This window comes from Bufo gargarizans, chromosome 5 (genome assembly GCF_014858855.1).
Source record: "Bufo gargarizans isolate SCDJY-AF-19 chromosome 5, ASM1485885v1, whole genome shotgun sequence".
In the NCBI taxonomy this organism is placed as follows: Eukaryota; Metazoa; Chordata; class Amphibia; order Anura; family Bufonidae; genus Bufo; species Bufo gargarizans.
Genome location: NC_058084.1, coordinates 479,934,264 through 480,006,352, shown reverse-complemented (window position 1 = coordinate 480,006,352; position 72,089 = coordinate 479,934,264). Strand labels below are relative to the sequence as shown.

At 47.6% G+C, this 72,089-nt stretch overlaps 1 protein-coding gene across 1 annotated transcript; it reads right to left on the bottom strand.

The window, feature by feature from the left end:
• Positions 1-14,536: 14,536 nt before the first annotated feature.
• On the bottom strand, positions 14,537-53,970 carry HHATL (hedgehog acyltransferase like). Its single transcript, XM_044295739.1, has 12 exons — positions 53,812-53,970; positions 45,054-45,198; positions 42,936-43,003; positions 42,241-42,354; positions 41,117-41,311; positions 40,001-40,210; positions 39,286-39,457; positions 38,825-38,969; positions 38,555-38,590; positions 33,620-33,821; positions 22,074-22,215; positions 14,537-14,768 (listed from the first exon to the last, which is right to left on the bottom strand). Exons 2-12 carry the CDS (start codon positions 45,157-45,159, stop codon positions 14,647-14,649), a joined length of 1,512 nt encoding a protein of 503 aa, XP_044151674.1. The 5' UTR covers positions 45,160-45,198; positions 53,812-53,970; the 3' UTR covers positions 14,537-14,646.
• Positions 53,971-72,089: the final 18,119 nt, after the last annotated feature.

Below are 72,089 nucleotides of genomic sequence, written 5' to 3'. Positions count from 1 at the left end.
GGTAAGAGCAGTGAGACTATCGAACTCTCTGCCTGAGGAGGTGGAGATGGTGAGTTCACCCAAAAAGTTCAAGAGGGGCCTGGTGTCACGGCTGAGGATGGGGGAAACCCTCAGCCGTGTGATGCCAGATGATGTAGTGGCTACTCGGCCATGAGAACAGGATAGGGAACAGGTCACCTCCTAACGCATCCCTAACCTGACCCTAACTCCTACCTGCATGGGCCGACCTTGATGGTAGGAGGACCCATGCGCAGGAACCTCGGAGCCCTGACTTACCCTCCGCAGGTCCCTGAGCTAGGAGCTGGGTAAGACGACCTACTCCTCCTAGGCACGGAGGAGCAGGAGTCTCAATGGCCAAGCTGTTGGGAAAAAGGGAACACAAACAGCTTTACGGGAATGGCAGGCGAACGAGAAGTTCCACCAACCTGTCACAGCCTTGCTGACTGGATCCCTGAGCAAACAGGAATCCAGAACCGTAAGCTGCACCAAAACATAGAAAGGTCCCAACAAAACATAACATACAACATCAACACACAGCAAGACATCAACATAACGACAATTCTTTTTATGACCACAGGAGTGGCTCTCACTGGCAGGTAATATGCACAGAAGGCTGCTCCAGCCAAGCATGACTAAAGCAACCTACTGAGCCATGCCAAACAGCAAGGCTAAATAGGCCAAGAAGCCACACCCCACAGTCGGACACACCCAGTGACATCACACACACACTGGGAAGGGAGTTAACCCTTCCAGCACCACAGAAGGAAAACACACATAAAAGGGAAGTGACCAAACTAAGATCACCCTGTGGCTGTTGCCGCAGGACACTGCCACCACATGTACAACATACCAAACGTTGCCACGGGCAGCCACAGTGAAAGGAAGATGTCAAAGTGCACACCAGACAACACAAAGTGCACACCAGACATACAAACGTGCATAAACACACGCACACAACTCCAAGGGAACCGCACACATAGCTGTTGTCCGCGGCAACCGCACTTGAGGCAGACAACATCATGCCTCAAGCTGCGGTTGAAACAACTACCCAAACCACGGGCAACTGTATGCGGCTCCCAAGGAGTCACGACCATAACCGTGGCCGTGACACCTGGATGTATTTCTGGAGTGTAATAATGTTACAGGCTATAGCTACTAGAGAGGGGTCGTTGATCCAGGGAGTTATTCTGATGTCTGTTTGGTGTCGGGAAGTATTTTATTTTCCTTAAGTGTGGAAAATTGGCTTCTACCTCACAGTTTTTTTTTTTGCCTTCCTCTGGATCAACTTGCAGGATGACAGGCCGAGCTGGATCGACAGAGGGCTTTTTTCGGTCTTATATACTATGTTACCCCCTCCTTCCCTCAGGAAAGCTACGCGACAATGCATCTGCCTTGAAGTTCTTAACCCCAGGGCAATAGGTGACAATGAAATTAAATCTGGTAAAAAACTATGACCATCTGGCCTGCCTTGGGTTCCGTCGTTTAGCCGACTCCAGGTAAGCCAGATTTTTGTGATCAGTAATTACCTTAAAGGGAACCTGTCACCGGGATTTTGAGTATAGAGCTGAGGACATGGGTTGCTAGATGGCCGCTAGCACATCCGCAATACCCAGTCCCCATAGCTCTGTGTCCTCTTATTGTGTAAAAAAAACGATTTGATACAGATGCAAATTAACATAAAAGAGTCATATCTTACTTGTGTGACCAGAGAAGAGTCATATTTTCAAGCTCTGACTCATCTCAGATTAATTTGCATATGTATCAAATCGTTTTTTTATACACAATAAAAGCACCCAGAGCTATGGGAACTGGGTATTGCGGATGTGCTAGTGGCCATCTAGCAACCCATGTCCTCAGCTCTATACCCAAAATCCAGGTGACAGGTCCTCTTTAATAGGATGAATTGCTCCTTCCAACCAATGACGCCATTCCTCGAATGCCAACTTAATGGCCAGCAATTCCCTATTAACCACGTCATAATTCCTTTCTGCAGCTGAGAGTTTCTTAGAGAAGAAAGCACATGGGCGCCATTTATTAGGTAAAGGACCCTGCGACAAGACTGCTCCTACCCCTATCTCAGATGCGTCAGCTTCCACAATTAATGGCTGTGACACATCCGGTTGCACCAGTATAGGAGCAGAAACAAAACATTCCTTCACCGCTGAAAAGAGTTGTAATGCAGCATCAGACCAGACTGAGACATCCAAACCTTTCCTAGTCATGTCCGTTAAAGGTTTAACCACAGTCGAGTAGTTAAAAATTAATTTACGGTAGTAGTTGGTGAACCCCAAAAAACGCATAAGCGCTTTCAAATTTTCAGACCTTCTCTGGATCCATACGAAATGCTAAAGATGAGAGTAAGTAACCCAGGAATTGCACTTCCGGAACCGCAAATACACACTTCTCCATCTTAGCATACAGTTTATTCTCTCTTAGGATCTGTAACACCTGTCTCACGTGATCCTGATGAGTCTCCATGTCTGGAGAATAAATTAGTATGTCATCCAGATACACAACAACAAACCTCCCCACCAGATGATGAAAGATGTCATTAATAAAATGTTGGAAAACCGCAGGAGCATTAGTTAACCCAAACGGCATGACCAGATTATCAAAATGACCCTCTGGGGTATTAAATGCAGTCTTCCATTTATCCCCTTCCTTGATCCTTACCAGATTATATGCCCCCCTTAAGTCCAACTTGGAGAACACCTTGGCACCAACAATCTGATTAAACAAGTCAGGAATCAAAGGAAGGGGGTACGGATGATGGACCGTAATCCGATTGAGCTCACGGGAGTCCAGACATGGCCTAAGAGTTCCGTCTTTCTTCTTTACAAAGAAAAACCCTGCTGCCAGTGGGAATTTGGAAGGTCTAATATGTCCCCTAGCCAAACTTTCGGCAATATACTCTCACATGGCCTCTCTTTCGGGTTCAGAAAGGTTATACAACCTAGATTTGGGCAACTTTGCTCCGGGAGTAAGATTGATGGACAATCATATTCCTGATGTGGGGGTAAACCCTGGCAACCACTTTCAGAAAATACATCAGAAAAATCAAAAATGAAAGTGGGTACAGCTTTAGTGGTCAAGACAGAAAGAGATGTATTAAGACAGTGGTCCATGCAATAATCACTCAGTCAATAGTAGGTTTATGTTTGCCTAACTAAGGTAAACCCAGAACCAATGGAGCAGGGAGACCCTCCAGCACAAAACACAAAATAGATTCCTGATGAAAATCACCTACTCTTAAACTGATGTCCTGCACCATCTGTGGACAAACATTTCTGAGTAAGTAGTGCGGAGTCAGTTGCAAACACCAAATATTTTTTTCTAATGTTGTTAACCCATGCATACGGACGAACTAACTATCAACTAGGTTAACCTCTGCCCCACTGTCAATAAACACCTCAATTCCCACAGTTTTGGACTCTAGCGCCACCTCGGCAGACAGGAGAAATCGTGTACTACCAGTAAATTACAAAAGTAAGTTCTCTGATCCCCACTCACACCACCAAGAGTAAAATGGGGATTAAACTTTTTTTTTTTTTCACCTTAACGCTGAACATAATGACAAATATTAACAAAATATCCCCTTTTTCTTATGACTAAAACTCTTGCAAGCAGGCCCAGGGGTAGCTCTCCCTAACTGCATAGGTTCATCACCAGACATAAACTCAGAAGTCTCTCCACCCAAAGTGTCAGAGGAAACCGCCACGTTATATGATGATTCATCCTGAGAGTAAGGGATCTTAGATCTCTCAGGCGTCCTGAATCCATACGTAAAGCAAGGGACATAGCCGCTTCCAATGACTCAGGATTTTTCGTGAAAGGCCAACGCGTCCTTTAGCCTCTCGAATAATCCCTGACAGAATTGGCTACGGAGAGCTGGGTCATTCCACTCAGTATCCGTAGCCCATCTCCTAAATTCAGAGCAATAGATCTCCGCAGAACGTTTTCCCTGCCGTAAACCACGTAACTTAGTCTCAGCCAGGGAGAGCCGATCTGGATCATTATAGATAAGTCCTAGAGCTCTGAAAAATTCATCTACCAACCGGAGAGACCGTGATCCGGTCGGTAGAGAAAAAGCCCAAGACTGAGCATCCCCTTTAAGCAATGACATGATAATACCCACTTTTTGACTGTCATACCCAGATGAGAGCAGACGTACAATTTACATGACTCTCTGAACCGAATGAAATTATCGCTTCCCCCGAAAATCTGTTAGAAAGTGCAACCTTAGGTTCAGAACAGGCCTAATAACTACTACTGGCACCAGCAGCCTGTGATCCCTGGATCTGCGTGCGGAGGTTGGCTACCTCCAAAGACAGACCCTGCAATTGTCTAGCCAGTGCAGCAGTAGAATCCATAGCCTCTCTGACACAAACAAAAATTACGGTTTTCGGCGGTTGATAATGTTATGTAGTGATGTGGGAGGGAACACCACACCGGCAACAGGAGGGAAGGGAAAAGGAACTAGACCTCAAAGCTAGGGACAGAGAAACGGTCACCACCTATGGAAACCCTAATCCTAGCCCTGACTCCTATCTGTATGAACAGACCTTGAGGGTAGAAACGTTCATACACTGGAACCTAAGACCCTGGAAACCCTGACTAGCCCTGGAGTAGTGTCTAAAAGAACCAGCGTTTCCCTGAGGCCTAGTAACAAAAGACAGAGGGGAAACAACCAAATATGAAAGGAAAGTAACACTTAACTTCTGAAGTAAATGGACGAGCAGGAACTTAGGAGAGGACTACACACCAGCTCCTGCAATACCAAACTGAAGCTATCAGCCACATAGCATGATGAAGCCAGACTAAATAGAGCAGTAGTAATGACCACAAAGCTACACCTGAGACAAGAGATGTGGTCATTACCAGCAACAACACTGAAACCAAGTGAAACCAAAGAGGCTTTCAGATCACATCACGTGCAGCCAGTCTCTTAGATCTTCTGACACCTGTCACGTTAGAGATCGTGACAATATCCTTTTTTTCAATCTATTTTTACTTTCTGATTACAGATATTATTCTATTTCCTGAAAATGATTATGGGGGGAGCAATCTTGCCTGAGCTGTCCTTCACAACAGTTAGACAGGAGGGGCCATAGACAGTGGACAGGAGGGGACGTCATTGACCTCTATAGGAGAGTCTTCTAGGCATGCTGTGTGACCTGTGTAAAGGTCATTGTACAAGGAAGGAATAGATAAGATTTGACAATCACCTATTGTGAATGGAGGATCCTGTCTTATCTGTCATTCTAATCCTATCACCTCTGTGTATAGATAAGCAGGTAACTGCAGTAAAGTGATCTGTACAGACCAATAAGTGGCATCAATTATTAGGCTTATTGGTCATTGCGAAAACTGTAGGATTTTAAGTTTTTTTAAATATAGATATTGACATGGAAAATTAGAAATAACAATAAAAAATTTATAGAAAATATGTTTTAAAAAAAACGTGGTTTAAACAATAGGTAATTTCCTTTATTAGGGCATCTGTCAGCAGGTTTGTACCTATGACGCTGGCTGACCCGTTACATGTGCGCTTGGCAGCTGAAGGCATCTAGGAGCAACGGGGGCGTTGTCGTTACACCTAGGGGCTATGCTCTCTCTGTAACTGCCGCATCCTCTGCACTTTTTTGTTGTTGTTGTTGACCATTTAAGTTTTAATAAAGAATCAGGCGAGAAGGACAGTAACATCAGAAGAGCTGTGTTTGTCACCCTTATTCTGTTGACCCTATTGTATGTCTCAAATACACAGTTCCAGCAGGCTTGAATTCATGGGCAGCCCCACCATCTATGGATGAGTGTCCATTTTTCTGAGTTGCAGAGCCAACAGGAACCGGTGATAGAAAGGGCATTAGTACGTGCAATCACAGGGCTTCTGCACCATCTGGGCAGCAACTACAGTCAGGTCCAAAAAAGCCTTCACAGTTCTGGAACAACATCCTATGGACGGATGAGACCAAGATCAACTTGTACCAGAGTGATGGGAAGAGAAGAGTATGGAGAAGGAAAGGAACTGCTCATGATCCTAAGCATACCACCTCATCAGTGAAGCATGGTGGTGGTAGTGTCATGGCGTGGGCATGTATGGCTGCCAATGGAACTGCTTCTCTGGTATTTATTGATGATGTCACTGCTGACAAAAGCAGCAGGATGAATTCTGAAGTGTTTCGGGCAATATTATCTGCTCCTATTCAGCCAAATGCTTCAGAACTCATTGGACGGCGCTTCACAGTGCAGATGGACAATGACCCAAAGCAAACTGCAAAAGCAACCAAAGAGTTTAAGGGAAAGAAGTGGAATGTTCTGCAATGGCCGAGTCAATCCCCGGACCTGACTCCGATTGAGCATTTCACTTACTAAAGACAAAACTGAAGGGAAAATGCCCCAAGAACAAGCAGGAGCTGAAGACAGTTGCAGTAGAGGCCTGGCAGAGCATCACCAGGGATGAGACCCAGCGTCTGGTGATGTCTATGCGTTCCAGACTTCAGGCTGTAATTGACTGCAAAGGATTTGCAACCAAGTATTAAAAAGTGAAAGTTTGATTTCTGATTATTATTCTGTCCCATTACTTTTGGTCCCTTAACAAGTGGGAGGCACAGATGCAAACTGCTGTAATTCCTGCACCGTTCACCGGATTTGGCTGTAAATACCCTCAAATTACAGCTGACAGTCTGCAGGTAAAGCACATCTTGTTTGTTTCATTTCAAATCCATTGTGGTGGTGTATAGAGCCAAGAATGTTACAATTGTGTCCATGTCCCAATATTTATGGACCTGACTGTATTTCCTCAGTTTGGCAGGTTATTGTCAATGCTTGTGAAGCTGTACATATTTTCAGTAAATATATATATATATATATATATAGACATCACTGTAATCCTGTCTGTGATGATAATGAGATGACTGCTGAAAAGTTATCTCCACAGACCAGTAAGTGTCAAACTATTAGGAGTCTCAGGGGCCACTCTGTGGGACTGCTGGAGACAACCAAGTGCTATCTCCAGCAGTCCCACAGAGAGTGAATGAAGCACAAGCGCACGCGCTCAACCTGCTGCTCTGCTCATTTAGTGGATTCAGATCCCTGTTCTTGTGGCTAATGGGGGCGAGGTCAGAACCCTACTGTTCAGGTATTTTTCCCCATACTCTGTGACCAGGGCATACAGTACATTTATATTGTTGTAAAACACTGTGTTCTGGCATCGCCCGCTATTGTGGTGTATACTATATACCTTACTATGTACCATCTTGCTGTTTGCGGTTTTCTTTGCTGACACTATATTTGTGGCCCCCTGTACCTTGTTTGGACTGCTGACCTTCTTCTGACCTAGAGGCTATGCTCTCTCTGTAACTGCCGCACCCTCTGCACTTTGATTGACAGGACCAGGCAGTGTAAACATGATCACACCTGACCCTGTCAATCAAAGTGCAGAGGGCGCGGCGGTTGCAGAGAGAGCAGAGCCTCTAGGTGTAATGGTAACGCCCCTGTTGCTCCTAGAGGCTCATTTGCATACATCAAAACCAAATTTTTCTCAGAAATGCGGGCACATACGAACATGGACCAATACAGATGCCTTCAGCCGCCAAGCAGGCCAGCCAGTGTCATAGGGACAAACCTGCTGACAGATGCCCTTTAAGGCAGCCATGTTGTGGGCATGTCACAGCCGGTCATAGATTTGTTATCCCCCATTCACTGTACAGGGCCATGTATAGACACTTGGGCTGATACCAGCGAGGCAATAGCAGCACTGCAGCCGGTGACGCCCGGGTCCGGGTGGTCTGAGGGATCCCAGCAGCTGTGACTTGTGACCTTGTATCCGTCAGTGCCCCCCCCCCTCTGCTCTATATATATACTCCGCGCTGTCACACTGACACATTGTTACTTTGTACTCATCTTCTATAGATGGCAGATGACTGCTGCCCCCCACTGACTATTCATCACATACGGAAGCCTTCATAAGACATCCTAATCACTAAGGCCTCTTTCACACTTGCGTTGTCCGGATCCGACGTGTACTCCACTTGCCGGAATTACACGCCGGATCCGGAAAAACGCAAGTGTACTGAAAGCATTTGAAGACGGATCCGTCTTCAAAATGCGTTCAGTGTTACTATGGCACCCAGGACGCTATTAAAGTCCTGGTTGCCATAGTAGTAGTGGGGAGCGGGGGAGCGGTATACTTACAGTCCGTGCGGCTCCCGGGGCGCTCCAGAATGACGTCAGAGCGCCCCATGCGCATGGATGACGTGTCCATGCGATCACGTCATCCATGTGCGTGGGGCGCCCTGACGTCACTCTGGAGCGCCCCGGGAGCCGCACGGACGGTAAGTATACTGCTCCCCGCTCCCCACTACACTTTACCATGGCTGCCAGGACTTTAGCATCCCGGCAGCCATGGTAACCATTCAGAAAAAGCTAAACGTCGGATCCGGCAATGCGCCGAAACGACGTTTAGCTTAAGGCCGGATCCGGATCAATGCCTTTCAATGGGCATTCATTCCGGATCCGGCCTTGCGGCAAGTCTTCAGTTTTTTGGGCCGGAGCAAAAAGCGCAGCATGCTGCGGTATTTTCTCCGGCCAAAAAACGAACTGAAGACATCCTGATGCATCCTGAACGGATTCCTCTCCATTCAGAATGCATTAGGATAATCCTGATCAGGATTCTTCCGGCATAGAGCCCCGACGACGGAACTCTATGCCGGAAGAAAAGAACGCAGATGTGAAAGAGCCCTAAGGCAGATATTTTACCTCTTGTGTTATACTCCAGTCACAACCAGAGCTGCATGCACCTTCCTGCTGGCCACCAGATCAGGTCATATTTATTCCAGGTCATTAGCAATGACTTGTCTACAACAGTGCAGCTCAACCTGCAGTCCATGTACCCTTTCCGAAGCCTGAATGCCAGGCGAAAAAAGAAATCTGAGACCACCCTAGTGTCCAGCAAAGTATCGTGTTCTTCAGGGGAGTCTGTGTAAAGGACTAGGCTGGGATCTGTATAAGGGAAGGGTCTGACTGTGTACAGGGGGCTCTGGCCTGAGTTCTGTATAAAGGAGGGAGGTCTGGGGTCTGTATACATGGCTAGGCTGGGGTCTGTGGAATCTTGCCTGAGTTCTGTATAAGGCCTCATGCACACGACCGTATTTTGTTTCCGTATCCGATCCGTTTTTTTTGCGGATAGGATGCGGACTCATTCATTTAAAAAAAATAGTGCATGTACTATTTTTTTTATAGTTTGCGGACAAGGATAGGCATTTTTACAATGGATCCGCAAAAAAAAAAAAACGCATCCGCAAAAAAACGGATGCCATACGGAACGTCATCCGTTTTTTTGCAGATCCGCAATTTGCGGACCGCAAAACACATGCGGTCGTGTGCATGTAGCCTAAAGGAGGGAGGTCTGGAATCTGGCCTAAGCCTCTGTTTAAGGGAGGGGTCTGTATACTGAAGGGGTCAAGTCTGGGGTCTGTATACTGAAAAGGTCTGGTCTGGGGTCTGTATACAGAAGGGGTCTAGTCTGGGGTCTGTATACAGAAGGGGTCTAGTCTGGGGTCTGTATACAGAAGGGGTCTGGTGTGGGGTCTGTATACAGAAGGGGTCTCGTCTGGGGTCTGTATACAGAAGGGGTCTCGTCTAGGGTCTGTATACAGAAGGGGTCTCGTCTGGGGTCTGTATACAGAAGGGGTCTTGTCTGGGCTCTGTATACAGAAGGGGTCTGGTGTGGGGTCTGTATACAGAAGGGGTCTTGTCTGGGGTCTGTATACAGAAGGGGTCTGGTGTGGGGTCTGTATACAGAAGGGGTCTAGTCTGGGGTCTGTATACAGAAGGGGTCTTGTCTGGGGTCTGTATACAGAAGGGGTCTTGTCTGGGGTCTGTATACAGAAGGAGTCTGGTGTGGGGTCTGTATACAGAAGAGGTCTGGTGTGGGGTCTGTATACAGAAGAGGTCTGGTGTGGGGTCTGTATACAGAAGAGGTCTGGTGTGGGGTCTGTATACAGAAGAGGTCTGGTGTGGGGTCTGTATACAGAAGGGGTTTTGTGTGGGGTCTGTATACAGAAGGGGTTTAGTGTGGGGTCTGTATACAGAAGGGGTTTAGTCTGGGGTCTGTATACAGAAGGGGTCTTGTCTGGGCTCTGTATACAGAAGGGGTTTGGTGTGGGGTCTGTATACAGAAGGGGTCTGGTGTGGGGTCTGTATACAGAAGGGGTCTGGCGTGGGGTCTGTATACAGAAGGGGTCTAGTCTGGGGTCTGTATACAGAAGGGGTCTAGTCTGGGGTCTGTATACAGAAGGGGTCTGGTGTGGGGTCTGTATACAGAAGGGGTCTCGTCTGGGGTCTGTATACAGAAGGGGCCTGGTGTGGGGTCTGTATACAGAAGGGGTCTGGCGTGGGGTCTGTATACAGAAGGGGTCTAGTCTGGGGTCTGTATACAAAAGGGGTCTAGTCTGGGGTCTGTATACAGAAGGGGTCTTGTCTGGGCTCTGTATACAGAAGGGGTCTGGTGTGGGGTCTGTATACAGAAGGGGTCTGGTGTGGGGTCTGTATACAGAAGGGGTCTGGCGTGGGGTCTGTATACAGAAGGGGTCTAGTCTGGGGTCTGTATACAGAAGGGGTCTAGTCTGGGGTCTGTATACAGAAGGGGTCTGGTGTGGGGTCTGTATACAGAAGGGGTCTGGCGTGGGGTCTGTATACAGAAGGGGTCTAGTCTGGGGTCTGTATACAGAAGGGGTCTAGTCTGGGGTCTGTATACAGAAGGGGTCTGGTGTGGGGTCTGTATACAGAAGGGGTCTCGTCTGGGGTCTGTATACAGAAGGGGCCTGGTGTGGGGTCTGTATACAGAAGGGGTCTGGCGTGGGGTCTGTATACAGAAGGGGTCTAGTCTGGGGTCTGTATACAGAAGGGGTCTGGTCACAGGGCTTGGTTGGGCTCTGTATAAAAGAAGGGTCTATATACAGGACAGGCTGGATTCTGTATAAAGGAGGGGTCTATATATAGGGGTTGTCTGGGGTCTGTATACAGAAGGGGTCTGGTGTGGGGTCTGTATACAGAAGGGGTCTGGTCTGGGGTCTGTATACAGAAGGGGTCTGGTCTGGGGTCTGTATACAGAAGGGGTCTGGTCTGGGGTCTGTATACAGAAGGGGTCTCGTCTGGGGTCTGTATACAGAAGGGGTCTAGTCTGGGGTCTGTATACAGAAGGGGTCTAGTCTGGGGTCTGTATACAGAAGGGGTCTGGTCTGGGGTCTGTATACAGAAGGGGTCTGGTCTGGGGGCTGTATACAGAAGGGGTCTGGTCTGGGGTCTGTATACAGAAGGGGTCTCGTCTGGGGTCTGTATACAGAAGGGGTCTCGTCTGGGGTCTGTATACAGAAGGGGTCTGGTCTGGGGTCTGTATACAGAAGGGGTCTGGTCTGGGGTCTGTATACAGAAGGGGTCTCGTCTGGGGTCTGTATACAGAAGGGGTCTAGTCTGGGGTCTGTATACAGAAGGGGTCTCGTCTGGGGTCTGTATACAGAAGGGGTCTGGTCTGGGGTCTGTATACAAAAGGAGTCTAGTCTGGGGTCTGTATACAGAAGGGGTCTAGTCTGGGGTCTGTATACAGAAGGGGTCTAGTCTGGGGTCTGGTCACAGGGCTTGGTTGGGCTCTGTATAAAAGAAGGGTCTACAGTCATGTGAAAAAATTAGGACACCCTTTGAAAGCATGTGGTTTTTTGTAACATTTTTAATAAAAGGTTATTTCATCTCCGTTTCAACAATACAGAGAGATTAAAGTAATCCGACTAAACAAAGAAAACTGAAGAAAAGTCTTTTCAAGATCTTCTGTAAATGTCATTCTACAAAAATGCCTATTCTAACTGAGGAAAAAGATAGGACACCCTTGCCCCTAATAGCGAGTGTTACCTCCTTTGGCTGAAATAACTGCAGTGAGACAGTTCTTGTAGCCATCTACCAGTCTTCGACATCGGTCTGAGGAAATTTTACCCCACTCCTCAATGCAGAACTTTTTCAGCTGTGAGATGTTTGAGGGGTTTCTTGCACGTACAGCCCTTTTCAAGTCACCCCACAGCATCTCAATGGGATTCAAATCTGGACTTTGACTTGGCCATTCCAGGACTCTCCATTTCTTCTTTTTCAGCCAATCTTTGGTTGATTTACTAGTATGTTTTGGGTCATTGTCATGTTGCATGGTCCAGTTCCGCTTCAGCTTTAATTTTCTAACTGATGGTCTCACATGTTCTTCAAGCACCTTCTGATACACAGTAGAATTCATCGTGGATTCTATGATGGTGAGCTGACCAGGTCCTGCTGCAGCAAAGCAGCCCCAAACCATGACACTTCCACCTCCATGCTTCACAGTTGGTATGAGGTTCTTTTCTTGGAATGCTGTTTGGTTTACGCCAAACATGTCCTCTGCTGTTGTGTCCAAATAATTCAATTTTGGACTCATCTGTCCAAAGAACATTATTCCAGAAGTCCTGGTCTTTGTCAACTTTATCTTTGGCAAATGTCAGTCTGGCCTCGATGTTTCTCTTGGAAAGCAAAGGTTTCCTCCTTGCACACCTCCCATGCAAGTTAAACTTGTACAGTCTCTTTCTGATTGTAGAGGCATGTACTTCTACATCAACAGTAGCCAGAGCCTGCTGTAGTTCTCGAGATGACACTTTAGGGTTTTTGGAGACCTCTTTTAGCATCTTGCGGTCTGCTCTTGGGGTGAACTTGCTGGGGCGACCAGTCCTGGGCATGTTGGCAGTTGTTTTGAAAGCCCTCCACTTGTAGACTATCTTCCGGACAGTGGAATGGCTGATTTCAAAATCTTTTGAGATCTTTTTAAATCCCTTCCCAGACTCATAGGCTGCTACAATCTTTTTTCTGAAGTCCTCTGACAGCTCTTTTGCTCTCACCATGGTGCTCACTCTCACTTCAACAGTCAGGAGCACACCAAACTAAATGTCTGAGGTTTAAATAGGGCAAGCCTCATTCAACATGCAGAGTAACGATCTACTAATTATGTGCACCTGGTGTGATATACCTGTGTGAGATCTGAGCCAATTTAAGAGGGAATACATGTGAGGGTGTCCTATCTTTTTCCTCAGTTAGAATAGGCATTTTTGTAGAATGACATTTACAGAAGATCTTGAAAAGACTTTTCTTCAGTTTTCTTTGTTTAGTTGGATTACTTTAATCTCTCTGTATTGTTGAAACGGAGATGAAATAACCTTTTATTAAAAATGTTACAAAAAACCACATGCTTTCAAAGGGTGTCCTAATTTTTTCACATGACTGTATATACAGGACAGGCTGGATTCTGTATAAAGGAGGGGTCTATATATAGGGGTTGTCTGGGGTCTGCATAAAGGAGGGGTCTGGTCTGAGGTCTCTATACAGGAGTAGACTGGGCTCTATATAAAGGAGGGGTCTGTATATAGGACTAGGCGGAGGTCTGTATAAAGGAGGGGTCTATATACAAGGCTGGACTGCAGTTTGTTTTCAGGAGGGTCTGTATCTAGGGCTGGGATCTGTGTAAAGGAGGGGTCTGTATATAGGGCTAGTCTAGGGTCTTCATAAAGGAGAAGTCTGGTCTGAGGTCTCTATACAGGGGTAGACTGGGCTCTATATAAAGGAGGGGTCTGTATATAGGGCTGGGCTGAGTTCTGTATAAAGGAGGGGTCTGTATATAGGGCTGGGCTGAGTTCTGTATAAAGGAGGGGTCTGGCCTAGGGTCTTTATTTCGGAGGTCTGGTGTGTGGCCCATGTTAATTTTGGGGTGGGCTGCAAGGGGTCATATGTACAATTTGTGGTTGAAATTGCCCGGGGTATTTGCTGAATAAATGAGTCGGACACAAGGTAATTTGGGATACATGATTTGAAAAGGTTGAGAAACACTGGTCTAAAATACTTTCATTTCATTTTCTCATCTCTGCTTGCTGTCAGTGAACGGGAACCTACCCACTGACATGCAGAGGCTAAAATCCTGCACAGACCTAACCCTTCTCACAGCTGAGGATTTGTTACAGTTGTATGCAGTCTAGATAGTCCAGGATAAAGCTCTCTCCTGTCCTGATTGCTTGTTAGTTTGTTACAATGTATCAGTGCAGGTGCGATGTATCACAGGGAATTGTCTACAACTTCACCAAACCCTCAGCTCTCAGAACAATGAGCCTGTGATGTAAAGCAGATTGTTATCACTCAATTACAGCAAGCAGAGGTTTTGCAAATAATAAAAAACTGAAGCAGAGTGGAGGGGAATTTAATAAGACCTGTGCTTCATGTGCTTAACCCAAAGTACGCTGGAGTGAAACGTGGAAGATTTTTTCAGAGGTGCACGCTCTGAGCAGACATAGATTTGCGCCACAGTTTATGCCAATTCCTGCCGTACGTCTGTGTGTCGGTGGGAGGCCACACCCTTCACGTTAAGCTCCACCCACTTCCCGTCACTACGTGTTACTGAATGCCCCTCATTACAGGATAGTGATAATACTGGACGCTGGCCCTTTAAGTGATTCCACCTGTAGAAATAAAATACTTGAATTCGTTCCTATATAAAATATTTATTGGCTCTGGGCGGCGTTTTGTGGCTCCGGGAGCGGCCTGTAGCATTGATCTATAGGCGGGTTTGAGGTCCGGGGGTCTCTGGTTCTGGGGTCAGGCAGCTTTCAGCTTCTCGTTCTTCTCCTCCTCTATGGCCAGAACTCGCTCCCTCTCCTTGATGAGCTGAACTCCGCAGTACGTCACAAACCAGATGGACAGGGTGCTGACCGGGAAGCCTGGAATCAGAGAGGACGCCGAATGTCAGGGATCACATCTACCAAAGCCCCCCCCATTAGCCACCGACCACTGGTGGCCCCTATGTAGGGATCTTCAGACCCTCAGGCCTTTTCCATCTCATTGCACCCACACAGTAGGCGAGACAAACACCCCCAGAGCAACGACAGCTCAGAGCGCCGGACTGGAAGCTCTGCAACTTCCTAATAGTCATGACATTTCAATTTCCGAAACCTCTGCTTGCAGTCAGTGGATGGAAACATTCTGACCTATTTTTGTACTGCTCACACAAGAGTTCAGAAGGCCGCAGAGTACCAGGACCATCAAAACATATTTACAGCCTCTACGCGTAAATTAGAAAATTCCCATTCACTGACAGCTATCAGAGATCTTGGAAAGTGAGAAAACAAAATATCAAGCATGTTAGAAAGTTGCAGATAATGCTGACCAGACTTTAGCTTAGCAGCCTTGTCTACTGGAGTCCGAGACGGTCGGAAATTCAAATCCTGTTTTAACAGACGCGCAGATTCTTGCACATGCTTTACACTGCAGTTGTGCTCCATTAAGGCACAGCTATGAATAGTGATTTCAGTTTAGCTTCATTCTCTATTGTAGTGCTGAGTACTGTAAACTCAACCTCCTGTCACAGCAGATACTCTGCTCCTGCTTTGTCCCTCCCTTATGCTTTACAATGCAGTTTTGCTTATTTAGACTGGTTTATGTCTACCAGCATTAGCTCTAGATTTTATTATTATTCTTTGCTGTATACCCATTATGATATTCATCTGATTTGTGGTTACTAAATGTCAATCAAAAACAACATGGACAAGCGTGAAAACCTGAAAGAGAATCAACACCTTGTATTCACCAGCAGACTGGGGACAATCACTGTATAGAAGGGACAATCACTGTATAGAAGGGACAATCACTGTATAGAATGCTACACTGATCTTACTAATACTACTACTACCACTACTACAGTATGGAGCACCCTCTAGTGGTGACTGCAGGCACTGAGATTTTGAGCTATTGTATCAGAAAAATAAAGCTCCAGCAGCTACAGAGATAAATTCAGAATTGAAAAAAAATGGAAAAATCTATTAAAACCGATTTAAAAAATAGTGTCCAAGTGTAAACCTTCACTTCATGGTAAAACCATATTGGACAATAAAGAACACAAACTCCCATTTATTACAATGTAACACTGGGCAGGGAGGTTGGAATAAAAGTTTGCTTTTGATACTGGAAATTATAAATATACAGCGTGCAGAACTTCACTGCCATCTAATTGTGCTGGTGCAGTCACTGTGTACATACATTACTTATCCTGAGTTACATCCTGTATTATACTCCAGAGCTGCACTCACTATTCTGCTGGTGCAGTCACTGTGTACATACATTACTTATCCTGTACTGATCCTGAGTTACATCCTGTACTATCCCCCAGAGCTGCACTCACTATTCTGCTGGTGGAGTCACTGTGTACATACATTACTTATCCTGTACTGATCCCGAGTTACATCCTGCATTATACTCCAGAGCTGCACTCACTATTCTGCTGGTGCAGTCACTGTGTACATACATTACTTATCCTGTACTGATCCTGAGTTACATCCTGTATTATACTCCAGAGCTGCACTCACTATTCTGCTGGTGCAGTCACTGTGTACATACATTACTTATCCTGTACTGATCCTGAGTTACATCCTGTATTATACTCCAGAGCTGCACTCACTATTCTGCTGGTGCAGTCACTGTGTACATACATTACATTACTTAGGCCTCATGCACACGACAGTTTATTTTCACGGTCCGCAAAAACGGGGTCCGTAGGTCCGTGATCCGTGACCGTTTTTTCGTCCGTGGGTCTTCCTTGATTTTTGGAGGATCCACGGACATGAAAAAAATGTCGTTTTGGTGTCCGCCTGGCCGTGCAGAGCCAAACGGATCCGTCCTGAATTACAATGCAAGTCAATGGGGACGGATCCGTTTGAAGTTGACACAATATGGTGCAATTGCAAACGGATCCGTCCCCCATTGACTTTCAATGTAAAGTCAGGAGTCCCTTTACTTTCACACTTGTGTTCATAATGCAGACGGTGGCTCCGTTCAGAGCGGATCCGTCTGCATTATATTGTTAAAACATTTCTAAGTGTGAAAGTAGCTTCAGACGGATCCGTCCAGACTTTACATTGAAAGTCAATGGGGGACGGATCCGTTTGAAAATTGAGCCACAGTGTGTCATCCTCAAACGGATCCGTCCCCATTGACTTACATTGTAAGTCTGGACGGATCCGCTTGCCTCCGCACGGCCAGGCGGACACCCGAACATAACTTGAAGCGTCCCCATCACCATGGGAACGCCTCTATGTTAGAATATACTGTCGGATATGAGCTACATCGTGAAACTCAGATCCGACAGTATATTCTAACACAGAGGCGTTCCCATGGTGATGGGGACGCTTCAGGTTAGAATATACTGAAAAACTGTGTACATGACTGCCCCCTGCTGCCTGGCAGCACCCGATCTCTTACAGGGGGCCGTGATCAGCACAATTAACTCCTCAGGTGCCGCACCTGAAGGGGTTAATTGTACTATCATATCCCCCTGTAAGAGATCAGGGCTGCCAGGCAGCAGGGGGCAGACCCCCCCCCTCCCCAGTTTGAATATCATTGGTGGCCAGTGCGGCCCCCCCCCTCCCTCCCTCTATTGTAATAAATCTTTGGTGGCACAGTGTGCGCCCACCATCGCCCCCTCCCTCCCTCTATTGTAATAAATCGTTGGTGGCACAGTGTGCGCCCCCCATCGGCCCCCCCTCCCTCTATAGCAGTAACAACATTGGTGGCAGTGTGCGGCCTCCCATCTCCCCCCCCCCCCGATCATTGGTGGCAGCGTAGTTCCAATCGGAGTCCCAGTTTAATTGCTGGGGCTCCGATCGGTAACCATGGCAACCAGGACGCTACTGCAGCCCTGGTTGCCATGGTTACTTAGCAATAGTACAATAGTAGAAGCATCATACTTACCTGCTTGCTGCTGCGATGTCTGTGAACGGCCGGGAGCTCCACCTACTGGTAAGTGACAGTTCTTTAGCAATGCGCCGCACAGACCTTTCACTTACCAGTAGGTGGAGCTCCCGGCCGGACACAGACATCGCAGCAGCAAGCAGGTAACTATGAATCTTCTACTATTGTACTATTTCTAAGTAACCATGGCAACCAGGACTGCAGTAGCGTCCTGGTTGCCATGGTTACCGATCGGAGCCCCAGCAATTAAACTGGGACTCCGATCGGAACTACGCTGCCACCAATGATCGGGGGGGGGGGGAGATGGGAGGCCGCACACTGCCACCAATGTTGTTACTGCTATAGAGGGAGGGGGGGCCGATGGGGGGCGCACACTGTGCCACCAACGATTTATTACAATAGAGGGAGGGAGGGGGGGCGATGGGGGGTGCACACTGTGCCACCAACGATTTATTACAATAGAGGGAGGGAGGGGGGGGGGCCGCACTGGCCACCAATGATATTCAAACTGGGGAGGGGGGTCTGCCCCCTGCTGCCTGGCAGCCCTGAGCTCTTACAGGGGGATATGATAGTACAATTAACCCCTTCAGGTGCCGCACCTGAAGGGGTTAATTGTGCTGATCACGGCCCCCTGTAAGAGATCGGGTGCTGCCAGGCAGCAGGGGGCAGTCTTGTACACAGTTTGTAGTGTATTCTAACTAGAAGCGTCCCCATCACCATGGGAACGCTTCTGTGTTAGAATATACTGTCGGATATGAGTTTTCACGAAGTGAAAACTTAGATCTGAAAAAGCTTTTATGCAGACGGATCTTCGGATCCATCTGTATGAAAGCAACCTACGGCCACGGATCACGGACACGGATGCCAATCTTGTGTGCATCCGTGTTCTTTCACGGACCCATTGACTTGAATGGGTCCGTGAACCGTTGTCCGTCAAAAAAATAGGACAGGTCATATTTTTTTGACGGACAGGATACACGGATCACGGCCTCGGCTGCAAAACGGTGCATTTTCCGATTTTTCCACGGACCCATTGAAAGTCAATGGGTCCGCGAAAAAAAACGGAAAACGGCACAACGGCCACGGATGCACACAACGGTCGTGTGCATGAGGCCTTATCCAGAGTTACATCCCATATTATACTTCAGAGCTGCACTCACAGGGGATATTTTGGGAAGTGTGGTCTTTACACCAGGCTGTGTATAGTCATCTGATGTAGGAATAACTATTCCCCTGTATTGTAGGAGTTCAGCTAAACTTTAAAGCAGTGACATATTTAAAATTAGGCACGCAAGGTCATGTGACTTAGGGTCCATTCACACGTCCGTAAGTGTTTAGCGGTTCCGCATTTCCCGGACCGCACATCGCCGGCACTATGATAGAAAATGCCTTTTCTTGTCCGCAAGAATAGGACATGTTTTATTTTTTTCGGGAACAGAATTGCGGATCCGGAAATGCATAGTGTGCTGTCCGCATCCGTTCCGGCCCCATTGAAAATGAATGGTTCTCTACCCGTTTCTCAAAATTGCAAAACAGATCTGGACCCAAGTTACGGACGTGTGAATGGACCCTAAAGTGTCAGGACGTAGGAAGGGGGGGGGGACAGACTGATGCCCAGTGGGCCACCTGAACACCACCACACAACAGCCGGCTGGGTATCTATAACGATCTGGTGCTTCCACAGTTAATTATGACACTGGGTACTTATGTCCCTTTCCTAAATTGAACTGTATCGCCATCCTCAGGACAGAAATGCGGTTGAATATCGCGGCGGGGAACAGCAGATAATGGTCCCTTGCTCCACCGTTCACACGAAACGCGCTGATCAGCGACTACACCTACGCCTGTTTGTTACTTGAGACATGTTTTTAATCTACATAATGCTTGGTAATCTTAGGGCCTCATTAATTAGATTCTTTACCCTGTACTCACTGTTCACCCTCACAGGCCGGTGAGGCGGTATGTCCTGACGCAGGTGGGCGCGATTACATCATGCAGCATGTTGACGCCATCAGAACTGGCTGCCTGGATCTCAGCGTTTCAGGCCGTAGGCCGCTAGAGCCTTGTGGTCTGCATTGCAGACGATAGGGAAGGGGACTCGGTGAGTATTCGTTTTTTATCCCTATCCTGGCAACTTGGGGACACTGCTTGAGGGAAGGGGGCCACTGTGTGGCACACTACTTGGGGTGGCACTGTGGCGACATTATTTGGGGGGTGCTATGGGGGACATCACTGGGAGGCTACTGTGGGCACATTACTTGCTGAGGCACTGTGGGGACATTATTTAGGTGGCACTATAGGGGACATTAATGAGAAGCCATTGTGGAGCACACTACTTGGGGTGGCACTGTAGGGACTATATTTGGGTGGACATTACTAGGAGGCCACTGTGGGCACATTACTTCGGGGACATTATTCAGGGGGGCACTGTGGGGGACATTATTCAGGGGGGCACTGTGGGGGACATTACTTGGGGGGGCACTGTGGTGGACATTACTTGGGGGGGCACTGTGGTGGACATTACTTGGGGGGGCACTGTTGGGGACAATACTTGAGGGGCACTGTAGGGGACATTACTGGGGGCACAGTGGGAGACATTAATGTCAGGACTATAGGGGGCATTAATGGAGGCCACTAAAGGGTACATTTTTAATACTGGGGCACAATAGGGGGTGTTATTACTGATGGAACAGAAAATTACACCGAACAGTGCTCCATAGTGAAGGACCTCAAATAAAAGTGGAGGTAAGTGAGGTGAGTACTGCGCTCACCAGAGAGGGTTGTGCATCCAGGCAAACACTGGGCAACATGTGTAAACTCAGCAATCACAGAGATCTGCGGCACCGCCCGACGGGCATCCAGAAGATTGCCAAGTATGCAAAAAGTACCCTGAGATGGGCGCCAGAGTCCAAGGAGAATATTTATTGCAATGTGGACACAATAAAACGCGTTTCAGAGGCGTGCTGCCTCCTTCCTCAGATACCTGGTATATTGCTAGAGGCAGTATAGGGAGTATTATTTATACTAAAAATAGGGGGGTATTGTTGCTGGAGGTACTATACAGGCATTATTACTGGGAGCATAATGGAGGGCATTACTACTACCGGGGCACTATATAGGCAATATTATTAATGGAGGCCTTTTAGGGGGCATTACTACTTCAGCGGTATAGTATTTTTTGCACAATAGGCACACGATTGGTGGTGGCAGCTGGAGGACACTATTAAGGTACCAGGATGGGAAGTTTGTATTGACAATACGGGGACGATGATGGAAAAGTGACAAAAATCTAAGATGTCTGTGTGGCAAACTCTGCAGAGGTGATATTTGGCTGAAAGAATTTGTCATAGTGATCTGGGCCGAATGGAGAAGATGAGGAAAAAGAATGTCTACATTAGAGGAAGAAGCGTTGTATTCTCCTGTATGTTTGGTAGTGCTGGCAGGCAGTATGCTGTTGCTAGAGCTGGCTGTGACCCACAACTCACCTCCTCAGCCCCCAGCTCCATACCTTAGTGGAAGAAGAAGATGAGGCAGAACCTTGCAGCTGGTGCTGGTCACCAAAGAGGAGCAGCTTCTGGGGTAGTATATTGTGGTATTTGGTTCTGCAGCAGGACCACAAAGTGTAGCACAAAATACCGATGCTTTATGATATTGCTCACCCCGTCTACGTTTGTAAGCCCCACTTACTTGAGTTGACCTCACCTACCCAGGTTGGCCCCAACCTCTGTTTTTTTCGGCCAGCCTTCAACATGAGGCCACTTTAAATTCCCAGTCTCTCCCTTTGCCCAAATTTTCTTCAGTGGTGCCCCAGACAGCCGCCACTCTGTCTACCGCTCCCCGCATCCTGGCCCTGATCAGATCCGCACGAATAATGCAAACGCCTGTATCCATTAATAACGGATTCGTTAGCATTATTCATTCAACAAAAAACGGATCCGTCTTGACTTACATTAAAAGTCAATCGGGGACGGATCCGTTTACAATTGCATTATATTGTGTCAGTGAAAAACGGATCCATCCCCATTGACTTACATAGACTACGCATAGTCAGACTTCACGCTTCAAGCTGCGTTTTAGTGACCATCTATAACGGCGGCCAAACTGATACATTCTGAACGGAACCTTATCCATTCAGAATGTATTGGGGCTTAACTGATCTGTTTTGGGCCGCTTGTGAGAGCCCTACAACGGATCTCACAGGCGGACCCAGAAACGCCAGTGTGAAAGTCGCCCTAGAGTGTTACATCACACACACATTGTAACTCCTATTATGTGACTATTACCTGTGATGAGGATCCTCTTAGCCACCAGCAAAGCAAACTCCAGACTGTTGAGAGCTAACACGTTATATAAAATAATAGCCCAGAAGTTTGCGGCTCCGAAAATACCCCTAATTCTTCTGGACATGGACTCCGGCAGCTTAGCCTGAGAGGAGTAAACACAGAAGATAAGGTAGGTGTACACTGGGAATGTATTATAGTAATAATATACTACACAAGAACAGTATTATAGTAGTAATATTCTTGTACATAGGAGGCAGTATTATAGCAGTTATATTCTTGTACATAGGAGCAGTATTATAGTAGTTATATTCTTGTACATAGGAGGCAGTATTATAGTAGTTATATTCTTGTACATAGAAGCAGTATTATAGCAGTTATATTCTTGTACATAGGAGGCAGTATTATAGTAGTTATATTCTTGTACATAGGAGCAGTATTATAGTAGTTATATTCTTGTACATAGGAGCAGTATTATAGTAGTTATATTCTTGTACATAGGAGCAGTATTATAGTATTTATATTCTTGTACATAGGAGCAGTATTATAGTAGTTATATTCTTGTACATAGGAGGCAGTATTATAGCAGCTATATTCTTGTACATAGGAGCAGTATTATAGTAGTTGTATTATTGTACATAGGAGCAGTATTATAGCAGTTATATTCTTGTACATAGGAGCAGTATTATAGCAGTTATATTCTTGTACATAGGAGGCAGTATTATAGTAGTTGTATTATTGTACATAGGAGCAGTATTATAGTAGTTATATTCTTGTACATAGGAGTAGTATTATAGTAGTTATATTCTTGTACATAGGAGGCAGTATTATAGTAGTTATATTCTTGTACATAGGAGGCAGTATTATAGTAGTTATATTCTTGTACATAGGAGCAGAATTATAGTAGTTATATTCTTGTACATAGGAGCAGTATTATAGTAGTTATATTCTTGTACATAGGAGGCAGTATTATAGTATTTATATTCTTGTACATAGGAGCAGTATTATAGTAGTTATATTCTTGTACATAGGAGGCAGTATTATAGCAGCTATATTCTTGTACATAGGAGCAGTATTATAGTAGTTATATTCTTGTACATAGGAGTAGTATTATAGTAGTTATATTCTTGTACATAGGAGCAGTTTTATAGCAGTTATATTCTTGTACATAGGATGCAGTATTATAGCAGTTATATTTTTGTACATAGGAGCAGTATTATAGTAGTTATATTCTTGTACATAGGAGCAGTATTATAGTAGTTATATTCTTGTACATAGGAGGAGTATTATAGTTGTTGTATTATTGCACATAGGAGCAGTATTATAATAGTTATATTCTTGTACATAGGAGGCAGTATTATAGTAGTTATATTCTTGTACATAGGAGCAGTATTATAGTAGTTATATTCTTGTACATAGGAGCAGTATTATAGTAGTTATATTCTTGTACATAGGAGCAGTATTATAGTAGTTATATTCTTGTACATAGGAGCAGTATTATAATAGTTATATTCTTGTACATAGGAGGCAGTATTATAGTAGTTATATTCTTGTACATAGGAGCAGTATTATAGTAGTTATATTCTTGTACATAGGAGCAGTATTATAGTAGTTATATTCTTGTACATAGGAGCAGTATTATAGCAGTTATATTCTTGTACATAGGAGCAGTATTATAGACGTTATATTCTTGTACATAGGAGCAGTATTATAGTAGTGATATTCTTGTACATAGGAGCAGTATTATAGTAGTTATATTCTTGTACATAGGAGCAGTATTATAGTAGCTATAGTCTTGTACATAGGAGCAGTATTTTAGTAGTTATTTTCTTGTACATAGGAGCAGTATTATAGTAGTTATATTATTTGCCAATTTTCTTTTTATTGTCACAAGTGTTCAAAGTAAACAGCAATCAACAGTAGTATTCATATCAGACATGGCTAGGTGCGGTACATCCCAGAAGAATCCGGGTATTAGAGATAGGACATCACAAGATCAAAAATTCTCTAGCATCTAGACAATGCAAATCCCTTAATCGGGATGAGGGAAGAAAGTATATCCTCTGTTATGTCGCCATGTTTTGAATTACATCAATAGAATCAAATTGGAACATTCACATTCTCATAACAGACAGGGTTAGACAAACAGTGAGGGGGGGGGGGGAGTGTATGGTGGTCTTAAGGAGGTCATACAAATTTCCTAAACTGTTTCCATGGTTGCCAGATGTCAATGAATTTATGATGGGTGCCCAACTCCCAGGAGGCACGTTCCTCGAACCTGTAAAGTTGGTCTGTCTTTTCTATCCAAGCTTCCACAAGGGGAGGGGAGTCAGAACAGTGGGATTAACAATCTTGCCGAGGTAATATGCATCGTCGGGAGGCTGTTTTTTGAAGGAATGAGATAGACACTAGGGCAACAGAGCAAGATCAGCTTTGGGTCTAGCTGTATCAGCGGTTGTGGGGTGCAGATCTGATTAATGGACCGCTCAATTTGGGACCAGAAAGAACGTATCTTATGGCAAGTCCACCAAATGTGTAATAGTGTACCTGGTTCTGTTCCGCACCTCCAACACTTCTCTTGGAGATCTGGGTTCAATCTATGAAGAAAAACTGGGTTTTTTTTTACCACCGTGTTAAAAGTTTATATGAGTTTTCTTGGATTGTGTCGCAACGCGAGAAGCCATGTGAGTTGGCCAATATCGCCGCTTTTGCAGGTGCAGATAGCGTAGTGGAAAGGTCCTGTTCCCAAGCATCTAAGTAGTGGAGGGCTGGAGGTGCGGCAGAAAGAAGCTCTTTGTACATAGTGGACAAAGCTTTGTTATGGGGAAGTCGTGAGCCTAGTTTCCTCTCCAGCCAAGTGGGGGGATTATCAGGAGGAGGGGTAATCTGATATTTCTAATGTCATTTCAGAAGCTAAATAAATGAAGGAATAGGCCACTTCTCGTCTGCGGTAGTTCTAAGATAGCGTTCCAATCCAGATCTCCGTTTGGACTTCTGACGTCTCCCAACGTCAAGCCCTGGAGGGAGGCCCAAACGCCCGATGGGATTGTTTTGTCCTCATGGAGGTAGGCTTGTAAGAGGGGCAATGGGAGGTCTGCCTGGGGAAATCTCAACTCCTTAGTGATGTACATCTTGGACCACTCAGTCAACATGCCTTTCCATAGCGGGGATATATTGGCAGTGTTGAAGAAGCAAGTGCGGATTCCCCATATAATTAGCTTTTCTCTATGGGATAACAGGGCAGATTCCAGCTGGGAGAACATTGACGTCCGCTGACCTGACAGCAGATCAAGTCCTCTATTTAGCTGAGAAGCTTTGTAATAAGAGCGAATATCGGGGAGTCCAAAGCCACCAAATCGTTTTTCCCTAATGAGGGTCGGGTAGGCTATTCTGGCTGTCTTTCCCTTCCAGATGAAAAATCAAAAACAGCCGTCTTACTTCAGTAAAGTAAGAGTTGGGTAACCATATGGGGAGCGTTTGCAGAAGGTATATCAACTTGGGGACAATATCAGTTTTCAGATAGTTTTTCCTCTCAATCCCAAAAATTAACTGAAGTTTTAATTTTTGTAGATGAAGTCTGACCTCTTTGAGTAGCGGGAGATAATTCAGGCTAGATAACTCGTATACTTTAGCTGAGATGTGGATATCCAGGTATTCAATGGTATGGGCGGCCCAGGTGAATGGAGTAGATTGTCTGAGTGCATTGACAGTGGCAGGAGGACACGTAATATTAAGGGCCTGGGATTTATTATAGTTGATCTTGAAGTTGGACACGGATCCAAACTCCTCAAATATGGAAAGCAATTTAGGGAAAGAAGTTAGGGGATTAGAGGTCATAATCAATAGGTCGTCCACGAAGGCTGCGGTGAGGTGGGTCTGATTATTTATTGAGATCCCTCTTATCTCGGGGTCTTGGCGAATCCGACACAAGAGGGTTTCCATCACCATAATAAATAACGTTGGGGACAGGGGGCAACCCTGCCTGGTGCCATTTGATATGAGGAAGGAATTGAAGAGGCAAGCCGAATTGTGGCAAGGTGCGGGACATGTATTGCCAACTCACCCTGTCAAAGGCCTTTTCCGTGTCCGTGTCCAAAAGAGCTATAATGTCCGTGTTTAAAAGGGAGATCGGGCGATAATTCCCGCAGGAAGTAGGGTCTTATTAGGTTTATGAATAATGGTGATATGGGCTTCTAGGGTTTGTGGAGGCAAAGTGCCCACAGTTAATAGATGATTGCATAAGGATCTAAAATGAGGGGTCAGAATGTCTTGAAAGGTTTTATAGTAAAGGATGGGAAATCCATCTGGGCCTGGGCTTTTTCCCAGAGAGGATAGTAGCTAGTACTTTGAGTACTTCTGAGTCAGTGACCGGGTCCAACAAGTGTCGGGATCTGTCCATGGCAACAGTCGGGAGTGAGAGCTTATAGTAGTTATTTATATTCTTGTACATAGGAGCAGTATTATAGCAGTTATATTCTTGTACATAGGAGCAGTATTATAGTAGTTATATTCTTGTACATAGGAGCAGTATTATAGTAGTTATATTCTTGTACATAGGAGGCAGTATTATAGTAGTTATATTCTTGTACATAGGAGCAGTATTATAGTAGTTATATTCTTGTACATAGAAGCAGTAACTACTATAATACTGCTCCTATGTACAAGAATATAACTGCTATAATACTGCTCCTATGTACAAGAATATAACTACTATAATACTGCTCCTACGTACAAGAATATAACTACTATAATACTGCTCCTATGTACAAGTATATAACTACTATAATACTGCTCCTATGTACAAGAATATAACTACTAAAATACTGCTTCTATATACAAGAATATAACTACTATAATACTCCCTCCTATGTACAAGAATATAACTACTATAATACTGCTTCTTTATACAAGAATATAACTACTATAATACTGCTCCTATGTACAAGAATATAACTACTATAATACTGCTTCTATGTACAAGAATATATTATAGTAGTTATATTCTTGTACATAGGAGCAGTATTATAGCAGTTATATTCTTGTACATAGGAGCAGTATTATAGTAGTTACTGCTTCTATGTACAAGAATATAACTACTATAATACTGCTCCTATGTACAAGAATATAACTACTATAATACTGCTCCTACGTACAAGAATATAACTACTATAATACTGCTCCTATGTACAAGTATATAACTACTATAATACTGCTCCTATGTACAAGAATATAACTACTAAAATACTGCTTCTATATACAAGAATATAACTACTATAATACTGCCTCCTATGTACAAGAATATAACTACTATAATACTGCTTCTATATACAAGAATATAACTACTATAATACTGCTCCTATGTACAAGAATATAACTACTATAATACTGCTCCTATGTACAAGAATATAACTACTAAAATACTGCTTCTATATACAAGAATATAACTACTATAATACTGCCTCCTATGTACAAGAATATAACTACTATAATACTGCTTCTATATACAAGAATATAACTACTATAATACTGCTCCTATGTACAAGAATATAACTACTATAATACTGCTCCTATGTACAAGAATATAACTACTATAATACTGCTTCTATGTACAAGAATATATTATAGTAGTTATATTCTTGTACATAGGAGCAGTATTATAGTAGTTATATTCTTGTACACAGGAGGCAGTATTATAGTAGTTATATTCTTGTACATAGGAAGCAGTATTATAGTAGTTATATTCTTGTACATAGGAAGCAGTATTATAGTAGTTATATTCTTGTACATAGGAGGCAGTATTATAGTAGTTGTGGTCGGGGCTATGTGTGAAAGAACCTACCGCCCTCAAATTCCCCTAACTAAACTGGCGGCTTGAGTTGTGGCATAACCGCTACCGACGAGAGTATACCTGAAAGAGGGTATACCCTATGGGAGAGTGAAGAGAATGGGGCGGGCTGGGAGGGGAATATCGCTGCCGTCCAGTGCTACCTGAGGAGCTGTGGGATACATATAGGCCAAGACGCCCCTCCCACAAATACAGGCCAATAAATCGGCCTTGCCACTTGTGGTCGGGGCTATGTGTGAAAGAACCTACCGCCCTCAAATTCCCCTAACTAAACTGGCGGCTTGAGTTGTGGCATAACCGCTACCGACGAGAGTATACCTGAAAGAGGCCAAAAGTCCAGCATGAAAATACACATATATTTATTGACATATTTACAACGCCAAATTCTGAAAGGCACCTTGAATCTCACTGACAGGATTCGGCACATACCGGCTGTAACATGAGGACCGCCATCGGCCCAACTTGCGGATAATGTGAGCTGGTACTTGATTCTTGGAGGCGGCAGAGGCTGCCCCTATCCTGAACGAATGTCCTGAAACTGAGAGGGGGTCTAAACCCAAATTGGCCGCTAGCAAGCGCGCGTGTGCTACGAATTGGGACGTGGACAACGCAGCTGCCCCGAAGGGTAACAGTGGGGAGTCAGCCCCGTGACCGGCTAGTGCTTCTGACAGTTCCCGTAGAACGTGGACCGGACACCATTTGTGATAGGTGGGGAAGAACCTGATGAGGGTAGGGGGACCTGACTGGGAAGTCTTGGTGACAGGTAAGGATAGGACAAAGCCCTCTGGGCTGGGAACCAACTGTCGACGGGATAGGAAGGGGCCGTGGAGCGACAGTGACGTAAACTCACCTGGCCTCATGAAGCCGTAAAAGGCCAAATAGATGGCGGCTTTGAGCACCAAGCTTTGCAGAACCCCGAAAGGCCTGAGGTCCAACAAATCGGACATGCCCCTGAACGTGGGGCCGGACACGGGCTGTCTACGGGGGTTGACACCTGGGGTGCAATTCTGTAGACCTTTCAACGTGGCCTTGACCACGTGACTGGAGAATAACGACATTCTTTCTGGCTGTGCGCGAGACAAATGGTGCTGGACCCCGGCCAGATAAGTTAAGTTTTCACGGTGCCGGGAGAAAGGTGCATGTGCTCGTGACAATACCCGATGAATGCCAGTATGAAGTCTATGTGGCCCAGGTCGCCTGGGGGGTGTTCCTGTTGGAACTTGAGGTACAACCGCCAGCCCGTGTTGTACGCCCGGGTGGTGTTGGCTGAGAGCGACCTGGCAAACAGCCCCTGGGCTGTGTTGAGGTACCGGTCTAACTGAGAAAGAGTGCGGCCGGACGAGGAGACGGGGTTCTCGATGCGTCGGCTTCGGGGCAAACCTGAGAAAATAGAAAGTAATTCATCTCAGCTAAAGCGTTAACTGCTGCCACTTGCGAACCACCTATGAGGGTACCACAAAACAAGAAGTTGTGTGACAGTGAAGACTGCACCAGACGTCTCATCAATGCCATGACTAGCTGAGATCTGGATTTGCCACTGTCGAGGATGGCCAAGGAGGCAGGACTAGCAGAAGCAAAGACCACGGTGCGGCCTGTCCACAGGTTACCCCAAGCGCGAGCTGCCGCTACTATGGGATACAAGTCCCTGGCCTCCGTTGTCTGAGAGGTTCCTGCGGTCTCGCATACCTCCCCCGGCCACGCCCCGTTCAGCCAATGGGAGCCAAATATGGCAGCGAATCCAGTGCTGATCCCGCTGCTGGAGAATATGACGGGGGAGTCATGCGAGACCGCCGGGACAAACATGGATACGCCATTCCAGTGACGCAAGAAGTGGTCCCACATGCCCAAGTCTGCTTGCGCATGACTGTCCAGGAAAACTGGGCTGTCCTGACAGGGAGCTGCTGAGAGGAGTGGTAGTAACCTACCTACAAATGACCTGCCCTGGGGAATAACGCGCATGGCAAAGTTTAACATGCCTAATAATGACTGTAGCTCAACCTTGGTGGCGACCCTCCTGGTGACAAAACTGTGAATGACTGCCTGGACCCTAGCCAGTTTGTCTTCTGGCAATCTGGCTGACATGCTTTGCGTGTCCAGCACGATGCCCAGGAAAGTGATGGTGGTAGCCGGACCATCCACCTTTTTGGGGGAAACGGGGACCCCTAGTTGGGCGAAGCATGCTAACAAGCTCTGAAGATCCTTGGCCGAGCCCTGTGGAGATTCGATCAACAGAAAATCGTCCAGGTAATGTATGACGTGTTCGCAACCAAACCTGTTCTCTAGTATCCAGTGCAAGGCTTTCGCCAGTTGATCGAAAATCCACGGGCTGCTGCGGGATCCAAAAGTCAACTTGACTGCAAAATAGTAAAGAGAATTCCACTTAATCCCGTGCCACCGCCAAAGTTCTGGCCTGATTGGCATCAACTTGAAGGCGTCTGATATGTCTGCTTTAGACAAGATCGCCCCCGGGCCTGTGGCAAGGATGAGTGCAATGGCTTGATCGATGGAGGCGTACACCATGCTGACCTCCTCCGCTGGAATGAGTGAATTCACGCTGGGGGTGGATAAGCCGTGTGGCGCTGACAAGTCGAATATCAGCCTCTCTTTGTGGCTGAACTTCCCCGTAACTACCCCTATAGGGCTGACCCTCCAGCGTTCGAATGGGGATGACAAGAAGGGGCCGATGATGTACCCCTTGTCTAGCTCTGCCTGGAGAAGTCTATCTATGGACCCGGGGTTGAGGGATGCTGACTGCAAGTTCCTACACTCATGGGTGTGTTCCGGTAATGCCACCAGACCTGTGTGAAAACCATGGGTGAAACCTGACACCAGGAAGTCGCAGAAGGAGGCGTCCTCGTGCCCCTGTAAGTATGACTCTAACAGTTCTACATTTACCACGCTCATGCAATGTTTATCGGTTTTTAATGAGCAGGCGACTTTTGGATGGGCTCGGAAACAGTTTGCGCAAATGTGCAACAACCGACACTGACTATAATTGCAAGTTGCAAAATTATAGTTGTTGCAAATCTGCGATCTGCCCAGATACTTAATCGGTCGGCCGAGTTTATCGACCGCCGAATTCTGCTGGGTGCCAGCCGACGGACCAGGAATAGGAGGAGAAGGATTGGACCTCGGGGCACTCGCGGCATTATGACACCACTCTCCAGTATGATATATCGACTGGCATGAAGAGCAAGCCGGTGCCTTCAGCCCCGCGAAATGCCTGCAGAATATTTCTGTGTCAATATTAGCCCAATTGGTGGTAAACTGGAATTGACAGAGCGCAGCTGCGGCTTTGGCAGAAAAGGAGCAATGGTAGTCATAGAAGCCGAAGCCTCCGTACTTGTAGCCCAACTCCGTGACCCTGAAGAGATACAGGTCCAATTCTTCCCTCCTATCTGGTCGTACCGAACAGATGACGTCTCGAAAAAGACTGAAGGCAAGCACGAACTCCGGGATTGTCAACTTCCTACTGAGCCTAAGATCCCGTCCCTTCAGTACAACAGAAACATCGCCGCACGCAATGACCCTATTGTCCGATAAGTCACGAGTGGCAATCAGGAGGGAGGCCAGGTTCACATCTCTACCATCGAGGATATCCTTCTTGATGTTGGCCGGAATGAAATGAGCTGGAGTGACGTTGGGTACCGTGACGAAGTTACCTGACATACTGGCAACTGGCGCCGCCACGGCTGGCAAGGGAGTTGCAGGTGAGGACAAGCCAGCGACCCTGGCCTCTACTGACTCCAACCTGGATTGTACCCCGGACATGGAGGAGGTAAGGCTGTTCAGCATGACATGGAGCTGGGACAGTGAGGTCTGTACTGTAGCCATGGAGACCTCTTGCTGAGACGGATCTGCGGGGTTGGACACCAATAACCTATACAGCTCTGCTTTCCGGGCCCCAGCCGAAAAAGGAATGCCCCTCTTGGCTAACTCAGACATGAGTTTAGGCACGGTCCAGCTACGCAGAGAGGGAATACTGCCGGATTCCGATGCCCTAGAACCCAGATCTTCGCCGGAGGCATCCACGATGTCTCAGCCGTGAGACATGACCGGACTGTTGAAATAACCAAAAATTGACGGACTGTCACTAACAGTGTTGGGAAGCCAAGACAGACTAACACCCGTGCTCAGACCACCACCGCCACTGCAAATACAGCATGCATGAAACTGACCCTGGTGATCACCTGAGGTAAGAAAAGAGGGAGGACGTACGACAGTGGATGAAAATAGGAGCAATCAACCTTACCAAACCAGACAAGACGCTGTTATAAGGAGAATACAAAGGATCAACCGAGGAAAAACCTGTACGTATAAATGAACAAAATAAGATTTTTTATTTATTTTTTTTTTATTTATTTTTTTGCAGATGCCCAGACTGGGCGGCGAGTCACGACTGCCTGTGCTGTGGTGAACGCGAGATTGGCCGAATGGCTGACGAGCCTGTGCCAGAAACTACGCAGGAAACGGTGAGTGATCGCACCTGAAGCTACCCAGCTGTGGTGGAACCACGTATGAGATGCCACGCAATGTGCCGGGTCTGGCGTGCGCCGTTTATCGAGCTCTTGTCACCGGGGTGTGTCCCCCAAGCACTCCTCACCACCACATTGCAAGGCATGACCCCCCCCCTCTCTTTTTTTTTTTTTTTTTTTTTTTCTTTTCCCCTACCTAACTGATAGCACGGCGGCCCGTGCCAGACTTTACCCCTTTTTTTTTTTATTTAACCTCCACAAAACCGGGCTCAAGATGTCACGAAACCGTCCCTCGGAGATGGCTTACATGCAGGTGAAACAGTGGTGCTGTGCGGCTCCTACCAGCCCCCATGCTCCACCTGCCCTGGCCTGTCAATACTACACATCAGCGGAACAACAGGTCAAGTAACATCACAACCATGCGCTAAGCTACCTGACTGCAGACAGAAGTAACAAGCATGTCAGTGCTTCGCTAGACCCATGAGCCGGCTGCCACTCACTCCCTTGCCGACTACGCCTCGCTGTGGTCACTTCCTCCCCCCTCTCCCCCGTGCCGCCGATTGCTGACACTCTGAAACCCTCACCTAGACCTGAAAGGAGAAAAACCTGCAAGAAATCGGAGTCTCGCTGACTCCTGCAACCTGCGTGCAAGTCACGTGGGAGCGGGGCGTGCTGCCAGACTGCCGCTCCGGTGTGGGGATATCCCTCTCTTACCTTAGAGGGACCGACCCCACCGACCGGACTGATCGAGCCGATGCTGCGCTGAGGCAGCAGTCACTTACCCGCCGCACCAGGATGCAGGACCGCCGGAGGGAACGCTAACCGGAAGTGACGTCACGTAGTCTAGGAAACGCTGAAGCTTTGCTGGAACCAGGAATATCGCTGCCGTCCAGTGCTACCTGAGGAGCTGTGGGATACATATAGGCCAAGACGCCCCTCCCACAAATACAGGCCAATAAATCGGCCTTGCCACTTATATTCTTGTACATAGGAGGCAGTATTATAGTAGTTATATTCTTGTACATAGGAGGCAGTATTATAGTAGTTATATTCTTGTATATAGAAGCAGTATTATAGTAGTTATATTCTTGTACATGGGAGCAGTATTATAGCAGTTATATTCTTGTGCATAGGAGATAGTATTTTAGTAAAGCATGTTCTTTCATATAAGGAACAGGATTGTGTTATTTACATTTTCAGGTAGTAGTTCAGTCACCCCTATGACTTACCTCCAGGCTTGCAAATGGTTTCATCTGAAAAAACTTTTGGACCCATAACTCAAAATTCAGTCCAAAGCAGTTGCAGACAGACCAGATATAGACAATTTCACAAGGCCCAAGCCACAAGGTGGTCACTAAGAATGTGGAGATAGTGGCCAGTAGCTCCTTCTTTATATTATCATGATCTCCTCCTAGATAGTCATAGACATACCTGTGCAGGAGAAGATGGTGCATAATATAATTTTCTACATTAATTAAATATAATTACTTACTCAAGTGAATGAAAAGAAAATAAATATCTGAAAATTGTTAGAAACTTTTTAAAGAAGAAAATCTTTTTAATATAATGGATCTGTCAGGTCTCTATCTCTAGGAAACACTGCAGGGGAGGTGCTGAGCTCGGTAATACAGTGAAACCAATTTGAGACGACCACCCAAAATGGAATTCAAGGGTGTTTTAAAGGGGTGATCCTGTCAAAGAAGATGTATAATGCATAATCTATTAAATAAAAATCTGTTACAGGGAATATGATCTGCAGAAGAAGACTCCTCTTCTCAGAGTATTTGTATTTTCGAGAAATGTCATTATTTATAGTTTCCATTTTTTATGTTCTAGATTTCAATGGAAAAGGCTGTTGTTAGGATACTGATGTTAGGATAGAGAGAACGACTAAGAGTCCTACTTTCCCCACCCTCTCATAGAGAAAGCATGTGAGTCCTACTTATACCACCAAGTCATAGAGAAAGCCTGTGAGTGCAGCTCCCCCCACCAATTCATAGAGAAAGCCTGTGAGTTCTGCTTCCCTGATTCACTCATTGAGAAAGCCTGTGAGTCCTACTTTTCCCACCAACTCATTGAAAAAAACCTGTGAGTCCTACTTTTCCCACCAACTCATTGAGAAAGCCTGTGAGTCCTACTTTTCCCACCAACTCATTGAAAAAGCCTGTGAGTCCTACTTTTCCCACCAACTCATTGAGAAAGCCTGTGAGTCCTACTTCCCCCACCAACTCATAGAGAAAGCTTGTAAGTCACACTTCCCCATCAATTCATAGAGAAAGCCTGTAAGTGCAGCTTCCCCCACCAATTCATAGAGAAAGCCTGTGAGTCCTACTTTCCCCACCAACTCATACAGAATGCCTGTGAGTCCTACTTCCCCCAACAATTCATAGAGAGAGCCTGTGAGTCCAGCTTCCCCCACCAATATATAGAGAAAGCCTGTGAGCCCTGCTTCCCTGATTCACTCATAGAGAAATCCTGTAAGTGCTACTTCCCCTACTAATTCGTAGAGAAAGCCTGTGAGTCCTACTTTTCCCACCAACTCATACAGAATGCCTGTGAGTCCTACTTCCCCCAACAATTCATAGAGAGAGCCTGTGAGTCCAGCTTCCCCCACCAATATATAGAGAAAGCCTGTGAGCCCTGCTTCCCTGATTCACTCATAGAGAAATCCTGTAAGTGCTACTTCCCCTACTAATTCGTAGAGAAAGCCTGTGAGTCCTACTTTTCCCACCAACTCATTGAGAAAGCCTGTGAGTCCTACTTTTCCCACCAACTCATTGAGAAAGCCTGTGAGTCCTACTTTTCCCACCAACTCATAGAGAAAGCCTGTGAGTCCTACTTTTCCCACCAACTCATCGATAAAGCCTGTCAGTCCTACTTTTCCTACCAACTCATTGAGAAAGCCTGTGAGTCCTACTTTTCCCACCAACTCATTGAGAAAGCATGTGAGTCCTACTTTTCCCACCAACTCATTGAGAAAGCCTGTGAGTCCTACTTTTCCCACCAACTCATTGAGAAAGCCTGTGAGTCCTACTTTTCCCACCAACTCATAGAGAAAGCCTGTGAGTCCTACTTTTCCCACCAACTCATTGATAAAGCCTGTCAGTCCTACTTTTCCTACCAACTCATTGAGAAAGCCTGTGAGTCCTACTTTTCCCACCAACTCATTGAGAAAGCCTGTGAGTCCTACTTTTTCCACCAACTCATTGAGAAAGCCTGTGAGTCCTACTTTTCCCACCAACTCATTAAGAAAGCCTGTGAGTCCTACTTTTCCCACGAACTCATAGAGCAAGCCTGTGAGTCCTACTTCCCCCACCAACTCATAGAGAAAGCTTGTAAGTCACACTTCCCCATCAATTCATAGAGAAAGCCTGTAAGTGCAGCTTCCCCCACCAATTCATAGAGAAAGCCTGTGAGTCCTACTTTCCCCACCAACTAATATAGAGAAAGCCTGTGAGCCCTGCTTCCTTGATTCACTCATAGAGAAATCCTGTAAGTGCTACTTCCCCTACTAATTCGTAGAGAAAGCCTGTGAGTCCTACTTTTCCCACCAACTCATTGAGAAAGCCTGTGAGTCCTACTTTTCCCACCAACTCATTGAGAAAGCCTGTGAGTCCTACTTTTCCCACCAACTCATAGAGAAAGCCTGTGAGTCCTACTTTTCCCACCAACTCATTGATAAAGCCTGTCAGTCCTACTTTTCCCACCAACTCATTGAGAAAGCCTGTGAGTCCTACTTTTCCCACCAACTCATTGATAAAGCCTGTCAGTCCTACTTTTCCCACCAACTCATTGATAAAGCCTGTCAGTCCTACTTTTCCCACCAACTCATTAAGAAAGCCTGTGAGTCCTACTTTTCCCACGAACTCATAGAGAAAGCCTGTGAGTCCTACTTTTCCCACCAACTCATTGATAAAGCCTGTCAGTCCTACTTTTCCCACCAACTTATTGAGAAAGCCTGTGAGTCCTACTTTTCCCACCAACTCATTGAGAAAGCCTGTGAGTCCTACTTCCCCCACCAACTCATAGAGAAAGCTTGTAAGTCACACTTCCCCATCAATTCATAGAGAAAGCCTGTAAGTGCAGATTCCCCCACCAATTCATAGAGAAAGCCTGTGAGTCCTACTTTCCCCACCAACTCATACAGAATGCCTGTGAGTCCTACTTCCCCCAACAATTCATAGAGAAAGCCTGTGAGTCCTACTTTTCCCACCAACTCATTGAAAAAGCCTGTGAGTCCTACTTTTCCCACCAACTCATTGAGAAAGCCTGTGAGTCCTACTTCGCCCACCAACTCATAGAGAAAGCTTGTAAGTCACACTTCCCCATCAATTCATAGAGAAAGCCTGTAAGTGCAGCTTCCCCCACCAATTCATAGAGAAAGCCTGTGAGTCCTACTTTCCCCACCAACTAATATAGAGAAAGCCTGTGAGCCCTGCTTCCTTGATTCACTCATAGAGAAATCCTGTAAGTGCTACTTCCCCTACTAATTCGTAGAGAAAGCCTGTGAGTCCTACTTTTCCCACCAACTCATTGAGAAAGCCTGTGAGTCCTACTTTTCCCACCAACTCATTGAGAAAGCCTGTGAGTCCTACTTTTCCCACCAACTCATAGAGAAAGCCTGTGAGTCCTACTTTTCCCACCAACTCATTGATAAAGCCTGTCAGTCCTACTTTTCCCACCAACTCATTGAGAAAGCCTGTGAGTCCTACTTTTCCCACCAACTCATTGATAAAGCCTGTCAGTCCTACTTTTCCCACCAACTCATTGATAAAGCCTGTCAGTCCTACTTTTCCCACCAACTCATTAAGAAAGCCTGTGAGTCCTACTTTTCCCACGAACTCATAGAGAAAGCCTGTGAGTCCTACTTTTCCCACCAACTCATTGATAAAGCCTGTCAGTCCTACTTTTCCCACCAACTTATTGAGAAAGCCTGTGAGTCCTACTTTTCCCACCAACTCATTGAGAAAGCCTGTGAGTCCTACTTCCCCCACCAACTCATAGAGAAAGCTTGTAAGTCACACTTCCCCATCAATTCATAGAGAAAGCCTGTAAGTGCAGATTCCCCCACCAATTCATAGAGAAAGCCTGTGAGTCCTACTTTCCCCACCAACTCATACAGAATGCCTGTGAGTCCTACTTCCCCCAACAATTCATAGAGAAAGCCTGTGAGTCCAGGTTCCCCCACCAATTAATAGAGAAAGCCTGTGAGTCCAGCTTCCCCACCAATATATAGAGAAAGCCTGTGAGCCCTGCTTCCCTGATTCACTCATAGAGAAATCCTGTGAGTGCTACTTCCCCTACTAATTCATAGAGAAAGCCTGTGAGTCCTACTTTTCCCACCAACTCATTGTGAAAGCCTGTGAGTCCTACTTTTCCCACCAACTCATTGTGAAAGCCTGTGAGTCCTACTTTTCCCACCAACTCATTGTGAAAGCCTGTGAGTCCTACTTTTCCCACCAACTCATTGTGAAAGCCTGTGAGTCCTACTTTTCCCACCAACTCATTGTGAAAGCCTGTGAGTCCTACTTTTCCCACCAACTCATTGAGAAAGCCTGTGAGTCCTACTTTTCCCACCAACTCATTCTGAAAGCCTGTGAGTCCTACTTTTCCCACCAACTCATTGTGAAAGCCTGTGAGTCCTACTTTTCCCACCAACTCATAGAGAAAGCCTGTGAGTCCTACTTTTCCCACCAACTCAAAGAGAAAGCCTGTGAGTCCTACTTTTCCCACCAACTCATTGAGAAAGCCTGTGAGTCCTACTTTTCCCACCAACTCATTGAGAAAGCCTGTGAGTCCTACTTTTCCCACCAACTCATTGAGAAAGCTTGTGAGTCCTACTTTTCCCACCAACTCATTGAGAAAGCTTGTGAGTCCTACTTTTCCCACCAATTCATAGAAAAAGCCTGTGAGTCCTACTTCTCCCACCAACTCATAGAAAAAGCCTGTGAGTCCTGCTTACTAGTGCAATAATTATAGCAATATGAAAAACTCAGGATAGACCTCATCTCTTTACCAACCCCCCCACTACATGAGCTACAGCTTTATTAAAGTGACATTACTAATATATCGGGTCAGAACTGTTATAGAGTGCCATGGCAAAGCTCCAGTCAGGACCAGTTTAGAACCGATCCAGTTCTGGCTGACACCTCGCTGATACTCACTTGCAGAGCCAGTCATTGATCCCTCTGTCAAAGTGCCTGAAACAGTAAAGGAAATCATCAATAACCCAGGAGATCCGAGCACGGTATTATAATAAGTTGTTAGCAAAAGTATACACTCCCTTTTAACAACCTATACATTTTAAAATGAAGAGTAAATATTTTTGACTTAGCAAAAAAAAAAGTTAGTTGCAAAAGTATACACACCCTTTTAATAACCTATGTATTTTTAAATAAATATGACATATTTTTTACTTGTTGGCGATGACTTACGTTTCCGCGAAGACGTAGAGCATGGTGATACACTTGGGTGGCTGCGGTGGGTCGAGATGGTCCAGTCTGGAGATGATGTTTATCACCCCAAACATCACGGCGGCTTTCACCCAATCATAGACTAGGTTAGAGTATGCCAGTCCGGCTGCCAAGAAATGTATAGCGCGGTGTTATAGAATATAATGTCCACAAAGAAATGGCGCCGCTGTGGCTCATTCAGTCTCAGGGTGCCGAGGCCCTCACCAGTCAGAAAGTGATGAAATATTGTGGTGATATCTTTTTGTAGGAAGGAATCACCCTGTACATTTTTAAATTCTGACTGCCTACATCCACCACTAGGGGGAGCTTACTGCTTAGAATTATAAAGCTCCCGTAGAGGCCAGAAACCTTTGCTATGGGCGCACCGAAAGTCCACAAATATGACAAAAATATTCTAGATTTAGATCCAAGAATGTACAAACCCAGGGACCAGTCCGACACTTTCTTCAGTAGCTTCAAGTCTGACGGTATGGAGAGAATGTAGAGGAAGTGGAAGAAGACGTCCACGAGGAGTATGACCAGCATGTGGCTCACGGCCTGGACGCGGATGTTCCACATCTCGTTCTCTTTACGGGTCACGGCCCTGGTGTGCACCTGGGATGGGAAGACAGAAAGCAGGAAAAGAAACACTTTCCGTCAACTTTTTTCAAAATTCACTTTCGCCTTCTCGCCTTTCAGTGAGCAGCAGCTAAAAGAAGAGGTGGGTGCCATGGGTCCCTTTAAAATTCCTTTAATCCAGATATTTTGCGGATTATCAGACACTCACTGTTGTAAGGCTAGGGAAGTTTTCAGGAAAAACCTCCAAATAAACGTATGACAAATATCTTTTGTGAAATTCCATATTAGATTGCTGGAAACAAAGATTTTCCGGATTATTGGATGTTTTAAAGGAATTGTACAATATGTGAAAAATATACGTATTACATACCTCCCATGATGTCAAATCGGGTGCAATTCAGTTGAGGGGGCAATTACTTGGGTCCATTTTGTTTCGGACCCCCGTCTTAATTTCCAAACTGAGCATGTGGTTAAGGGGTGGTGACAAATATGCTAATAAAGGAAGAAATCGGGAAGGGGGCACATACTTTCGCACCCCACCTCTATAAGTGGGTGGGGCTTTTTACCACCTGGTCTCACCTGCTCATTAAACCGGTCAAAGGTCATAATGGGTCCGAAAAAGAAGAACGGGAGGTAGAAGTTGTACTTGAGGAGTTGGATGGGGGAGTAAAACCCCTCTTTTCTGTCGCAGGTCTCCAGGGCGAAGCTCATGCAGCGCAGGATGGTGAACCCGCTGCCCCCGTAGAAGAGGATTTCCTGGAGGCTGAAGGTCCCCGAGACAAAACCGTTCTGTAGAAAACACGAAACGTTGATTAGTCGCCGTCTGGAGCCGATCACCACTTTTGTAGCAATACCTGTGTATCACCACTAGAGGGCAATCAGTTCCATGTACAGCTGTATACAGATTGCCCCCTAGTGGTAGGAACAGAAGGCCAGCCAATATGTGGGGTAAGGCAAATATTTTGCCGATTTTTCCTACAATCAAAAATAGTTTCTTTGTAATTTTGTGAAACATTGATGGAAGGTTTGCAGTGTTTTGTAACGTCCACGCTTGTACACTCATCTTTATATTTAACTATATAAAAAAATCCTGTGCTGACATTTTAAAAATACATCTTTATAGAATGGACAAAGGGTGGCATTATAATATTGTAGCTGCCTGTAGTCACCAGTAGAGGGAGCTCAAGAGTTCACTGCATTCAGCTAATGCATGGAATTCATTAACAGAGCGTTGTGCAGTGAGCGCCCTCTAGTGGTGACAGCAGGAAGCCACTATGTTACAATGTAACTGTCTACGCAGGTGATCGCAGGTGATTTGTAGCTGTGTATCAGTAGCCTCCTTAGTATTCACTATGGCTTCATGTACTCCTGCATGTAGTGGAGGCCTTCAGTAGTGCCACAAATACCAGCATGCCCTTGTGTTTTACAATAAGGTAACTAGTACACCACTGCAATAACCAAATGTTCATAGCTCCACCTAGTGGTGGCTGCAGGCAGTCAGAATATTATCATTCATCTCTATGACTATACAGGAGGTTACAGACCTGTAAAGACTTTATAACCCTCTTCTTGCAGTCCCGGACCCTCTGAACTTGGCTGATGGGGCATGCTGGGATTTGTAGTGCTAAAGACCCAGCGTTTTTTTCAGAAAAGCCTTTTTGACTCATCGCTGCTCCTATAGCTCAGAAAACATACTTGCCAAGAGCTGAAAGGTTCCATTTTGAAGGTTGCGAGACTGCACAGCCCGGCGACAAAGCAGAGCCACTTCTGTTTTACCAGCGACACAGTGTAGAGGATGACGCAGTGCGACAGGATCAGCATCAGGTAGTTACTACCCATGATCGTCAGGACAGTCAACATCCCATAGAGCATGTAAACCCAGGACCTGTGCTGTGAGTGGGCAAAAACAACACACAACGTCAAAACAGCAGCACAGAGGATTTCAGCTGAGAGGTTGAGGAAAGAGCCGGAGGCTGCTGTCCATTCACATTATGATGTGAGGGATGGCCGAGTGTGGGAGGTAAAAGAGAATGGAGGAGGCAACAGACTGAGAGTCATGTAGTGGATGGAGCAGGGTCTAACCCAGCAGCACAGAGTATTTCAGGAGAGGAGTGTTCTGATCTTGTGGGAGGCCATAGAATAAGAGTCTTATAGTGGAAGGAGCATTGTCTAACCTGGCAGCACAGAGTATTTCAGGAGAGGAGTCTGCTAGTCTTGTGGGAGGCCACCGGCTGAGAGGTAGTGGAAGCAGCAGGATCTAACCCAGCAGCACAGAGTATTTCAGGAGAGGAGTGTGCTAGTCTTGTGGGTGGCAACAGACTGTGAGTCATAGAGTGGAGGGAGCAGGATCTAACCCAGCAGCACAGAGTATTTCAGGATATGAGTGTGCTCATCTTGTGGGAGGCCACAGACAGTAAGTGGAAGGGGCAAGGTCGCCAGCAGCACAGAGCATTTCAGGACATGTGTGTGCTAATCTTGAGGGAAGGTGAAGGGAGCTACCACTGGGGAGAGCCTGCTGCATATTTCTGCCTGCAGTGGGCGCCCTCTAGTGGCATCAGAATTCTATCCTGTAGCTGTACGGCTGTGAGAAGGGAACGAGGGGATTTCAGAAAAATAATGGAGGCTTTATGGCTTTGGTTTTGTGGGGGTGTGGCCTGTTCTTGTGGGAGGAGTTTATACAGTCAGACATATCTGCAGTGCCCCTTGAAAGGTATAACGTAGCCCCAACCACAGATTGTGGTCGTCTAATGGCTGAGCATCATGTGATCCTGTGCTATGGACCCCGACATTGAGGACCCTTCCCATATACAGACACCCACCTGAGGGATGAGGAGGGAGAACATCTTGGCGAAGATGACGTGTCCACTAAGGGCAAAAATGATGTAATTTCTGAAGGTGGTGAACCACATGACCCACTCGAAGTCCGCGACGTCCTGCAACAATCAGATGGTCTCACTCCAGGACGCACAAAGACGACACCACATTATAAGGGTCTCCAAGTCAAGATTGGATTTTTTTTCTAAAAGTAGCGCCACCTCTGTCCGCAGGCCGTGTCTGGTATTGCAGTTCCCTGAAGTGAATGGGGGGAATTGCAGTACCACATACAACCTGTGGACAGGGGTGGTGCGAGCAATGCATAAGTCGCTCCAAAACTTGGCAAAATCAGGAGCCTGGGAAAGCTGAGTGACATCCCCAGCAATGGCGCACATTCCTGTAGTGGACACCCAGCTTTCTCAGGTTCCAGAATGGAATATCTAGCTCATGCCTCAGCCTATAATCATACGTCCTCTGCTTCCATATTCCTAATTAGATCAGTAGATTTGCTGCTGGGTGCCGTCACAGCCGCCATATTGGTTGTCACTCAGCTTTCCAGGAAGCAGATTTTCTGTGAAAATAATCCTGAATGACTTCAGAAAGAAACTAAAAAGGACATTACAGAACATGTCACAGACTACAAGGCCACTAGGTGGCGCTGCTACTATTGCTGCCAGCGTCAACTATTACAGCCGCTCACCATTTTCCTCCCAAAGTAATACCAGCCGGATCTCACATTCTCTTTGAATGTCTTCCGATTCATGTTCTCTGTAAGCAAAAAGACGTCATATATGGTATACAGAATAATATGGTGTATAGAATAATACAGTATATAGTGTAATATAATATACAGAATAATATGGTGTATAATGTAATATAGTATACAGAATAATATGGTATATAGTATAATATAGTATACAGTATAATATGGTGTATAGTGTAATATAGTATACAGTATAATATGGCATATAGTATAATATAGTATACAGAATAATATGGTGTATAGTGTAATATAGTATACAGAATAATATGGTATATAGTGTAATATAGTATACAGTATAATATGGTATATAGTGTAATATAGTATACAGTATAATATGGTATATAGTGTAATATAGTATACAGAATAATATGGTGTATAGTGTAATATAGTATACAGTATAATATGGTATATAGTGTAATAGAGTATACAGAATAATATGGTGTATAGTGTAATAGAGTATACAGTATAATATGGTGTATAGTGTAATATAGTATACAGAATAATATGGTGTATAATGTAATATAGTATACAGAATAATATGGTGTATAGTGTAATATAGTATACAGTATAATATGGTGTATAGTGTAATAGAGTATACAGTATAATATGGTGTATAGTGTAATATAGTATACAGAATAATATGGTATATAGTATAATATAGTATACAGAATAATATGGTGTATAGTGTAATATAGTATACAGTATAATATGGTGTATAGTGTAATATAGTATACAGTATAATATGGTGTATAGTGTAATATAGTATACAGAATAATATGGTGTTTAGTGTAATATAGTATACAGAATAATATGGTGTATAGTGTAATATAGTATACAGTATAATATGGTGTATAGTGTAATATAGTATACAGAATAATATGGTGTATAGTGTAATAGAGTATACAGTATAATACAGTATATAGTGTAATTCTGAGGAGTGGCAGAGCAGGAGAGGTAAGTTAATTTATTTATTGGTCTGACATGGAGGTCTAATGGGGGTCTGATCTGAGGTTCATAGAGCAGGGTCGCATCTAAAGATCTGATATGGGGGTCTGATCGGAGGATCTGATATGGGGATCTGATAGGGGGGTCTGATCTAAGGAACTGATAGGGGGGTCTGATCTGAAAGGTAAAGGGGGATTTTTTGTACTGGCGCATATTTTAATGGTATTTTTGTACTGGTACACATTATAAGGATAAGTATTAGTACTGGGGGGCTATGGGGTACATGATTACTAGTATGGGCACAATGGGGGCAATATTACTATTTGGGGCACTGTTAACATCATGAGCTGTGGCAGATAGTTATTTCTATTGGTGGGACTTTGGGGAGCACTATTACTGGGGGGGGGGGGGGGGGGCACCCTGGCACAGTATCAGCTTAGAAAAATTATTTTTGGGGGGCATTATGTTTACGCTATTAGTGTCAGGGACACTATTCGCTGGGTGCAGTTCTTTTCAGGGCACTGTGTGACAATAATTACTGAAGAGCATTATCTGTGTGGTACTAGGGGTTTATCTGTTTCTGCAGTATAGTATTGGGGAGCAGAGTGGGCACAGTACTGGGGGTGTTCAGAAGGTGGGAGGATGATGGAAAAGAACGAAACTAAGATGTCTGTCTGTCAAACTCTGCAGAGATGAGAGATAGCTGAAATAAATCATCATGGTGGTCTGGTCTGAAAGGAGAAGATGAGGAAAGAGAAGGTGTACATCAGAGGAGACATCACTGGATGTAAGAGGTATGGGGCGCTGTATTACCCTGTTTTTTTTCAAAGTATGTCTTTGTAGGGCTGAAAAAAAGGGGTTAAGTTGAGAATTTGGCATAGGGGGGAGGGGGCCGGGACACAAAGCACTGAGGGAAGAGGGTCCCAAGCTGAACTCTTGCATCAGGCCCATGAGCCTTTAGTTACGGCCCTCAGTATAATATAGCATATAGTGTAATATAGTATACAGTATAATATAGCATATACAGTAGTGTAATATAGTATATAAGCTTATGTACAGAAAAAGATTTCAAATTATAGTGAACAAGGATTTAAAACACAGATGTAATACCTCGAGACGCTTCAAATATTCCATTCATGGAGTACACAAGAGCGCAGGTCAGGACCAGAGCGTAGAACCCGAGCTCATAGTGCGGTAATGCCGTCTTTATCCCCATAGTGACAGCAAATCACCTCAGCGAAAGAAATATGGAAATCTAAAAAACAATATCATTAATCAGCTACAAATATACATAGTATTATAGTAGTTATATTCTTGTACATAGGAGGAGTATTATAGTAGTTATATTCTTGTACATAGGAGCAGTATTATAGTAGTTATATTCTTGTACATAGGAGGCAGTATTATAGTAGTTATATTCTTGTACATAGGAGGCAGTATTATAGTAGTTATATTCTTGTACATAGAAGGCAGTATTATAGTAGTTATATTCTTGTACATAGGAGCAGTATTATAGTAGTTATAATACTGCCTCCTATGTACAAGAATATAACTACTATAATACTGCTCCTATGTACAAGAATATAACTACTATAATACTGCTCCTATGTACAAGAATATAACTACTATAATACTGCTCCTATGTACAAGAATATAACTACTATAATACTGCTCCTATGTACAAGAATATAACTACTATAATACTGCCTTCTATGTACAAGAATATAACTGATATATTCTTGTACATAGGAGGCAGTATTATATCAGTTATATTATTGTACATAGAAGGCAGTATTATAGTAGTTATATTCTTGTACATAGAGCAGTATTATAGTAGTTATATTCTTGTACATAGGAGCAGTATTATAGTAGTTATAGTCTTGTACATAGGAGCAGTATTAAGTAGTTTATATTCTTGTACATAGGAGCAGTATTATAGTAGTTATATTCTTGTACATAGGAGCAGTAATTATGAGTAGTTTCATATTCTTGTACAGAGGAGCAGTATTATAGTAGTTTTACATAGAGCAGTATTATAGTATTATATTCTGGTACATAGGAGCAGTATATAGTAGTTATATTCCTGTACATAGGAGCAGTATTATAGTAAGTTATATTCTTGTACATAGGAGTAGTATTATAGTAGTTATATTCTTGTACATAGGAGCAGTATTATAGCAGTTATATTCTTGTACATAGGAGGCAGTATTATAGCAGTTATATTCTTGTACATAGGAGCAGTATTATAGTAGTTATATTCTTGTACATAGGAGCAGTATTATAGTAGTTATATTCTTGTACATAGGAGCAGTATTATAGTAGTTATATTCTTGTACATAGGAGCAGTATTATAGTAGTTATATTCTTGTACATAGGAGCAGTATTATAGTAGTTATATTCTTGTACATAGGAGCAGTATTATAGTAGTTATATTCTTGTACATAGGAGGTAGTATTATAGTAGTTATATTCTTGTACATAGGAGTAGTATTATAGTAGTTATATTCTTGTATACAGGAGGCAGTATTATAGTAGTTATATTCTTGGACATAGGAGCAGTATTATAGTAGTTATATTCTTGTATATAGGGGACAGTGGTATTGTAGTAGTATTTTGTTCCACTATGAGGCATATAATAGTGTATAAAATGTATATGGTTACCCGCAGTCTTGGTAGGTTTACGGCACATTTTACTCGTTTTGCAGACGATACTAGTATTTATTTTCATGACTAGCTCACTTTATCTGTGACCACTTTCATTCCCTCCCTGTTCTTCACTTGTTCTTGCTCCTGTTCCTTGCTGATAACCTTGATTCTCTCAGGCTGAGCTGACACTAATTGTGGCTGTTGGCGTCAGGGGACATACTGTACAGTGACACTGTCATACACATTACTCTACATTCTGCTCTTTTCCCATCATTTCAAGGAACTTACTGGTAAAGCTTTCACATAACTGTTCACACTGGACATCTAAAGTAGGCTGATAATAAAAGCTCTTCTTTTGACAGTTTACAGAAGGACATTGTATAGGGCACTATGGGGTAAATCTGCTTGAAGTCGTCTAGAAATTAATCCAGTTATGTATGTATTTCTGTCTATTAATTCATGAATATTATTATTGTTTTTAGATTTAGTTTTACAGGAATACATATTGATGCCCTGTCTCAGCAGAATAAAAGGCACTTGATCCTTGGTGCAGGATTTGTCCCCACACATTTGTGCATTCACTTCCAGTCCTTACCCCTCTTATGTAATTTTTCAATCAGTGGCTTCCAGTATAGGTGCATTCTAAAACCTTCACACCCAGCCCCTTATTTAACAGCTAATATTGATCTCCCAGTGAAAGGACCCCATGCACTTGCTTCCCCTGAAATATGGAAAAGTACTGAAATCCCATATGGGACTGGCAGCGATATTCCAGCACGTATCGGCTTCTCTTTGACAGTCACAGAGAGTGGAAAAGAACTGCAGTGTGCATGCTCGACCGCCAGTGCATTCATTCCGGAGACCCAGGTCTTGTGATTGGTGGAGGTTGCAACATTTGGATCCCCCCCAATCAGATACTCATCACCAAGGATGCAACAAATAACTATGAGGCCCCGCTCAACCTCGACCACTGTCAGCCAGTGGCGTCTCTAGCTTTCAAATTTTGGGGGGGCATACTGGGGGCCAGGACAAAAGTAGGGGGGCAGCTATAACAACGATACATTTACACAAGTACGCTTAGAAATGCTGCGATACTTTACCCAATACCTAAAACCGCAATAGGGAAGAAAAACCCCAATCACTCAGATTTCAACATGTCCTAGCTGCCTGGGGATCTGTGGATGACACTTAGGGCTCTTTCACACCTGCGTTCTTGTCTTCCGGCATAGAGTTCCGTCGTCGGGCTCAGTTCCGGAACGGAACGTTTTTTGGCCGGAGAAAATACCGCTTTTTGCTCCGGCCAAAAATCCTGAAGACTTGACGCAAGGCCGGATCCGGAATTAATGCCCATTGAAAGGCATTGATCCGGATCCGGCCTTAAGCTAAACGTCGTTTCGGCGCATTACCGAATCCGACGTTTAGCTTTTTTAAGTGGTTACCATGGCTGCCGGGACGCTAAAGTCCTGGCAGCCATGGTAAAGTGTAGCGGGGAGCGGTGGAGCAGCATACTTACCATCCGTGCAGCTCCCGGGGCGCTTCAGAGTGACGTCAGGGCGCCACACGCGCATGGATGACGTGATCGCATGGCACGTCATCCATGAGCATGGGGCGCTCTGACGTCATTCTGGAGCGCCCCGGGAGCCGCACGGACTGTAAGTATACCGCTCCCCCGCTCCCCACTACTACTATGGCAACCAGGACTTTAATAGCGTCCTAGCTGCCATAGTAACACTGAACGCATTTTGAATACGGATCCGTCTTCAAATGCTTTCCGTACACTTGCATTTTTCCGGATCCGGCGTGTAATTCCGGCAAGTGGAGTACACGCCGGATCCGGACAACGCAAGTGTGAAAGAGGCCTTATGGAGGGGGATCTGTGGATGACACATACCGTTTATAGCATCTTATGCTATGTGTCATCCACAGATCCACCCCATATCAGTGTCATATCGGGATCCCTCTCCCTATAAGGCCCCATTCACACATCCGAAATTTGCGTAACGGATTTGCGGACCCATTCATTTCTATAGGGCAGCACGGCGTGCTGCCAGATACGGAAACGCGGACCCGCACTTCCGTTCCCGAAAAAAAATGCGGACCCGCACATTGCCGCTGTTACGGACGTCTGAATGGAGCCCAACAGTGGCACAGATCCCCCCCCCCCCCATAACCGTGTCGTGTACAGATCCCTCTCCCTATAACAGTGTCATCTACAGATTCCCCCCCCAGTAACAGTGTCATGACATCCAAAGACCCCCGATCCCCCTCCCTATAACACTATAAGAGTATCATCTATAGATCCCTCCCCCCCTGTGTAATGACTCATGACATCCACAGACCCCCGATCCCCCTCCCACCGCTCACATTTGAACATGATTTCTCTAAACGGTAAAGTAGTAAACACTGTAATCATCCAGGCTGCACTGACAGTAACTTTAAAGGGGTTCTGCACTTCCATTTAACTGATGATCTATCCTCTGGATAGATCATCAGCTTCTGATCGGCGGGGGTCAGACACCCGGGACCCCCGCCGATCAGCTGTTTGAGAAGGCACCGGCGCTCGAGCAGCACCGCGGCCTTCTCACTGTTTACCGCCAGCCCACTGACGTCACGACTAGTATTAACTAGCCTGAGCGCGGCTAAGCTCTGTTCACTTGAATGGAGCTTAGCCGCGCCCACGCTAGTTGATACCAGTCGTGACGTCAGTGGGCTGGCGGTAAACAGTGAGAAGGCCGCGGTGCTACTGGAGCGCCGGTGCCTTCTCAAGCAGCTGATCGGCGGGGGTCCCGGGTGTCTGACCCCCGCCGATCAGAAGCTGATGATCTATCCAGAGGATAGATCATCAGTTAAATGGAAGTGCAGAACCCCTTTAACTTTTAAATCAGGAAGATTCTGGGGCAGCCGCCAGCCAGCTCTCCTCTCAGACTCAGTCAGATCTAATCTCTCTAGTTAGAATAGAAAGAGACTTAGTCAGTCCACTTGCTACACACCGTCACCACTAGGTCAGGCTCAGTCCAGTCTGTTCGGTATCGGTAGGGTAGGGCAGGGCCACGCCACGCCACGCCACACACGGTTACTTGCTCATAGCAGCCGCATCCTCCTTTCATAAAGATGCCCCCTCCTCATGTTGATTGACAGGGCCAGCGAACTCGCTTGTCCTCTGGCTGGCCCTGTCTGCGTTCAAAATCTGGCGCCTGCGCCGTACCGGTCTTCAGTCGGCGCAGGCGCACTGAGAGGAGGACACTCGCTCGGCCGCTCCTTCCTCAGTGCACCTGCGCCGGGTGTAGATGTGATGTCATCGGCACAGGCGCTTTGAGGAAGGAGCGGCCGAGCCTGCGCCGACTGAAGACCGGTACGGCGCAGGCGCCAGATTTTGAATGCAGACAGGGCCAGCCAGAGGACGAGCGCGTTCGCTGGCCCTGTCAATCAACATGAGGAGGGGGCGTCTTTATGAAAGGAGGATGCGGCTGCTACCAGCAAGTAACCGCCCTACTTGCTGGTAGAGAGCTCATTTACATATTATAAAAGTCTGTTTTTTTTTTAAGAAACTGCCCAACCAAAATGAGTAAGAGCATTATATATTGATAAATCGCATTATAAGGAATTTAAGTTGCCCAAAAAAAAAATATGACTTTAGTGGGGTGACAGAAGCCCTGCAGCTGCTGCCAGTAATTGAATGAATCAGAATCAGCTAGTCTCAACTAGCGGCACGCTGATTTATGCACAGCACTGCCACCGAGTTTGACTGAGTCTGACTCAACTTGTCAGGGCCGGGGGCGGAGCTGGGGGGCAGGGCCGGGCGGGGCTGGGGGCGGGGACGGAGCCGGGGACGGAGCCGGGGACGCGGCAGCGGTGGGTAGAGACTAGAGAATGAGACGGCAACGGCACCAAGTCAGATCATCAGATGTGAAGATGTCCGGTAGGGCTGTCTAGTGCCTACACAGTGCACAGCAGCGCAGCATAGACCATCCACCACCAAAATGAATGGGGGACATTTTAGTTGGGGGGGCACATGGGGGGGCACAGCTTGATGTAGGGGGGGCCGTGTCCCCCTCTGGCCCCCCCCCCCCCCCCCCCCCTGGCGACGCCACTGCTGTCAGCAGCAAGTTAACCTTAGGATTGGTTTTCCTAATAAACAGAATGATGTCACAGTACAGAGATAATACACACAGTGATGTCACAGTACAGAGATAATACACACAGTGATGTCACAGTACAGAGATAATACACACAGTGATGTCACAGTACAGAGATAATACACAGTGATGTCACAGTACAGAGATAATACACACAGCGATGTCACAGTACAGAGATAATACACACAGCGATGTCACAGTACAGAGATAATACACAGTGATGTCACAGTACAGAGATAATACACACAGTGATGTCACAGTACAGAGATAATACACAGTGATGTCACAGTGCAGGATAATAAACACAGTGATGTCACAGTACAGAGATAATACACACAGTGATGTCACAGTACAGAGATAATACACACAGTGATGTCACAGTACAGAGATAATACACACAGTGATGTCACAGTACAGGGATAATACACACAGTGATGTCACAGTACAGGGATAATAAACACAGTGATGTCACTGTACAGGGATAATGCACACAGTGATGTCACAGTACAGAGATAATAAACACAGTGATGTCACAGTACAGGGATAATGCACACAGTGATGTCACAGTACAGGGATAATGCACACAGTGATGTCACAGTACAGGGATAATGCACACAGTGATGTCACAGTACAGGGATAATAAACACAGTGATGTCACAGTACAGGATAATAAACACAGTGATGTCACAGTACAGGGATAATAAACACAGTGATGTCACAGTACAGGGATAATAAACACAGTGATGTCACAGAACAGGGATAATACACACAGTGATGTCACAGTACAGAGATAATAAACACAGTGATGTCACAGTACAGGGATAATACACACAGTGATGTCACAGTACAGGGATAACACAGTGATGTCACAGTACAGAGATAATAAACACAGTGATGTCACAGTACAGAGATAATAAAGACAGTGATGTCACAGTACAGGGATAATACACACGGTGATGTCACAATACAGGGATAATAAACACAGTGATGTCACAGTACAGAGATAATGTACACAGTGATGTCACAGTACAGGATAATAAACACAGTGATGTCACAGTACAGGGATAATAAACACAGTGATGTCACAGTACAGGGATAATAAACACAGTGATGTCACAGTACAGAGATAATGTACACAGTGATGTCACAGTACAGGATAATAAACACAGTGATGTCACAGTACAGGGATAATAAACACAGTGATGTCACAGTACAGAGATAATGTACACAGTGATGTCACAGTACAGGATAATAAACACAGTGATGTCACAGTACAGGGATAATAAACACAGTGATGTCACAGTACAGGGATAATAAACACAGTGATGTCACAGTACAGGGATAATAAACACAGTGATGTCACAGTACAGGGATAATAAACACAGTGATGTCACAGTACAGGGATAATAAACACATTGATGTCACAGAACAGGGATAATACACACAGTGATGTCACAGTACAGAGATAATAAACACAGTGATGTCACAGTACAGGGATAATAAACACAGTGATGTCACAGTACAGGGATAATAAACACAGTGATGTCACAGTACAGGGATAATGCACACAGTGATGTCACAGTACAGGGATAATAAACACAGTGATGTCACAGTACAGGGAAAATACACACAGTGATGTCACAGTACAGAGATAATAAACACAGTGATGTCACAGTACAGGGATAATACACACAGTGATGTCACAATACAGGGATAATAAACACAGTGATGTCACAGTACAGGGATAATACACACAGTGATGTCACAATACAGGGATAATAAACACAGTGATGTCACAGTACAGAGATAATAAACACAGTGATGTCACAGTACAGAGATAATAAACACAGTGATGTCACAGTACAGGATAATAAACACAGTGATGTCACAGTACAGAGATAATAATCACAGTGATGTCATAGTACAGGGATAATAAACACAGTGATGTCACAGTACAGAGATAATAAACACAGTGATGTCACAGTACAGATATAATAAACACAGTGATGTCATAGTACAGGGATAATAAACACAGTGATGTCACAGTACAGAGATAATAAACACAGTAATGTCACAGTACAGAGATAATAAACACAGTGATGTCACAGTACAGAGATAATAAACACAGTGATGTCACAGTACAGGGATAATACACACAGTGATGTCACAGTACAGGGATAATGAACCCAATGATGTCACTCAGTGCACAGGGTAACCATGGAGATTAATGTGAAATTTAGAATGGGTGCACATTCAGTTTTCTATGCTTCTTTACAAACATTTAACCACTAACTGCATCTTTTGAGAGGAGATGGGCCCCTTTAGTTGTTGAGCCCTATAGCAGCTGCCATGTCAGCTACCCTGGTAGTTACACCTATGCTTATCACCTTTCCTGAATAGTTCTTCTGGTGGGACAGCAGGAAAGACTATGGCTCACCCTGGTGGTTGGTGCCACCCTTCTGCCTCCTGTACAGTACACCCTATCAGGTACAGATGCAGAGCAGTGCCCCAGCCTGCGGAGCTCCAGGGATTCTGCTATAAGGAGTGCAGTTGGTGGCTCAGGTTACTTATAGCGGGTGTAATGCCAGCTATGCGGGTGGGCAGCATGTTCAGCTGTGTTCTGCATCTCTTTCCATTAATAGATGTCACTGCGGTGCTGGAGCATGCAGCAAAGCCCAGATACATACAGATACAATGTATCACCAGCTGATTATTGTGCTACAATGTAACCATAATACTGAAAATCTATTGATCCCAATCTCCTGGGTTAGGGGAATGGTCTTTGGTTTCCCAACCTATTCTATTTGTTGTTACAATTATATCAAAGTATCAGTGTGTGACGTGTCTATTGTATGTGGATATATTCCTTCCCATGCAATGACATATAGAAAAGCCCTTTTAGAGCTTCATGGAATATCCCGACTGTGGAGAAATCTCTGCAGTGCACACATCAGTATTCTGCTCCAGTGTAATGTAAAGAACCCCACAGTCCCCATGTGACAGGCTCTGCAATGCAAATCAGGGTACCACACAATGCTTCATTATTGAGGGTCCCCCCCCCCCCCCCCCCCCCTCTTTGTCACTGACCTTGAGGTGCAGAATGTGGGAGCCCAGGACTGATGTAGGCAGGAGATCAGTGTCCAGCAGGGTGAGAGCAGGGGGCAGGCAGGAGCCAGGGATCCATGTGCCCAGGGTGTCAACTGTCTCAAGAAGATCTCACAAGTAAGTTTAGATGGATCTGCTGGCTGTCTGGGAGGATGGTATGAGCTGTGGATGGGATGGTGCAGGGGCAGCCTCTCAGCGCAGCCTAATACACAATCACTGGAGATGGGGGATCTGGAGGGCTGAAGCAGTGGAGGGTGCACAGGTAGAGGAAGGGGCCACTACAGATATACTGGAGGATGCACAGGTAGAGGAAGGGGCCACTGTACAGGTATACTGGAGGGTGCACAGGTAGAGGAAGGGGCCACTGTACAGATATACTGCATGGTGCACAGGTAGAGGAAGGGGCCACTACAGATATACTGGAGGGTGCACAGGTAGAGGAAGGGGCCACTACAGATATACTGGATGGTGCACAGGTAGAGGAAGGGGCCACTGCAGATATACTGGAGGGTGCACAGGTAGAGGAAGGGGCCACTGTACAGATATACTGGAGGTGCACAGGTAGAGGAAGGGGCCACTACAGATATACTGGAGGGTGCACAGGTAGAGGAAGGGGCCACTGTACAGATATACTGGAGGGTGCACAGGTAGAGGAAGGGGCCACTGCAGATATACTGGAGGGTGCACAGGTAGAGGAAGGGGCCACTACAGATATACTGGAGGGTGCACAGGTAGAGGAAGGGGCCACTGTACAGATATACTGGAGGGTGCACAGGTAGAGGAAGGGGCCACTATAGATATACTGGAGGGTGCACAGGTAGAGGAAGGGGCCACTGTACAGATATACTGGAGGATGCACAGGTAGAGGAAGGGGCCACTACAGATATACTGGAGGGTGCACAGGTAGAGGAAGGGGCCACTGTACATATATATTCGAAGGTGCACAGGTAGAGGAAGGGGCCACTGTACAGATATACTGGAGGATGCACAGGTAGAGGAAGGGACCACTACAGATATACTGGATGGTGCACAGGTAGAGGAAGGGGCCACTGTACAGATATACTGGAGGGTGCACAGGTAGAGGAAGGGGCCACTACAGATATACTGGAGGGTGCACAGGTAGAGGAAGGGGCCACTGTACAGATATACTGGAGGAGCACAGGTAGAGGAAGGGGCCACTACAGATATACTGGAGGGTGCACAGGTAGAGGAAGGGGCCACTGTACAGATATACTGGAGGGTGCACAGGTAGAGGAAGGGGCCACTATAGATATACTGGAGGGTGCACAGGTAGAGGAAGGGGCCACTATAGATATACTGGAGGGTGCACAGGTAGAGGAAGGGGCCACTGCAGATGTACTGGAGGGTGCACAGGTAGAGGAAGGGGCCACTGTACAGATATACTGGAGGGTGCACAGGTAGAGGAAGGGGCCACTGTACAGATATACTGGAGGGTGCACAGGTAGAGGAAGGGGCCACTATAGATATACTGGAGGGTGCACAGGTAGAGGAAGGGGCCACTATAGATATACTGGAGGGTGCACAGGTAGAGGAAGGGGCCACTATAGATATACTGGAGGGTGCACAGGTAGAGGAAGGGGCCACTGCAGATGTACTGGAGGGTGCACAGGTAGAGGAAGGGGCCACTGCAGATATACTGGAGGGTGCACAGGTAGAAGAAGAGGCCACTACAGATATACTGGAGGGTGCACAGGTAGAGGAAGGGGCCACTGTACAGATATACTGGAGGGTGCACAGGTAGAGGAAGGGGCCACTACAGATATACTGGAGGGTGCACAGGTAAAGGAAGGGGCAACTGTACAGATATACTGGAGGGTGCACAGGTAGAGGAAGGGGCCACTGTACAGATATACTGGAGGGTGAACAGGTAAAGGAAGGGGCAACTGTACAGATATACTGGAGGGTGCACAGGTAGAGGAAGGGGCCACTGTACAGATACACTGGAGGGTGCACAGGTAGAGGAAGGGGCCACTACAGATATACTGGAGGGTGCACAGGTAAAGGAAGGGGCCACTGTACAGATATACTGGAGGGTGCACAGGTAGAGGAAGGGGCCACTACAGATATACTGGAGGGTGCACAGGTAGAGGAAGGGGCCACTGTACAGATATACTGGAGGGTGCACAGGTAGAGGAAGGGGCCACTGTACAGATATACTGGAGGTTGCACAGGTAGAGGAAGGGGTCACTGTACAGATATACTGGAGGGTGCACAGGTAGAGGAAGGGCCACTGTACAGATATACTGGAGGGTGCACAGGTAGAGGAAGGGGCCACTGTACAGATATACTGGAGGGTGCACAGGTAGAGGAAGGGGCCACTACAGATATACTGGAGGGTGCACAGGTAGAGGAAGGGGCCACTGTACAGATATACTGGAGGGTGCACAGGTAGAGGAAGGGGCCACTACAGATATACTGGAGGGTGCACAGGTAGAGGAAGGGGTCCACTACAGATATACTGGAGGGTGCACAGGTAGAGGAAGGGGCCACTACAGATATACTGGAGGGTGCACAGGTAGAGGAAGGGGCCACTACAGATATACTGGAGGGTGCACAGGTAGAGGAAGGGGGCCACTTACAGATATACTGGAGGGTGCACAGGTAGAGGAAGGGCACATACAGATATACTGGCGGGTGCACAGGTAGAAGTAAGAGGGCCACTACAGATATACTGGAGGGTGCACAGGTAGAGGAAGGGGCCACTACAGATATACTGGAGGGTGCACAGGTAGAGGAAGGGGCCACTGTACAGATATACTGGAGGTGCACAGGTAAGGAAGGGGCCCCACTACAGATATACTGGAGGGTGCCACAGGTAGAGGAAGGGGCCACTGTACAATATACTGGAGGGTGCCACAGGTAGAGGGAAGGGGCCACTGTACAGATATACTGGAGGGTGCCACAGGTAGAGGAAGGGGCCACTACAGATATACTGGAGAGGTGCAAGGATAGAGGAAGGGGGCCACCTGTGTACAGATATACTGGAGGGTGCACAAGGTAGAGGAAGGGGCCACTACAGATATACTGGTAGGTGCACAGTGAGAGCAAGGGGGCCCACTGTACAGATATAACTGGATGGTGCACAGGTAGAGGAAGGGGCCACTGTAACAGATATACCTGGAGGGTGCACAGGTAGAGGAGGGGGCCCACTGTACAGATATACTGGAGGGTGCACAGGTAGAGGAATGGGGCCACGTACAGATATACTGGAGGGGTGCACAGGGTAGAGGCAAGGGGCCACTACAGATATACTGGAGGGTGCCATGGTAGAGGAAGGGGCCCTGTACAGATTATACTGGAGGGTGCACAGGTAGAGGAAGGTGGCACTAAAGATATACTGGGGGGAAGGGGGGGCCAGGGGCAAAGGAGGGAAGGGGCCACTACAGATATTCTGGAGGGTGGTGCACAGGTAGAGGAAGGGGCCACTGTACAGATATACTGGAGGTGCACAGGTAGAGGAAGGGGCCACTGACAGATATACTGGAGGGTGCACAGGTAGAGGAAGGGGCCACTACAGATATAATGGAGGGTGCACAGGTAGAGGAAGGGGCCACTACAGATATACTGGAGGGTGCACAGGTAGAGGAAGGGGCCACTACAGATATACTGGATGGTGCACAGGTAGAGGAAGGGGCCACTGTACAGATATACTGGAGGTGCACAGTAGAGGAAGGGGCCACTACAGATATACTGGAGGGTGGCACAGGTAGAGGAAGGGGCCACTGTACGATATACTGGAGGGTGCACAGGTAGAGGAAGGGGCCCACTACAGATATACTGGAGGGGTGCACAGGTAGAGGAAGGGGCCACTACAGATATACTGGAGGGTGCACAGGTAGAGGCAAGGGGCCACTGTCCAGATATACTGGAGGGTGCACAGGTAGAGGAAGGGGCCACTACAGATATACTGGAGGGTGCACAGGTAGAGGAAGGGGCACTACAGAGGGTGCACAGTAGAGGAAGGGGCCACTACAGATATTACTGGAGGGTGCACAGGTAGAGGAAGGGGGCCACCTCCAGATATACTGGAGGGTGCACAGGTAGAGGAAGGGGCCACTACAGATATATGGAGGGTGCACAGGTAGAGGAAGGGGCCACTGTACAGATATACTGGAGGGTGCACAGGTAGAGGAAGGGGCCACTACAGACATACTGGAGGGTGCACAGGTAGAGGAAGGGGCCACTACAGATATACTGGAGGGTGCACAGGTAGAGGAAGGGGCCACTCCAGATATACTGGAGGGTGCACAGGTAGAGGAAGGGGCCACTTTACAGATCTACTGGGGTGCACAGGTAGAGGAAGGGGCCACTACAGATATACTGGAGGGTGCACAGGTAGAGGAAGGGGCCACTACAGATATACTGGAGGGTGCACAGGTAGAGGAAGGGGCCACTACAGATATACTGGAGGGTGCACAGGTAGAGGAAGGGGCCACTACAGATATACTGGAGGGTGCACAGGTAGAGGAAGGGGCCACTTACAGATATACTGGAGGTGCACAGGTAGAGGAAGGGGCCACTACAGATATACTGGAGGGTGCACAGGTAGAGGAAGGGGCCACTGTACAGATATACTGGAGGGTGCACAGGTAGAGGAAGGGGCCACTACAGATATACTGGAGGGTGCACAGGTAGAGGAAGGGGCCATCTACAGATATACTGGAGGGTGCACAGGTAGAGGAAGGGGCCACTACAGATATACTGGAGGGTGCACAGGTAGAGGAAGGGGCCACTACAGATATACTGGAGGGTGCACAGGTAGAGGAAGGGGCCACTACAGGATATACTGGAGGGTGCACAGGTAGAGGAAGGGGCCACTACAGATATACTGGAGGGTGCACAGGTAGAGGAAGGGGCCACTACAGATATACTGGAGGGTGCACAGGTAGAGGAAGGGGCCACTGTACAGATATACTGAGGTGCACAGGTAGAGGAAGGGGCCACTACAGATATACTGGAGGTGCACAGGTAGAGAAGGGGGCCACTGTACAGATATACTGGAGGTGCACAGGTAGAGGAAGGGGCCACTACAGATATACTGGAAGGGGCCACTGTACAGATATACTGGAAGGTGCCAGGTAGAGGAAGGGGCCACTGTACAGATATACTGGAGGGTGCACAGGTAGAGGAAGGGGCCACTACGATATACTGGAGGGTGCAACAGGTAGTAGGAAGGGGCCACTAAGATATACTGGAGGGTGCACAGGTAGAGGAACGGGGCACTACAGATATCTGGAGGGTGCACAGGTAGAGGAAGGGGCCACTACAGATATACTGGAGGGTGCACAGGTAGAGGAAGGGGCCACTACAGATATACTGGGGGTGCACAGGTAGAGGAAGGGGCCACTACAGATATACTGGAGGGTGCACAGGTAAGCAGTGAATGGGGGGCCCACTGTACAGATATACTGGAGGGTGACAGGTAGAGGAAGGGGCCACGTACAGATATACTGGAGGGTGCACAGGTAGAGGAAGGGGCCCACTACAGATATACTGGAGGTGCACAGGTAGAGGAAGGGGCCACTGTACAGATATACTGGAGGGTGCACAGGTAGAGGGAATGGGGCCCTACAAGATATACTGGAGGGTGCACAGGTAGAGGAAGGGGTCCACGTACAGATATACTGGAGGTGCACAGGTAGAGGAAGGGGCCACTACAGATATACTGGAGGGTGCACCAGGTAGAGGAAGGGGCCACTACAGATATACTGGAGGGTTGCACAGGTAGAGGAAGGGCACTACAGATATACTGGAGGGTGCACAGGTAGAGGAAGGGGCCACTACAGATATACTGGAGTGTGCACAGGTAGAGGAAGGGGCCACTGTACAGATATATGGAGGGTGCACAGGTAGAGAAGGGGCCACTACAGATATACTGAGGGTGCACAGGTAGAGGAAGGGGCCACTTACAGATATACTGGAGGTGCACAGGTAGAGGAAGGGGCCACTGTACAGATATACTGGAGGGTGCACAGGTAGAGGAAAGGGGGCCACTACAGATATACTGGAGGGTGCACAGGTAGAGGAAGGGCCACTTACAGATATACTGGAGGGTGCACAGGTAGAGGAAGGGGCCACTACAAGATATACTGGAGGGTGCACAGGTAGAGGAAGGGGCCACTGTACAGATATACTGGAGGTGCACAGGTAGAGGCAGAGGGGGCCACTACAGATATACTGGAGGGTGCACAGGTAGAGGAAGGGGCCACTGTACAGATATACTGGAGGTGCCCACAGGTAGAGGAAGGGGCCACTACAGATATACTGGAGGTGCACAGGTAGAGGAAGGGGCCCATCTACAGTATACTGGAGGGTGCACAGGTAGAGGAAGGGGCCACTACAGATTACTGGAGGGTGCACAGGTAGAGGAAGGGGCCACTACAGATATACTGGAGGGTGCACAGGTAGAGGAAGGGGCCATACAGATATACTGAGGGTGCACAGGTAGAGGAAGGGGCCACTACAGATATACTGGAGGGTGCACAGGTAGAGGAAGGGGCCACTACAGATATACTGGAGGGTGCACAGGTAGAGGAAGGGGCCACTACAGATATACTGGAGGGTGCACAGGTAGAGGAAGGGGCCACTGTACAGATATACTGGAGGGTGCACAGGTAGAGGAAGGGGCCACTACAGATATACTGGAGGGTGCACAGGTAGAGGAAGGGGCCACTACAGATATACTGGAGGGTGCACAGGTAGAGGAAGGGGCCACTACAGATATACTGGAGGGTGCACAGGTAGAGAAGGGGCCACTACAGATATACTGGAGGGTGCACAGGTAGAGGAAGGGGCCACTACAGATATCTGGAGTGCACAGGTAGAGAAGGGCTGGTATTATGGAGGTGCACAGGTAGAGGAAGGGGCCACTGTACAGATATACTGGAGGGTGCACAGGTAGAGGAAGGGGCCACTACAGATATACTGGAGGGTGCACAGGTAGAGGAAGGGGCCACTACAGATATACTGGAGGGTGCACAGGTAGAGGAAGGGGCCACTGTACAGATATACTGGAGGGTGCACAGGTAGAGGAAGGGGCCACTACAGATATACTGGAGGGTGCACAGGTAGAGGAAGGGGCCACTACAGATATACTGGAGGGTGCACAGGTAGAGGAAGGGGCCCACTACAGATATACTGGAGGGTGCACAGGTAGAGGAAGGGGCCACTACAGATATACTGGAGGGTGCACAGGTAGAGGAAGGGGCCACTACAGATATACTGGAGGGTGCACAGGTAGAGAAGGGGCCACTGTACAGATATACTGGAGGTGCACAGGTAGAGGAAGGGGCCACTACAGATATACTGGAGGGTGCACAGGTAGAGGAAGGGGCCACTGTACAGATATACTGGAGGGTGCACAGGTAGAGGAAGGGGCCACTACAGATATACTGGAGGGTGCACAGTAGAGAAGGGGCCACTACAGATTATACTGGAGGGTGCACAGGTAGAGGAAGGGGCCACTGTACAGATATACTGGAGGTGCACAGGTAGAGGAAGGGGCCACTACAGATATACTGGAGGGTGCACAGGTAGAGGAAGGGGCCACTACAGATATACTGGAGGGTGCACAGGTAGAGGAAGGGGCCACTACAGATATACTGGAGGGTGCACAGGTAGAGGAAGGGGCCCACTACAGAATATACTGGAGGGTGCACAGGTAGAGGAAGGGGCCACTGACCAGATATACTGGAGGTGCACAGGTAGAGGAAGGGTCACTACAGATATACTGGATGGTGCACAGGTAGAGGAAGGGGCCACTGCAGATTACTGGAGGGTTGCACAGGTAGGAGGAAGGGGCCTACGTACAGATATACTGGAGGATGCACAGGTAGAGGAAGGGGCCACTACAGATATACTGGAGGGTGCACAGGTAGAGGAAGGGGCCACTGTACAGATATACTGGAGGGTGCACAGGTAGAGGAAGGGGCCACTGTACAGATATACTGGAGGGTGCACAGGTAGAGGAAGGGGCCACTGTACAGATATACTGGAGGGTGCACAGGTAGAGGAAGGGGCCACTGTACAGATATACTGGAGGGTGCACAGGTAGAGGAAGGGGCCACTACAGATATACTGGAGGGTGCACAGGTAGAGGAAGGGGCCACTACAGATATACTGGAGGGTGCACAGGTAGAGGAAGGGGCCACTACAGATATACTGGAGGGTGCACAGGTAGAGGAAGGGGCCACTGTACAGATATACTGGAGGGTGCACAGGTAGAGGAAGGGGCCACTGTACAGATATATGGAGGGTGCACAGGTAGAGGAAGGGGCCACTGTACAGATATACTGGAGGGTGCACAGGTAGAGGAAGGGGCCACTGTACAGATATACTGGAGGGTGCACAGGTAGAGAAGGGGCCACTGTACAGATATACTGGAGGTTGCACAGGTAGAGGAAGGGGCCACTACAGATATACTGGAGGGTGCACAGTAGAGGAAGGGGCCACTACAGATATACTGGAGGGTGCACAGGTAGAGGAAGGGGCCACTACAGATATACTGGAGGGTGCACAGGTAGGAAGGGGCCACTGTACAGATATACTGGAGGTGCACAGGTAGAGGAAGGGGCCACTACAGATATACTGGAGGGTGCACAGGTAGAGGAAGGGGCCACTACAGATTATACTGGAGGGTGCACAGGTAGAGGAAGGGGCCACTACAGATATACTGGAGGGTGCACAGGTAGAGGAAGGGGCCACGTACAGATATACTGGAGGGTGCACAGGTAGAGGAAGGGGGCCACTACAGATATACTGGAGGGGTGCACAGGTAGAGGAAGGGGCCACTACAGATATACTGGAGGGTGCACAGGTAGAGGAAGGGGCCACTGTACAGATATACTTGGAGGTGCACAGGTAGAGGAAGGGGCCACTTACAGATATACTGGAGGGTGCCAGGTAGAGGAAGGGGCCACTGTACAGATATACTGGGAGGGTGCACAGGTAGAGGAAGGGGCCACTACAGATATACTGGAGGGTGCACAGGTAGAGGAAGGGGCCACGTACCGATATACTGGAGGGGCACAGGTAGAGGAAGGGGCCACTACAGATATACTGGAGGGTGCACAGGTAGAGGAAGGGGCCACTAAGTAATATACTGGAAGGTGCACAGGTAGAGGAAGGAGGACAACTCAGATTACTGAGGGTGCACAGGTAGAGGCGGGACCACTACAGATATACTGGAGGGTGCACAGGTAGGAGGAATGGGGTCACTATACAGATATACTGGAGGGGCACAGGTAGAGGAAGGGGCCACTACAGATATACTGGAGGTGCACAGGTAAGAGGAAGGGGCCACTACAGATATACGGAGGGTGCACAGGTAGAGGAAGGGCCAACTACAGATATACTGGAGGGTGCACAGGTAGAGGAAGGGGCCACTACAGATATACTGGAGGGTGCACGGTAGAGGAAGGGGCCACTGTACAGATATACTGGAGGGTCACAGGTGCTAGAGGCAGGGGCCACTACAGATATATGGAGGTGCACAGGTAGAGGAAGGGGCCACTACAGATTACTGGAGGGTGCACAGGTAGAGGAAGGGGCCACTACAGATATACTGGAGGGTGCACAGGTAGAGGAAGGGGCCACTACAGATATACTGGAGGGTGCACAGGTAGAGGAAGGGGCCACTACAGATATACTGGAGGGTGCACAGGTAGAGGAAGGGGCCACTACAGATATACTGGAGGGTGCACAGGTAGAGGAAGGGGCCACTGTACAGATATACTGGAGGGTGCACAGGTAGAGGAAGGGGCCACTGTACAGATATACTGGAGGGTGCACAGGTAGAGGAAGGGGCCACTACAGATATACTGGAGGGTGCACAGGTAGAGGAAGGGGCCACTGTACAGATATACTGGAGGGTGCACAGGTAGAGGAAGGGGCCACTGTACAGATATACTGGAGGGTGCACAGGTAGAGGAAGGGGCCATACAGATATACTGGAGGGTGCACAGGTAGAGGAAGGGGCCACTACAGATATACTGGAGGGTGCACAGGTAGAGGAAGGGGCCACTAGCAGATATACTGGAGGGGTGCACAGGGTAGAGGTAGGGGCCACTGTACAGATATACATGGAAGGGTGCCACAGTGTAGGATGGGAAAGGGGCACTGTACAGAGTGAGGAAGTGGGATGCACAGGTAGAGGAAGGGGGCACCACTACAGAGATATACTGGAGGGTGCACATGTAGAGGAAGGGGCACTGTACAGATATAACTGAGATCACAGGTAGATGAGGGGCCAACTTACAGGTTACTGAGGGTGCCAGGTATAGGAGGCCACTGTAACAGATATACTGGAGGGTGCACAGGTAGAGGAAGGGGGGCCACTATCAGATATACTGGAGGGTGCACAGGTAGAGGAAGGGGCCACTACAGATATACTGGAGGGTGCACAGGTAGAGGAAGGGGCCACTACAGATATACTGGTAGGGGTGCACAGGTAGAGGAAGGGCGCCAGCTACAGATATACTGGAGGGTGCCACATGGTAGAGGAAGGGGGCCACTGTAACAGGATATACTGGAGGGTGCACAGGTAGAGGGAAGGGGCCAACTAACAGATATACTGGAGGGTGCACAGGTAGAGGAAGGGGCCACTGTACAGATATACTGGAGGGTTGCACAGGTAGAGGAAGGGGCCACTACAGATATACTGGAGGGTGCACAGGTAGAGGAAGGGGCCACTGTACAGATATACTGGAGGGTGCACAGGTAGAGGAAGGGGCCACTACAGATATACTGGAGGGTGCACAGGTAGAGGAAGGGGCCACTGTACAGATATACTGGAGGGTGCACAGGTAGAGGAAGGGGCCACTACAGATATACTGGAGGGTGCACAGGTAGAGGAAGGGGCCACTACAGATATACTGGAGGGTGCACAGGTAGAGGAAGGGGCCACTACAGATATACTGGAGGGTGCACAGGGAGAAGGGGCCACTACAGATATACTGGAGGGTGCACAGGTAGAGGAAGGGGCCACTACAGATATACTGGAGGGTGCACAGGTAGAGGAAGGGGCCACTACAGATATACTGGAGGGTGCACAGGTAGAGGAAGGGGCCACTACAGATATACTGGAGGGTGCACAGGTAGAGGAAGGGGCCACTACAGATATACTGGAGGGTGCACAGGTAGAGGAAGGGGCCACTACAGATATACTGGAGGGTGCACAGGTAGAGGAAGGGGCCACTACAGATATACTGGAGGGTGCACAGGTAGAGGAAGGGGCCACTGTACAGATATACTGGAGGGTGCACAGGTAGAGAAGGGGCCACTACAGATATACTGGGGGTGCACAGGTAGAGGAAGGGGCCACTGTACAGATATACTGGAGGGTGCACACGGTAGAGAAGGGGCCACTACAGATATACTGGAGGGTGCACAGGTAGAGGAAGGGGCCATTACAGATAACTGGAGGTGCACAGGTAGAGCAAGGGGCACTGTACAGATTATACTGGAGGGTGCACAGGTAGAGGAAGGGGCCACTTACAGATATACTGGAGGTGCACAGTAGAGAAGGGGCCACTTACAGATATTACTGGAGGGTGCACAGGTTAGAGGAAGGGGCCACTACAGATATACTGGAGGGTGCACAGGTAGAGGAAGGGGCCACTACAGATATACTGGAGGGTGCAACAGGTAGAGGAAGGGCCACTACAGATATACTGGAGGGTGCACAGGTAGAGGAAGGGGCCCTGTACAGATATACTGGAGGGTGCACAGGTAGAGGAAGGGGCCACTACAGATATACTGGAGGGTGCACAGGTAGAGGAAGGGGCCACTGTACAGATATACTGGAGGGTGCACAGGTAGAGGAAGGGGCCACTACAGATATACTGGAGGGTGCACAGGTAGAGGAAGGGGCCACTGTACAGATATACTGGAGGGTGCACAGGTAGAGGAAGGGGCCACTACAGATATACTGGAGGGTGCACAGGTAGAGGAAGGGGCCACTACAGATATACTGGAGGGTGCACAGGTAGAGGAAGGGGCCACTGTACAGATATACTGGAGGGTGCACAGGTAGAGGAAGGGGCCACTACAGATATACTGGAGGGTGCACAGGTAGAGGAAGGGGCCACTGTACAGATATACTGGAGGGTGCACAGGTAGAGGAAGGGGCCACTACAGATATACTGGAGGGTGCACAGGTAGAGGAAGGGGCCACGTACAGATATACTGGAGGGTGCACAGGTAGAGGAAGGGGCCACTACAGATATACTGGAGGGTGCACAGGTAGAGGAAGGGGCCACTGTACAGATATACTGGAGGGTGCACAGGTAGAGGAAGGGGCCACTACAGATATACTGGAGGGTGCACAGGTAGAGGAAGGGGCCACTGTACAGATATACTGGAGGTGCACAGGTAGAGGAAGGGGCCACTACAGATATACTGGAGGGTGCACAGGTAGAGGAAGGGGCCACTGTACAGATATACTGGAGGGTGCACAGGTAGAGGAAGGGGCCACTACAGATATACTGGAGGGTGCACAGGTAGAGGAAGGGGCCACTACAGATATACTGGAGGGTGCACAGGTAGAGGAAGGGGCCACTACAGATATACTGGAGGGTGCACAGGTAGAGAGGGCCACTTACAGATATACTGGAGGGTGCACAGGTAGAGAAGGGCCACTGTACAGATATACTGGAGGGTGCACAGGTAGAGGCAAGGGGCCACTGTACAGATATACTGGAGGGTGCACAGGTAGAGGAAGGGGCCACTACAGATATACTGGAGGGTGCACAGGTAGAGGAAGGGGCCACTCCAGATATACTGGAGGGTGCACAGGTAGAGGAAGGGGCCACTACAGATATACTGGAGGGTGCACAGGTAGAGGAAGGGGCCACTGTACAGATATACTGGAGGGTGCACAGGTAGAGGAAGGGGCCACTACAGATATACTGGAGGGTGCACAGGTAGAGGAAGGGGCCACTGTACAGATATACTGGAGGGTGCACAGGTAGAGGAAGGGGCCACTACAGATATACTGGAGGGTGCACAGGTAGAGGAAGGGGCCACTGTACAGATATACTGGAGGGTGCACAGGTAGAGGAAGGGGCCACTACAGATATACTGGAGGGTGCACAGGTAGAGGAAGGGGCCACTACAGATATACTGGAGGGTGCACAGGTAGAGGAAGGGGCCACTACAGATATACTGGAGGGTGCACAGGTAGAGGAAGGGGCCACTACAGATATACTGGAGGGTGCACAGGTAGAGGAAGGGGCCACTACAGATATACTGGAGGGTGCACAGGTAGAGGAAGGGGCCACTCCAGATATACTGGAGGGTGCACAGGTTAGAGGAAGGGGCCACTACAGATATACTGGAGGGTGCACAGGTAGAGGAAGGGGCCACTGTACAGATATACTGGAGGGTGCACAGGTAGAGGAAGGGGCCACTACAGATATACTGGAGGGTGCACAGGTAGAGGAAGGGGCCACTGTACAGATATACTGGAGGGTGCACAGGTAGAGGAAGGGGCCACTACAGATATACTGGAGGGTGCACAGGTAGAGGAAGGGGCCACTGTACAGATATACTGGAGGGTGCACAGGTAGAGGAAGGGGCCACTACAGATATACTGGAGGGTGCACAGGTAGAGGAAGGGGCCACTGTACAGATATACTGGAGGGTGCACAGGTAGAGGAAGGGGCCACTACAGATATACTGGAGGGTGCACAGGTAGAGGAAGGGGCCACGTACAGATATACTGGAGGGTGCACAGGTAGAGGAAGGGGCCACTACAGATATACTGGAGGGTGCACAGGTAGAGGAAGGGGCCCACTACAGATATACTGGAGGGTGCACAGGTAGAGGAAGGGGCCACTACAGATATACTGGAGGGTGCACAGGTAGAGGAAATGGGGCCACGTACAGATATACTGGAGGGTGCACAGGTAGAGGAAGGGGCCACTGTACAGATATACTGGAGGGTGCACAGGTAGAGGAAGGGGCCACTACAGATATACTGGAGGGTGCACAGGTAGAGGAAGGGGCCACTACAGATATACTGGAGGGTGCACAGGTAGAGGAAGGGGCCACTACAGATATACTGGAGGGTGCACAGGTAGAGGAAGGGGCCACTACAGATATACGGAGGGTGCACAGGTAGAGAGAAGGGCCACTGTACAGCTATACTGGAGGGTGCACAGGTAGAGGAAGGGGCCACTACAGATATACTGGAGGGTGCACAGGTAGAGGAAGGGGCCACTGTACAGATATACTGGAGGTGCACAGGTAGAGCAAGGGGCCACTGTACAGATATACTGGAGGGTGCACAGGTAGAGGGAAGGGGCCACGACAGATATACTGGAGGGTGCACAGGTAGAGGAAGGGGCCACTGTACAGATATACTGGAGGGTGCACAGGTAGAGGCAGGGGCCACTACAGATATACTGGAGGGTGCACAGGTAGAGGCAGGGGCCACTACAGATATACTGGAGGGGTGCACAGGTAGAGGAAGGGGCCACTACAGATATACTGGAGGGTGCACAGGTAGAGGAAGGGGCCAGTACAGATATACTGGAGGGTGCACAGGTAGAGGAAGGGGCCACGTACAGATATACTGGAGGGTGCACAGGTAGAGAAGGGGCCACTACAGATATACTGGATGTGTGCACAGGTAGAGGAAGGGGCCACTACAGATATACTGGAGGGTGCACAGGTAGAGGAAGGGGCCACTACAGATATACTGGAGGGTGCACAGGTAGAGGAAGGGGCCACTACAGATATACTGGAGGGTGCACAGGTAGAGGAAGGGGCCACTGTACAGATATACTGGAGGGTGCACAGGTAGAGGAAGGGGCCACTACAGATATACTGGAGGGTGCACAGGTAGAGGAAGGGGCCACTGTACAGATATACTGGAGGGTGCACAGGTAGAGGAAGGGGCCACTACAGATATACTGGAGGGTGCACAGGTAGAGGAAGGGGCCACTACAGATATACTGGAGGGTGCACAGGTAGAGGAAGGGGCCACTGTACAGATATACTGGAGGGTGCACAGGTAGAGGAAGGGGCCACTACAGATATACTGGAGGGTGCACAGGTAGAGGAAGGGGCCACTACAGATATACTGGAGGGTGCACAGGTAGAGGAAGGGGCCACTGTACAGATATACTGGAGGGTGCACAGGTAGAGGAAGGGGCCACTACAGATATACTGGAGGGTGCACAGGTAGAGGAAGGGGCCACTGTACAGATATACTGGAGGGTGCACAGGTAGAGGAAGGGGCCACTACAGATATACTGGAGGGTGCACAGGTAGAGGAAGGGGCCATGTACAGATATACTGGAGGGTGCACAGGTAGAGGAAGGGGGCCACTACAGATATACTGGAGGGTGCACAGGTAGAGGAAGGGGCCACTACAGATATACTGGAGGTGCACAGGTAGAGGAAGGGGCCACTACAGATATACTGGAGGGTGCACAGGTAGAGGAAGGGGCCACTACAGCTATACTGGAGGGTGCACAGGTAGAGGAAGGGGCCACTACAGATATACTGGAGGGTGCACAGGTAGAGGAAGGGGCCACTGTACAGATATACTGGAGGGTGCACAGGTAGAGGAAGGGCCACTACAGATATACTGGAGGGTGCACAGGTAGAGGAAGGGGCCACTACCAGATATACTGGAGGGTGCACAGGTAGAGGAAGGGGCCACTACAGATATACTGGAGGGTGCACAGGTAGAGGAAGGGGCCACTACAGATATACTGGAGGGTGCACAGGTAGAGGAAGGGGCCACTACAGATATACTGGAGGGTGCACAGGTAGAGGAAGGGGCCACTACAGATATACTGGAGGGTGCACAGGTAGAGGAAGGGGCCACTGTACAGATATACTGGAGGGTTGCACAGGTAGAGGAAGGGGCCACTACAGATATACTGGAGGGTGCACAGGTAGAGGAAGGGGCCACTGTACAGATATACTGGAGGGTGCACAGGTAGAGGAAGGGGCCACTACAGATATACTGGAGGGTGCACAGGTAGAGGAAGGGGCCACTGTACAGATATACTGGAGGGTGCACAGGTAGAGGAAGGGGCCACTACAGATATACTGGAGGGTGCACAGGTAGAGGAAGGGGCCACTACAGATATACTGGAGGGTGCACAGGTAGAGGAAGGGGCCACTGTACAGATATACTGGAGGGTGCACAGGTAGAGGAAGGGGCCACTACAGATATACTGGAGGGTGCCACAGGTAGAGGAAGGGGCCACTGTACAGATATACTGGAGGTGCACAGGTAGAGGAAGGGGCCACCTACAGATATACTGGAGGGGTGCACAGGTAGAGGAAAGGGGCCACTACAGATATACTGGAGGGTGCACAGGTAGAGGAAGGGCCACTACAGATATACTGGAGGGTGCACAGGTAGAGGAAGGGGCCACTGTACAGATATACTGGAGGGTGCACAGGTAGAGGAAGGGGCCACTACAGATATACTGGAGGGTGCACAGGTAGAGGAAGGGGCCACTACAGATATACTGGAGGGTGCACAGGTAGAGGAAGGGGCCACTACAGATATACTGGAGGGTGCACAGGTAGAGGAAGGGGCCACTACAGATATACTGGAGGGTGCACAGGTAGAGGAAGGGCCACTGTACAGATATACCTGGAGGTGCACAGGTAGAGGAAGGGGCCACTACAGATACTGGAGGGTGCACAGGTAGAGGAAGGGGCCACTACAGATATACTGGAGGGTGCACAGGTAGAGGAAGGGGCCACTACAGATATACTGGAGGTGCACAGGTAGAGGAAGGGGCCACTACAGATATACTGGAGGGTGCACAGGTCGAGGAAGGGGCCACTGTACAGATATATGGAGGTGCACAGGTAGAGGAAGGGGCCACTACAGATATACTGGAGGGTGCACAGGTAGAGGAAGGGGCCACTACAGATATACTGGAGGTGCACAGGTAGAGGAAGGGGCCACTACAGATATACTGGAGGGTGCACAGGTAGAGGAAGGGGCCACTACAGATATACTGGAGGTGCACAGGTAGAGGAAGGGGCCACTACAGATATACTGGAGGGTGCACAGGTAGAGGAAGGGGCCACTACAGATATACTGGAGGGTGCACAGGTAGAGGAAGGGGCCACTACAGATACTGGAGGGTGCACAGGTAGAGGAAGGGGCCACTGTACAGATATACTGGAGGGTGCACAGGTAGAGGAAGGGGCCACTACAGATATACTGGAGGGTGCACAGGTAGAGGAAGGGGCCACTACAGATATACTGGAGGGTGCCCAGGTAGAGGAAGGGGCCACTACAGATATACTGGAGGGTGCACAGGTAGAGGAAGGGGCCACTGTACAGATATACTGGAGGGTGCACAGGTAGAGGAAGGGGCCACTACAGATATACTGGAGGGTGCACAGGTAGAGGAAGGGGCCACTACAGATATACTGGAGGGTGCACAGGTAGAGGAAGGGGCCACTACAGCTATACTGGAGGGTGCACAGGTAGAGGAAGGGGCCACTACAGATATACGGAGGGTGCACAGGTAGAGGAAGGGGCCACTACCGATATACTGGAGGGTGCACAGGTAGAGGAAGGGGCCACTGTACAGATATACTGGAGGCCCGGTAGAGGAAGGGGCCACTATAGCTACTGGAGGTGCACAGGTAGAGGAAGGGGCCACGTACAGATATACTGGAGGGTGCACAGGTAGAGGAAGGGGCCACTACAGATATACTGGAGGGTGCACAGGTAGAGGAAGGGGCCACTACAGATTTACTGGAGGGTGCACAGGTAGAGGAAGGGGCCACAGGTAGAGGAAGGGGCCACTACAGATATACTGGAGGGTGCACAGGTAGAGGAAGGGGCACTACAGATATACTGGAGGGTGCACAGGTAGAGGAAGGGGGCCCACTATCAGATATACTGGAGGTGCACAGGTAGAGGAAGGGGCCACTACAGATATACTGGAGGTGCACAGGTAGAGGAAGGGGCCACTACAGATATACTGGAGGGTGCCACAGGTAGAGGAAGGGGCCACTACAGATATACTGGAGGGTGCACAGGTAGAGGAAGGGCCACTACAGATATACTGGAGGGTGCACAGGTAGAGGAAGGGGCCACGTACAGATATTACTGGAGGGTGCACAGGTAGAGGAAGGGGCCACTACAGATATACTGGAGGGTGCACAGTAGAGGAAGGGGCCACTGTACAGATATACTGGAGGTGCACAGGTAGAGGAAGGGGCCCTACAGATATACATGAGGGTGCACC

Bases quoted from the DNA above. Each gene is read 5' to 3' on its own strand.
- HHATL (XM_044295739.1), bottom strand. From the start codon at position 45,159: ATGGGGATAAAGACGGCATTACCGCACTATGAGCTCGGGTTCTACGCT. The intron at 39,458-40,000 runs GTGAGACCAGGT...TTCCCATCCCAG, and splicing joins TTGACCGGTTTAATGAGCAG to GTGCACACCAGGGCCGTGAC. The intron at 38,591-38,824 runs GTAAGTCATCGC...TTACTGTTTCAG, and splicing joins CTCTACGTCTTCGCGGAAAC to GCACTTTGACAGAGGGATCA.